We start from the raw sequence: 72,089 nt of genomic DNA on the forward strand, positions 1-72,089 counted from the left end.
AAATTTGTATGTTTTGCAACTTTTAATTCTGAGTTGATGCATGTGGATGTGGAAATTCAGTTACTGAATACTTAGCTACTTATATAAGGAGCTCTCACACTGGTAAAAGCATGCAATTGGGATTGTATTTGCAAGAGGGCAATTAATTGTTCAAAATACTGTTTTAGCTAACTACATATGCGAAGGGTTGATGTATAAAAAAGAGGATCAAGAAATCCTAGCTGGTAAAGATAATTGTATCCAACTTGACAGAAAGTGAGAAGGCCTTTTAATTTTGTACAGCAGTTTCATTAAGGAACCAACTATAATACCATTAGAAGTTTATGAGCAGCAAAAACCACATTTAGGACCAACTAGACATCAAAACCATATGCATAGTTCCATTTACGGCCAACCAGACATCAAATAGGTCATCTAGTGAAAGCACAATGTCAAAATGACCAGCCATCTAGGAGAAGTAGCAAGGAAGGGGTTTTCCAGATGCCCATTAAAACAGCCATATTGGAGGTTAGATTGGCACTATTTTCATTTACGTCCAACTAGACATAAGAAGTCTTTCACTGATATGACGATTCATTCAGGAGAAGTAGTTATACCAAGATTTTCAGGATGGCCACATTGGTGGCCTTATAGGATGTCTGTACAGCACCATAATTCTCATTCAGGACCTGCTAGACATCAACATAAGTATTTTGTACACATGTTGACATGCTGACACAATTATCCATTCAGAAGTAGCGATAAAAAGTTTCTTAATATGGCTACTGTGGCAACCACATTGTATGTGTGAGTGGCACCATCTTGTTTTTTCTTCCAGATATTTTCACACAAATATCATATTTAAAGATAACATGAATTCATACAAGATCTTGTCAGTTTATTTCATAACAGACTTTTCCCTCATATTAATATAATCTTTTGAAAACATTTATACATTATAGTTCTAGAAATTTTTCATGCTCTCAGAAACTATTAAAATCACAGCAGAAAGTGTTATGTTATATCTTTATTCAGCACTGAAAAATATTTATGAACTCTTAAAGTTTTTTCCCCTATATTAACTTAATTTAATGAAGATTTTCAGACTATAACCTTTCCATTGGATTTATTTTTTCAAACATGGCGTAAAAAGTATGTTATAGTAACCAATTTTTACATTGCCTTCACCATTGCAGAAATCTCTATAATCAATTTCCTAGTAAAGAAAAGCCAAGAAAATAAATGGACAGTTAATATTCACTTCAGGATCACAGACCTGAGGCAAATATGTCATTGTTAAATCAAACATTTTTATTGTGTTTCCTTAGACCTAAATATATATATATATACTTGCTGTTACTCTAAACGAAGGCTGGTGATCCAGTTGATAACCTTTTGGGGGTTTTAAGGATGTCTTTAAAATTAAGGCCTTAAAAATGTTGAGATCTTATATTAAAAATGACAATTTGAGCCTTGCAGATTCATGTCCACAGGTGCCCAAATAAAATAAAAAGTGGGGGGGGTGCAAGGGGCAAGCTTGTTGGTGTGTTATAAAATAACTGACTTATCATCGGTGTGCTGACAGGTGATGTGTAATTAAATCACTGTTGTAATATTAATAATGAGTGAGTCTGCACAAAGGAATTTCATACAGCTAAACTAGCTCAACAACTAGAGGCAATTAAGAAATATATCCACATTCGTGATTCTGTCAAATGGCAGATACAACAGCATCAGGAAGCTCAAGTGGCATTTACAGAAGGTAAAGAGCCGCTATACTTGTTATCTTTTTAGGGATGTGCTTGGATTTTGCCCTCAAGCTGGAGCAGTCATAGGATATATAATAAATCGCCACGGTCGGAATTTATCCCCAAGCTGGGGTAATCGATGGGTAAAGTCTTATCCACAGTCGGGGTTTTATTCAAGCTTCAGGTGCAAGTTTTTGTGCATCTCCATGCCCTTGCATAAAACACAGTTACACGTTTTTTTATATAGATATTTTTCAGTTGTAGACAGGAATAATAAGTATTTGCGAGTGTTTGAAATGAATGGGTTCATTATGAATTGAGTGGCACTACATTTCAAAAGCAAAATTGGATTGAAATGCAAGAACTGTAGTACGGAATTAGTGTTGGTTCTGGATCGTAGAATGGAATTGTGTGTGTGTGATTGGATTTTTAACGTAGCTTGAATAATTTTTCAGTCATATTGCTACGATGTCTGCAGTGTGGCAGTTTATAGTGATGTATAGCACTGGGGCATCATGCTGCAAACATGTAGTATGATGTTGCACCCAGTCACATTATCCTGACACCAGGCCGATCAGTCCTAACACTAACCTCTTAATGCTGAGCGTCTAGCGAGGTAGCTGTTAATACCATTTTTGTAAGTCTTTGGTATGACTTGGCTGGGGTTTGAACCCATGACCTCCCGCTTCTGAGGCGGACGCTGTAACCACTAGGACACCGGAGTGGTCAGAATGGAATTGTAACAATTACAATGGAAGCAATTTGTATTATGCTTGTTGGGGCATTCCTCACTGATGGCTGTCAGTGACATCATCATGGGAATGTGTAACAGCCACATTTTGTAAGAACAAGGTGTAGTTGGTGAACAATACAGACACTTTTCTGCCATTTCCACTGGCATCATCTCATATGATGTTATTTAAAAAAACTTCCTACAACATACTCACAACATATAAAACCTATATGCAAATCTGATGAAAGCTGCTTGTGTTTCTGAAACACATATTCCATACTGGTGGCAAGAATGTCCAAATCTACATTACAAAAATGAAAACATTACCATCCATCTAGGAGTTGCAAATGTATGAAATCCTCTTGTTGGGTAGTTTTACTAACAGGCTTTACAGCAGGGCCTTCCATTAGATTTAAATGTGGCAGGTAAGTTGACAAAGTAGGGTGGGGGGTTGGGGGGACCTACCCCAATGGGGATAATTCATTTTTTTTTTAAAGTAGCATGGTGTAAAGTAAAAGTAGATGGGCTGATAAGGAATCCACTGAATTTACAGACTAAAGGTTCAGACATTTGTTTTTAAGAGAAAAATGAAAGAAGGAAACAATACAACAGATATTTTAATATGACTTTAATGTTTATTTTCTAGATTTAATTAAGATTATGAATCAGAATCAGTCTCCAACTCCACTGTAAAGTTTATCTATTACTTCTTCTGCTCAGGCACCTGCAAATTAAAACAAAATTGTAATGCTTAAATAAAGTCATATCATCTCAGCACTAGTTACATATGCAGAAGTCATGTTAATCAGCATTATAAAAATGTATGAAATTTTCTTCACTGCACTTGTGCTTCCCTTACTATCGTTAAGCCATGATACAAGATAACTTTGCACTTACTTGTCATTTCTGGCAAGTGGATGGTGCAATCAATTTGCACAAAGATGAATTTATTTCATCCAAATATTTCATGTGAATAAAAATTCCAAATGGAGGCACTTGTCCGATCAGACAAGATATATGCATATTGTAGTTAGCTGGACTCTAGCTCTGATAGTCCTGGGCAATAGGATAAGCTGATTTTGTTATCAGTTTAGAAATGCATCCGCTTTGCAAATACTATGCTTTAAAAGACGAAACTGAATCCAATATTGATGAAATAAGAGTCATTTGGATTACCTTGTTTTTTATCATTCTGCGTTGGTTGGGTGCATATTTGAGGGTCTCTGATATGGTCTCTTCCATTCCATTTGCCTTTGCTTTGCCATTAGTTTTCAAGCAGGCTTCTGCATGAGTAATACAATGTTTTAAAATAAGTTTCACAACAAAGGATGCATTGCATTTTTCTAAATGCCAGCAATAATCAATGGAATATTTTTAAAACATGTACTTTGAAATGTGTCTCAAGTTACTTTATCAATTCATTTAAAAATCTCTGGCAAGTCACATGAAAAACACAATTTAAATCAAGCCATACTTACTTATCAAAGACTTTCTCATTCACATCCTTTACCTCACACAATAAATATCAGCAACACCAACATTAAATTCACACAATCAGTACAAAACCTAGGTGTTACTCTGGACAGTACTCTCACGTTGCACCAACATGTCATGAACATATGCAAGGCTGCGTATCTTGAGCTGAGACGCATCAGCTCCATTCTCAGATATCTTTCAGTTGATGCCACTAAAACACTTGTGTGTTCATTACTGCTTTCAAGACTGGACTATGGTAACTCAATTCTGTCTGGTTCATCTTAATATCTACTGCAGAGACTTCAAAAAGTTCAAAACATAGCTGCTTGGATCATACTTAGAGTACCACAATCAGAGCACACCTCCCCGCTGCTCTGTACCCAACACTGGCTATCCATTCGATCCAGAATCAAACACAACATTAGTTCTCTGTGCTACGTTTCACTGACAGACTCTAGTCCAACATACCTATCCGACCTCACCTATGTGTACACACAAGCAAGATACTTACACTCCTCTTCCGACAATCATATACTCATTATTCTCACTATGAAAACAAAGTCACATGGACAGCATTCTTTTGCATACCAGGGCCCAGCAACATGGAATGAATTGCCCACTGAACTTAGACACAAAGACGCAGTGATCCCATTCAAGAGTGCTCTCAAAACTACTTATTCTGACTACAAAAACAAACTTAATGACTTAATAATGTTAACTACCTTAAATATTCTCAGCATGTTTTTTATGTTTTCTAATTTCATGGTGTTTGTTTTTGTAATCATATCATTGTGTATGTTTTTATGTTGTCTAATGTTGCAAAGCGCTTAGAGCTTCTAAAGATTAGGCGCTATACAAAGTCCTCATTATTATTATTATTATATTTAGCTTGGATGAATATTTTTTAAATCAGTGGCCATAACTAAAAAATGGGATTTTGTTTTATGATCATAAAAGTATGTTGGACACCATCCATGATGTACAATGCTGTCTGACATTTCTATGCACCTAAGGTTTCCATCTCAAATATTAAAGCAAAATGCATACCGAATTTGACAGATTGATGAAAATAAAAAAAAGCAATGCTTACCGTTTGAAAAGAGGCAATTGTCACTAGAATATTCTATTCAAAATGATATTAATTTTGGACACAGGGGATACCACCCCCATGTTTTCCTGACTCGTGATATGTCGGCCTATTCTGTGCACAGCTTTAAAAGATGTAATGTTTATCCATCGAGCTATAGAAATGAAATACATTTACTGTAGACTGTTTCTGTCAGCAGTTAAGTTGAGTAATTAGGTCAGGTTTATAGCTAGTTTACAAAATTCAATGTAGAATGCCAATAAATGACAAGATATATTTTTGCAAACTAAAGTGATCTTGAAAAAAGATTAGTAAAGTTTAACATTTTATAAAAAATAAGCTATTATGTGGAAAAGAAACAACAATGAAATAGGATGCAATGTGTTTACGTCTAGTTTTGGAAGGTACCGTCATAATTGTACCGTAGTTTAATGGGTGGAAAGGCCATTGAAAGGTAAGGGCAGTGCGGAGACCATCGAGTATGTTCCAGAATAGCTGAATCTTTGTAGATACATAGATCCATTCGTAACTTCAGTCCGCAAGCGAAACACTGTACTTCGTATCCCAATCCTGACTCGGGTCCGAAGTAGACAAATCCTGTTCTAGCTAAAACATACGAAGAAGGTAATCCTTCCCTATCCGTAGGCCATTTTTGAAACGTGTCCAATCGACGGGCACAATCACAATAGTCAGGTAAGAAGACTGGAAAATGGTAGGGTTTGAACTTGGAGTTCTCACTGGATTTCTCACTCGATTCTTGCTGCGGCGAAGTCATCCTTCTGGTGGGTGGCTATCCTCTTACAACCAATGTTTTATACCGACATGTCCATACGGCAAAGTAAAGTGGGTGGGAAGCCGCACTCGCTTCTGCTACACGATTTGATAGACTTTTTCCAAGGGTCGACTGACGATGTGGTGTGTGGGTAAACGTACAATCTTGTTGGGTTGATAGGTGGTCACTTTCTCTAGACTGCAAGGCTTCTTTCAATATGCCAAAGTTGACCACTCGACTGGTACGATAATTCAGAGTAAGTCCTTTCACTTTACACTTCGTGTGCACTTCTCCTTGTTTGTCCCAGTATTCGTAGCCGTAATTTTTGGGACCACCACTAACGAAACTTAGAATCTTGTCATCGGGGTGCTTGTCTGTCCAGGCTCCTAAACGGTCTCCTTCGATGTCAGGGTGCTGTTGACTCGGGTGATCGATATAAATGCAACTGTCCATGTCAAAGTACAAGACACGTTCCCCTAACAGTTCTAAAGCTTCGTACAATTTTAAGCGAGCATGAGCTGTCATGTAAGCTGCAATGATGACATTTCCAAAGGGGTCATCTTCTACAAAGTTCAGATCTTCTTCGTAATTCACCAAGATCAAATCCTCACGAACGACGTCCACGTGTTTCATGAATTTGGCTTTGTCGTGAATCATCTGAAAGTAGCGGGAAGGTTCGGTCAAATACTCCGTCTTGGGTAAACACGGTCATTGTGCCATTTTACCCCACAAGCAATTTAACATCACTTTGGCAAACGATCGCCTGCCTTCGTTTTTCTCAATGTGATTTAAAGTAATGCCTTCTTGTGCCCAGAATTTCTCTCTGAATGTCTTTTGGTCTTCGGGAGTGTGACACCAGGACAGATAGCCACTGGCTTCTTGCTCAGTTTCAAAAAGGCATCCACGTAGTCTGCGAAAATGCCTTTCTGCGTGGGGTCACCCTTGTGGAATTATTGTGTCTTGGGAAAGTGGCAAATTTCGTACACTTCTAACAGTTGGTATCCCATGTTCAGAGCTTTGAACAATTCTACGCTGACCCATGTCCCCGTCAAGGCCCGTTCTTCCTGGGTGTGATGACAAGGTTGATCTTGGTTGCACGTTTCAGCACAAGTACGGCACAAAGGAAACACAAGTTTGCCTTGGCAATGGCGAGGTAAGACGGGATGGTATAGGTTCGTGGGAGGCAAAACTTTGCACTTGATCAAGCCTTCGTATTGTCGAATGTTTTTTAGGTCGATGTGTTCGGTGAACAATTGTGGGTGCCCTGCAGGAAAGCAACAATATTTGCACACATAGGGATACAGTGAACACACGTCCAAGTATTTGATTTCTTCTCCTTTCTCTTCGTCAGCTTGGTACAGCAAACAGGTGGCATTGGTCCTTCCTCCGTACAAACTATTACTTGGGTTCAGGGGGTCCATGAACTGGTAACTTTCCATGAGGCGTTTAAACTCAGGATCGGTGTTCAAACGGTGATTGTATTTGTGTTCCCACATTTCCACCACTTGGTATCCTTCCTGTTCTAACTTTAGGCGTGGCTGACAAATGGCCTGGTACAAGTCTTCCATGGTTCGTTGTAAGAACTGATTTTTAGTGCCGCGGTCAGGGTAACAGATGGGACATCCGTGAAATAAGCAACCGTTAAACTCGTACATGATCTTGGGGTTTTCTAAGTCCCAGCCATTGACCGAATGCATTCCGATGATCTTTCGCCCTGTCCGTTGCGGGCATGCTGAATCCATTTGTCTTCCTTGTCGCACAAGTAATGCAACCAGCATGGGGCTTTGACCGAGTATTGACGTTTGATATAGTTGGTCGTTTGAGGACTGATGACAGCCACAGTGTTTTCAAGCATGAATCGTTGTCGGTAGACTAAGGAACACGCTTTGGCAATGGTGCAAGCCTCTTTTAAATGATCAACCCCTCCGTGTTCCATGAACAGTTCTCGAAATTTTCCACAGCATCGCCGTAAAATGTCCATGTCGGAACGACGATACTTTAGCATTTCTTCCTGAAAGTCGAAAGGGTCGGAGGCGTGAGCCTGGTACCAAGCGTAGAAAGTTTCTCGTTCAGTACGCATGTTGTCAGGGTCGTAATAGTGAGCCTGAGGCAAATGGGGTAGAACGGCGTGTTGATTGGCTTCTGTACTGAAAAAGTGTGGAAAGTACCCTTTAGCCATTTCTGTCATTCCAAACATTTTAGGCATTCGACTCAAAGGCATGGCTAAGTAGCTCATCGAATCTTTAAACTGCACTTGTCCCACTTGCATGAAAATGATTTTGGCTCCGTTCAAAGTGATTTTAGGACGCTCGATGCCACGTTCCGTATAACATCTCAAAAGAAACTGTCCATCGTATCCGGAGAAATTGTGAGCCATCACCGTGGCATGGTGATGACAATCTCCATAATAATGTTCGATGTCCTCTTGGCTCCACGTCTTGTCAATGGGGTCTAAGACCCATTGTGTGAAATCGGCTAGTGTGTTCAGTCCTTGAAAGATTTTTTCACGCCCTCCAGGAATCTTACTGCAGTGAGGGCAATAACTCAAGATAGGTTCTTGAATCACTTCTCGCACGCTCGATGAGCCACGCAGAAATTAGGAATGTGAATACTGGTCTCTTGCATGCATTCGAAATCGAAAAAGATGAAATTGCCTTTCTTCTTCTTGTGACCATCCTCTTTCTCTGGTTGGGATTGGTATTTTTGTATGTAGCATTGGTGTTCCAAGTCCACAATGCAGTGACAAATGTGACATTTTTTCTTTCCTGAACATACGTGTGCCTTGGTACTGTTGATACATAGACCTTGTCCACACACTGGGCACAATCTCAGGAGTTGACAAGCACATTTCTTCTGTGAACCTTGCATCTTCAGATGTTGTTGGTAACAGGCAGGGCTGACAAATGTGCGCAGACAAGCAGGACAATGCACTGGTTCTTGCCCTTCGCTCAGACAGGGTTGAGAGGCCAAACATCCTGAGCATTTCGATCCACAATGTTTGTGTTGCTCTCGATTATTATAACCATCATAAGTCACATTTCTCACAGTAATATTTGTATCCCAGGAATCCAGTGATAGTGGTAATGGTATCGAAATGGTCATCATGATGATAGAGGTGAATGTATTTTCCATCCTTAAAGTCTTTCCCTCGAAACAACAGAGACCCGCGCACTTCTTGAGGGTGCACTTTCAAGGTGTATCGTGGAGCTAGGGCATCTTGCAATTTTTGCATCTCAGGAATGCCACAGGATGTGTCTTTGGACAGGCATGCTTGTTGTAACAGAAGTTCTGCTTCATTTCGTTGTTTGGCTCGGTTCGATTTTCGAATGTTCTCCCAGGCTCTTTTCCATTCTACCGTGTCGTTCTTGTCGGCATAGGTTCATCCCACCACGATGGCTCGGGCTAAACACATGTGGTCTTGAAAATTGTTAATTTGGACAAGACTTGTTTTGGTAATGCGAAGGTTGTTGACCAATAAGGTCTTTCTGCATTGTCCGGTCCCTTGAGGAGGAGAGACGTGGGTCATGTCCAGTGTGGCTTTTCCATCGGTGATGTCAAACTGGTCATTAGATTGTTGCACGTGTTGAATCTTGTCCATGACTTTGGAAGTGGTCAATTCTGCAGGGCTGCTAAACTCGATCCAAACAGGGGATTTCAAGCCATCATGTTGTATGGAAAGTCTCAAGCGATCATCTTCTTTGGGTTGACATTGTCGCTTGAGTGTGGTGAGCAAAGAATCCCACATGTCGGTGATGAACCCTTTTGCTTTCTCTAACAGTACTTCAGACTTGAAATCTTTAAACTTCACTGTGTATTTGTAAGCCGTAGTTCTAAATTTTCTAGAGGGACGCTTTTCCGTCTCTCGAATGTCATAGTACTTTTCAGGGTTGACTAAGGGTGGTAAACTTTGTTTAGAGGGTTTGGATTCTGGTTCACTCATGTCCTCTTCAAAATCACTGGCATGAATTTGTGCCAAGACTTCAGCCCTAGTACGAGGCGATAGATCACGTTTCTGCCTCTTACTTTCTTCTTCTTTCTTCTCAAATGAATTGGATCATTTCATCTCGATAGCAAAAAGTCAAATGACTAAAGTTTAAACACCATGGATTAATTTATAGTCATAGCAGACCAGCGTATATAAAGGGTATGTGTCTTGTCCTTTCACTATTCATTTCACTCTCAAACTGAGCACAACAATGGAAGAGACTACCAAGATCGAACGTTTCATCAGCGCTTTGCGAGGGGTCATTAGAAAATTCTCTTCAGACCAGCCGAGGGACTACTCTCCTTCCTTTCAAGATAAAAGTCAAGATACTTGCTATATCTGTCAGAAGAAAGGGCATTGGTCTTCAGAGTGTCCAGACCGTCAAAAAAGAAAAAAAAGGGGTTAGAAGAGACAAAAGTCAAGATACCTGTTATTATTGTCAAGAAAAAGGACATTGGTCACCAGACTGCCCAAAAAAGAAACAAGAGGAGTCAGAAGAAGAGAGGGATCCTTCAGAGGAAGAGGAAGAAGAAGAGGAAGAAAACAGACAGGTGAAGAAAAAGAAACAGGAGAAGAAAAGAAGGGAAGAAAGTGAAGAGGAAGAGGAGGAAAAGACTATGACGGTGAAGAAATTAAAAAAACAGAGAGTGAACAATGAGACAGAATAAGTCTATGAACTTTTTAAAGTGCTCTGTTGTGAATTGTGAATTGTAAATATTTATAAAAGAATAAATTAATTATAAAAGGTAAGTGTCTTTGGGTTTTGATTTTAAAATAAGAACCTACACTCACGCACACTCATACACAGACAGGTACTATTGGGTAAAATGGTTTTTATTAGTTATTGGCAATTGAAAGCCTATCTCTTTTCGAGAGACGTGGATGGCCCTGAAAAGGGCCTTTTTTGGTGTAAGGGGTGAGTTTAAACAATCAACTTTAACTGTCTTAAGCCTTTGCCATGGCCAAGGCCTACTTCTGGACTGCGTACTGTTGATGATGATTTCGTTGAAATCACTAAGGATGGTGCAGTAGGCGTAGTCACAGGGTTGGAGTGTTTAGCTTGGGAAGGTCGTATTCTCTTCGGCCGTAATAAAGAAGTCTGATACATCTGTTTCAGACTTCTTAACTAAAATGTCTAACAGTACCGTGACCGTTTGATTTTGACACCCTTGTTTCTTTGCTGCTGCGTCTTCTTCTTCTTGTTTTTTTCTTACCTCTTCTTCTTGCTGCTGTTGCTGTAGGAGAAAAGCTTGTTCCGCTTCCTTTTGCTGTTGTATAAATTTCTCCAATTCTTCTTTCTGTCTCTGTCTAAAATTTTCCATGTGCGGTAATGAAGGAGAAGGTGACGAAGGTTCAGGAACAAATTCTTGCAAGGTAAAAAAATCCACAAAATCCCAATTCACCTCTTCTGAAAGTAAGTCTGGGTTCCCTTGGGTAGTCTCCACCATCAGTGCACCCAAACTGATCGTTTTCTGAGTTTCCGTCATGTTGAAAAACTGTCGCTTAGATTGACTACGCACAGGCGCTAGCGAATCTATATAGACTATGTGACGTCACAGACTGCTCTCTTCGGATTGGACGTGGGCTGACTGAATTTTGTAACGCGTGTTTGGATTGGTCAACAAACTCAATCCGTTTCAATCCTTCCTCCCCCTATAAATAAGTACAGTTCACTGCATTCCTTCACCTGTTACTCAGCACCCCAACATGTGGACCGATGTACAATCTTCAACGCTTGTGTCTTCGATGATGTTCCGGACGGACATATCAATGTATGTCCGATCCAACTGGACAGTTATCCACAGGACAGACACCAGCCTGTGGATGCGAAGAATCTTATGTGGAGCATCAAGGATGCCTCAAAAGAGTCTTAATCTATGGTCCTGCAGTCAGGCACAGCCTAAGGTCAAGAAGAAGATGTCACAGATGCCCTTTATGTTAAGGGTATATTAACATAAAACCAAAGGCCCTTTTCAGGGCCATTCCTATCTCTCGAAAAGATCTTGACTTTCAATTGCCTACCCCTTTTTTTATTTTTTTGTTTAAAAAAATAATAAAAAAATAGAGACCCCTCCCTGTTTCAATTTTCGCCTGTTCCATTTTCATAGACCCATCAGGTCGGGACCTTATTAAAATAGGGTCCCGACCCTGTTCCATTTCCCCTAGTCCCAAGACAGTCCCACGATTTATTCCCCATGTTCAATTTCCCTTGTCCCTAGAGTGAATAGTTTTTTTTCTTTCTCCCATGTTAAATTCCCCTTGTCCCTAGAATGGATATTTTTTTTTTTCTCCCATGTTAAATTACATAGTCCCCAGAGTGGATATACCCTTTTTAACATGGAAGTTCCCTAGTCCCTAGACCGTCCCTATTCACTACTACCATTGTCATTACCAGCCTGAAACCCAATTTAATGCCATTTGTATAAATTCATTTCAAATAAATATTATGATATAGTTGAAGTGTAAAGTCAAGCAAGTATTCTGTTTGCAGATTTTACATTTTAGATATTATAGTAAAGTCATATTTTCTCTTGTTTAGTAAACTTTATTGCAACTGGTTCCAAAATAGTAAATCTTATTTAATGTTCATTCACCAGAATAGGTATTAATACAATCCCGAATTAACTGTATGGTACTAAAATATACCCTGATCTTGTGTGAGATTGTAATATACAGAACTATACCTCAAGACAACAATAATATATTGAATTTATATTGTATCAAGACTGTCATGGTTATGAACTCCAACTTTATTCAGGTTTTTTCATAATAAATGATCATCTTGTGCTATGGTTGAAAAGAAATCAAAGTTCAGTTTAACTCCATTCTCTCCACATTTGTAAGTTGTTAAGAGGCATACTCATCCTCAGTGTTATAGTAAAATGTAATCTTATTTGGATCAATCTTGGTGGTGTAATATATGAATGGAGAAAGAATATTATCATCCAGATTAAAATATGTTTTATTCAGACTCTACTAAAATTTTTAGTTGGATATGGGTTACGGAGCCTGATGTGTACGAACAAGGCAATGTGTACCATGACCTTTTTAATTTAACATTTTAAACTCCTGCAGAAGAAAGAGATTTTTTAGATCCATTAATCTGTATTAACAAAAACATTTCTTCAGTATGATTTTCAATTACTTAGTATTGACAAAACTCATATTTTAAAGTTGTTGTTTTTTTGTGTTTGGTTTGGCCTTTTATGGTAAACCAACACAAGTAAGTTATTTAGTGCCAAGGCACTTTAAGTATAGTGCCTTGCCCAAGGACACACCATGGTAGCTAACCCAGGTTGGTCTGATGGTAGAATTTGAACCTACCTTATTTCACAGGTCCAGAAAGCTAACCACTGAGCCACTACAGCTCCCCATCTTATAGTGGAATGCTGGTATACTTTATGATCAAGAAGGATGGGTTGGGGTATGCATGTTGCATCTGAAAAAAGTGATGGAATTTTTGTTTACATAATATTTTAGTCATACAATATGAATCATTTTCTATAGATTTAAGATGTATCAGATCAAGTTAAGAAAAATCATATATTCTGTTTCCTGGGAATGTACTAAAATTCACTGTTATTGTTTGATTTTTTGGTAGTAAGCTTACTTGGTATTTTTTTCTTTTTAACTTGAATACCTAATTTGTTAACATCCTATTCTAAATCTTCAGAGTTCTGTCTATTAAGTGACAACTGTTGATACATGTAGGGAAGTTTTTGTTTATATCTTTTGATTTTTGTGATTCTGGAAGTTGCAGTATTTGTTGTTGTATTATAACCATTTCAGTAATTTAATGAATGCAGAGTATACTGCTCTATAAATGAAATTTAAGTGAAAATAATGTAAAAGTATGTTTCACTGCAAATATAAATTGTTTAAAATAATATATCATTTATCATATGACTATTCAATTGTGGTAACTAGTATTCCATCCAATATCTATATATTAAAATATGTCTTTTCATACAGCTGGTGATCATTTAGATACAAGTCCAATTGAACATAATCAAATTATCAATGCAGGTGTTTTTATTAGTAGTAGTATTGCAAGTATAAGTGTTAGTATTAAGATTTCATATACAGGTATGATAAGTGTATCATAATGTTTAAATGATGCTCCTTGTTACAACATAAAATATGTTCATTGAAACAAATGGTTCACTGGTAAATTGGCAGCAAAGGTCTTCACTGAATTATGTTGCATAAACTATTTTACAATAAAACATATATGATGCATCTCAATTATGATGAATGTGAGGAGGAGGATTAATAATAATGCAATTTAAGTTATCTTCATAACATAAGTTCTAGCAGATGTGTAATTTTTATGTGGTTCATCATCAGTTTGAAACTGGTCTGTGATTTCTGGATCTGGACATACCTGGTCCCCTGCTGTTGTGCTGCTATGGTCTTTACAGTTCATTAGGATATCAGTTACACTTGGTTTACATTTAGAACCCCATGGGATGGAATGCCCAGTTTGAAACTGAGAGAATGGTTAATTATCCATAATATAACTCCTGCAGTTATTATTAGGTTTGATATCAAGGTCTTTCTTTAAAAGCTTTTCAACTCAGGTTCTGTTCTACCATACAGATAAATAAAGTCAAATTCAAGGCTTTCAGATTTGTCCAGTTTGTTTCATGTGTTGCAGCAGACAGACTGTATATTGCCACTGTACCATATAAATATCAGTGCTTAGTCTGCTCTCAGTTGCTGTGGTTTGATTAGTTACAAGTGTCATCACATGTGACTAATTATTGACCAATGTAATGAAACTTGTATAATTAGAAGGCTGTATTTAAAAACTCTAAAGATCTTAAAAAGAAAATTGGATCGAGGTAAGTAAAACCTTTTACTTTGACCATTTGGCTAGAAAATAATTTTCAATAAGTTTAAATTGGATAATAGTAATATAATAATTAATTACACAAATCAGAATAAAAGCTATTTGCATATCCCCTTACAGCTGTTGCTTTTTCATAGTACTAAGTAGAATAAAGTATAGTTAAGACAGATAAAGAAATATCCCGTCATATATACCTTACATCAAATAAAGAAACTCAAGATGGATAACAACAAAATTAATGTCACATCATCAAATAGTTATCTCAGCTGCCTGGTCAACCTAAAGGCAGATAAACTAAGGCAAACTTACTCCGAAGCAGTCTCATCCCCCCTAAGAGAAAAACGACAGATACAGTTCTTAACGCCAATTTTCAACTCGACCCCAACTGACTCGATGAGTAGACTCTACCTGTCACCAAGCGTAAACGAGAATGTGGACAATCTACCGAGTAACCGCAAAACTACATCCGACATGAGTACCCAAACTGAGGAACAATACTCAACAAGCACAAAAACAACCCAGACCACGCTGGTTAAAAACACTAGCAGCCAGGGGACTCAAACTGAGAACCTACTAGATGAAACAGAACGCCCTCACCCTACCACAAATAAAGCAGTCACACACGACTCAACAAAAGGTAAGAATAATAGGAAAACCAAATCCCAAATACCAGTTAGAAAGAATAAGGAACACACTAACTGTCAATACAAGACCCAGCAAGCCGGTTATGGACAACGAAACAAAGTCAGCTAAAGAGACAAACACCAGGGGAAAAAAGACCAGTCTGCAAAATATCCAAAACAAGAAACACCCCGCTGAACTGACTCTCTTCGTCAAGGGAGTAAATTCCAAAATAACGAAGTTAGCCTTTAAAACCATAGCATGGCAATTGAACAAACATCACCAAGGAGAATTCACGCTTAAAAGCACTAGAGACGACTTGCTGATAATCAAATGCACCACTGAACAACAGATTGCCAAATATATGGAAATTGAAAGAATAGGCCAAATAAATGTTCAGGTCACTAGACACAACAGAACAAAACAACACATAGACCCAAACCCCCCAAAAACACACAACAAAGGAGTCATATACGTATCAACTCAAAATAAAACCAATGAAATAGTAGACTACATAAGGAGTAAAGGACAGGAAGTAGAGAAAGCAATCCGCCTAAAAACAAGAAGGGGAAAGGATAGCACTGCAGTGGTACTCTTTTTTAAGGGCGCCACCCCAGAAACTATCAAAATAGCCGAAAAACTCGAGGCTAAAAAAATTTTTGCTTTCAAAAACAAACCACGGTTCTGTGGCAACTGCAAAAATTGGGGGCATTACTCTAAGAGTTGCGGAAACCTATTCCGGTGCAATCAATGTGGTCTTCACCACCCAGACCGGAAAACATGTAGCGCCACCAATCAGCACTGCGCTAACTGTAGTGGTAACCACAAACCAAACCACGCAGAATGCCCCAGGGCTCTTAGAGAAGCCCTAATAGTCGAATATATGATCTCCCATGGGGTAAACTATAAGCAGGCCAAAACAAAAATCAGGATACCAAAAACAAAATAAATAGGTAGCACCCTCACTGGTAGGAAACACGCATAAAATGAAAACAACAGTAAATTAAACAAACTATTAAGACTTTTTGCACTAGAGATGGATTCCAGAGCAGAAATCAAAATATGGCAATGGAATGCACGCGGCCTTAGGGCCCACGCTGACCAACTAAATAACAAAATACTTGAACAGGAAAGAAAACCAGATGTTATATGCATACAGGACACCCACCTAAATGATACCTCACGTATCCCAAACATCATAGGCTACAACACCAAATACCTAAAGCATCGATCCCCCACAGTAAGAGGAGGGGGGTTAGCAACCTTTGTTAGAGATGGAATTACATCAGAAATGCATAAATTAACAGATAGTAGACCGCCCAATGACTTCGAAATACAGATAGTCAAAATAACCGCTCAAACTAAGCAGGTACTAATCGTTAACCTCTATGAAACAAATGAGCAGCGCAATTTAAGTGCAGACGAAACAATCAAAATGATTAAAGACTGTGGAGAATGGGTGGTAATATGCGGGGACTTCAATGCGCACAATGAACTATGGGGGAGTCAAAAGACGGACATTAAAGGAAAAATTGTAGAAAAATGGGCACAAAAATGCAACTTAGTTTTTCTAAACAACGGATAGATGACAGAACAGGCCACACATCAGCAATAGACCTATCTCTATGCACACCAAGATTAGCAGGCATTTCTGATTGGCAAGTTGATGAAAGCGACCCTATGGGAAGTGACCATTACCTTATAAATATAGAAATACAAATTAGAATACCTCAAAATAAAGCGTCCTTCACACCAAGATGGAAATACGAACAGGCCAACTGGATTAGGTTCAAACAGATAGGTGACTCAATCGACCCAGAAACCATATATCACCGGGACATTGACATCTTTAATGACAAATTAATAGAAACCATTAACACAATGGCCCAAGAAACAATTCCTAAAACTAAAGGAGTAGCACCCAAACCCACGGTGCCCTGGTGGAATAATGAATGTAAAATAGCAATTAAAGAGAAAAAAAGAGCTCTAAACAAATTCAAAAGAACTAAAAATAATAGGGACTTTAACTACTACAAGGAAAAGGAAAAAACTGCCAAACAAACTATTATGATAGCTAAACAAAACTCATGGAGAGAATTCTGCTCAAAACTAGATATTAACACAAAATCGAAGGAGGTGTGGCAAAGAATTAAAAAAATGAGAGGCAAAACTAAATCAATAACCCCCAACATACCTGGACAAAACAACAAACATAAGGCAGAATTATTCGCAAACTATTTCGCCAACATGTGTAGCAATACCAACTTAGAGGATAAGTTTAAAAATCATAAAAGGCAATTTGAGGAAAGCAACTCTGACAACATAAAGGAAGCAGGAAATAATGACGGCCCACTAAACCTTCCGTTTACAGAAGCCGAATGGAGAAAGGCCCTCGCCGGCAAAAAGACCACATCCCCCGGGGAGGACACTTTGGGGTATGAAATGTACAAGAACCTACCCAAAAAACTTGTCACAATTGCACTTAACCTCATTAATAAAATATGGGAAACCGGTACCATACCTATAAGATGGAAAAAGGCAGTAGTGGTCCCGATTCTTAAGCCTGGAAAACCCTCAAGCGATATAAAATCATACAGGCCCATATCACTAACAGACAATATATGTAAAATAATGGAAATTATGGTAAACAACAGGCTGAAATACCATTTAGAAAGCAAAGGACTACTAGCTAATACACAGAGCGGGTTTCGCAACTACCGAAGCACAATAGACCAACTCATGAGACTAGAAACCGCTGTCAAATTAGCATCTAGAGAAAAATTTTAAAAATCCAGATATGTTACAGCCATCTTCTTAGACATGGAAAAAGCATATGATCTAATGTGGACTAAGGGACTGATAAGTAAACTTAAACCATACGGAATAACTGGCAATATATACAAATTTATTGCTAACTTCCTAACCGATAGAAAGATACAAGTCAGACTAGGACAAGACTACTCCGAACGATACAAACTGGAAAATGGCACGCCACAATGAAGCGTAATCAGCCCAACTTTATTTAATATAATGATAAACGACCTGGAAACAGCGGTAAAACCCAACCACCTTGACTTATCCCAATTCACCGATGACAGCGCCGTATGGAAAACTGGCAACCCGGCCAGCAGAGAAACGACCAAGCACTTACAAAAAGGACTAAACGATATAGGAAATTGGACAGATAAATGGGGATTTAAATTGTCACCTCTAAAAACAGTAGGCATAGTTTCCAATACGGGAGGTGGCCACCCCCCACCCACTCCAAACTTAACCCTAAAGGGGGTACCCATCAAATTCGAAAAACAAGCGACACTCCTAGGTATGGTATTCGACCACGAACTCACGTGGGCAGCTCATATCCAAGAACTCGTAACGAAGTGCAAACGAGACATCAACCTCCACAGAAACCTCAGAGGGGTGAATTGGGGGGTTGATCAAAAAACACTCGTTACCCTATATAGAGCACTTATAAGAGCAAAATTGGACTACGGTTGCCAGGTATATGGAGCGGCGAACGCCACGTTACTAAAGAAACTAGACACAGTCCAATCAAAAGCGCTAAGGGTATGCACCGGCGTCCTAAATGGTACCCCCACACAAGATATCTTAATAATAATAGGAGAACCCCCGCTAGACCTAAGGCGGAAGGAATTGATGCTGCGATACTCTACTCGAATATCAATACACCAACCCAACCACCTCACGCTACAAGCCCTCTTAGCATGCGACAAACCATTCGATACAAAAGGAAAAAATTAAAAAATACCTAGTGGGAAAATAATTATAGAATTAAAAAGGAAATTTCAAATCGCAAATATCAACCCAGAAAAAATAAGGTACTACCCAGACCCCCCGTGGACCTGTCCCACACCACAAATAGATCTTAGCTTACGTAAACTAGGACAAAAACAAAATGACCCGATAGGACTAAGAGCATCAATACTAACGTACATTGACAACAAATACGAGACATACACGCAAATCTTCGCAGATGGATCAAAAACCAAAAATCCAAATAAAACTGCAGCAGGGATAGTGATCCCAAAATTAGATGTCACCGTTGGAAAAAGACTCCCAGACCAATGCGCTATATACACGGTAGAATTCATGGCAATACTAATGGCATTAACATACGTCAAAACATACCCCACAACTAAGGCAGTCATTCTAAGCGACTCTTACAGTGTACTACAATCGTTAGCAACGGACCAATCCAAGAGCAGACCTAATATGATTAATCATGCAAGATCGCTACTTAAAGAGATTGAAAAAAACAACAAACACGTTGAATTCGTATGGATACCCTCTCACATCCATAATCCCAGGCAATGACAAAGCAGATGCAGAAGCAAAAAACGCCACAAACGAACCAAAAGCCCAAAATATAGCATACAGCGTCACTGAAATCAATAACATGGGACAAGATCAATGACATGTGGCAACAGCTATGGGAAAAATCGGATGCAAACAGTCTAATACACACGATGATGAAAAAAGTAAGTAGAAAAGTCGAAAGTCCGACCTTCAAAAATCCATACGATATAACAATAATAAATAGAATAAGAACAGGTAAAACACTATTGGCAGGATGCGCAGGGAAACACATAAAAAGGGGACCAACCGAAAACTGCCCCTACTGCCCAACTCCAGAAACAATCGCACACTTAATAAATATATGCCCCAAATACAACCAGGAAAGGGCCGAACTAAAATCTCAACAGGAACAAATAGGAGAACGGTGGACATACCCGGAGTTACTTGTGGCAAAAAACAATAACATAGGAATGACCTATAATAACATCATGACATTCATTAACAAAATAGGCAAAAGGGGACAAATCTAAACCGAATGAAGGGTTGGGTATAAAGAGAGACCATGTAAAGAAATTAAAACCAATAAACCTAAAAGATCGAACCAAAAAAGAAAAAAACCAATCAAAATATTACAAATCACTGTTTGGGAATTGTGACAGCCGGCTCGGGCTAGTGGGTTCACAGACTGACACCGCCGCTCATAACCCGAACAATAAAAACCAGATAAGGACGAATATTACAAAATCACTGTTTTGGAATTATAATGGCATGCTAGGCCCCGTAGGTTCAAAAAAAAAAAAAAAAAATATAAAAAAATAAAAATAAAAAAAATATACATTAAAATAAATCACAAATAGCTAAGCTAAACAAAAATAACAGGTAAATAGCCAAGTGGTCAAAGCGAAGGGAAACAAAGGCAATCAAACCACCTCCCTCGAAGAAAACATCTCACGGCGAACATGGCAGTATCAAAAGGACGAGAAGACCAAAACAGAAACGGACACGGGATAAGGCAGAAAGAGCTGAAATAAAGAAGAGCAGGAAAAGGCACAGAATGAAGTTAAACGTCCTAAGGCAGTAAAAGAAGAAAGAACAGGACACTTGCAGACCTTGGGGAATGAAGGCAGAAACAATGAAAAGAGTATGCCTCAAATAATCAAACCACCCCCACCCCCCAGTATGAAAAGAATTGCCTTCCCGAAATCAAACAAAATAAATAAGGCCACCCACCCCCACATCTACTTATAAGTGTGAATGAGAAAGTGAGCGTGAATGTATGTTGTCGGGATATGTGGGAAAAGCAGAAAAACGAACAAAAATGTCTATAGCCATCACACAAATATAGCATACACACTCCCTACCCACCTTTTTTTTCTTTTCTTTTCTTTTTTTTTTTCTTTTTTACAAACAAATTTTACCACATAGGGCTTTCATTCTGACCCACGAAAGCCCTCTTTTGACCAACAACTTACTGGCCCTGAAACACACTGATTGGTTTAAAGCCACACGTACGAAATACTTAACCAAATTGAGATCTCCAAAACAAAATAAAGGGCTACTAAAAGCCTACTAGATGTGAAAAAATTTCCGGAAAATTCAAGTACGCAAAGTACACAAAATTTAATAGACCTTACAAAAGATAGGAAAATTCACAACTCAGGAATATCTGAAGCGTATGTGACAATCACATGTTTGGCAAGATAGTACAGGAATAGCCCAATAAATATAGGGAACTGGGCATTGATTGCAACGAAAATTTAATAATACTGCTGCTGGTGTGCTTCGGTTACTGCCTGAAATGAGAGAGGAAGGAGATGCAGGATGCAGAAACAGACCACCAACGGAGTACAACGATGGAGAAGGTTGCAGCGACGAGAGCCTGGGCGGGACCTTTTGGGGCACCTGGGTTTCGGCTTGCTTGCTTGGGGGCATTGTATAAGTTAATCGCTAAATTCAAAAAGTACACAAACGTGTACAAACTAAACAGTCGCACATACCGAAAGGTGCACGTGACTTTAATCCAATGAATGAATGAAATGTGTGCTAGAGGGTAGGGTTAGCAGTTATACTCCAATTATGTTTGTGATGAGCAAAAGCAGCTGCACAAATTTGAGCTTTTAGTTTGGTTCTGGTAGGGTCAAAGGATGCAGGTACATTTTACATTAATTTTTTACTAGAAATAGCTATTTTCAATATTTTTCTGTGACAAGGCAACTAAAAGAATCAGTATGTGCCTTATGCATGAATAAAGTTCACTAGTACTATAACAAATTAGCATACTTTTCATCACCCCTCTACCATCAAGATTTTTTTATATTTACCTCTGTAGCAGACACAAATAAAAGTCGGCAGCTCATTTGCAGACTAAGTTACGCATATGATCTCCAATGCTCATCTAACTGTGACAGGCAGTCACCAACAAGCCAACCTATTTCCATGCCTAACTCAAAGTAAATCTGAACCACATTATAGATTTAGCTTATGTGTAAATTTATAAATGCTAGGCTTGTGATAATTAGGTTCATGCCTTCTACCTTAAAAATTAGAGGGATGTCAAAATACGAAACTATCCAGTGAGACCTATGATGTTAATTTTAATCCCTATGGGATTTGTGACATAAAAAACCCAAATGCTTTATGTATTAAAAGGTAACTAATGGGGGCAGGATCTGCAGTGAATCAATGGTTAGTATGCTAGACTCCTGATAAAAATGTTTGTGTTAAAATCCTGTTATCAAGTCAACCAGGTTACCTACTGCAATGTACCCTTGCCTTACTCCAATTCCCTCAGTACTCAGTAAACAACTAGTGTTGCTGTACATAACAAAACCAGTCCATATTGATTTTACATATTTTACTAAATCCTGACAAAAATAATTCTCTAAATAAAGAATGATTAATATGTGATGGTCTCGCATGTAATCAAACTCTTCCAAGCTTTTAATGATATGAACCGATTTATCAATGTTTATCAAATTTGCATGAAAAACTATTTCTTATTTGTCATCAAATATGTTCAATGTTTTGATCATATAAGCATTTCTGCTACATTAAATCAAAATAATCTTTTTGTCAGAAATAGAGCCCTTATAGTATTTGCAAGGTCAACCAATCAGATGCAGAATTTGAGTTTAATATGAATGAATATTTTTTTTACAAAATTGCTCTTTTGCTATATCTTGATGAGATAAATCTATTCACCAAGTCTGATGAAATTAATGAGAAATAGTTTTAAGAGCAGTAGCAAGAATGGCTAGTGAGATGTAGAACCACCACATTATATGCATAGATTTTGCTTATAGCCTCAGACATACAAGCAAATAATTAAACAAGTCAGATCTAAATTGGATCATAAACACTGTTGTGCAAATCATAAGAAACTCTGCCAATCAGATGCAAGGTCACTTCACTACCATACCTTTATCACACTCATAATAAGCATCATTGTGAAACTTGACTCTATAAGCCCAATGGCCAAGCATGATCAAACTTGAATCAGCAGTAGTGGTTATAACCTCATGTATTTGTATGCATCTTCACTTCTTCAATCTAGATCTCATTTATATAAGCATGTATTCTACGTTTAGTAAAAACTGCACTACATGTATAAATATTGCATGCGGTGGTAACATACTCAGATGAAAGATCACCTTATTATTATTAATGGTTAACACTCATCAAACTTCAAGGACAACTTAATGATTTTAGCCTATATTGTGGAAGTATGGCTTTTAGGCTGGTTAAAAAACTCAACTAATCTTATACATGATCACATGTATATACTTGGATTTTCCTCATTATTAGATTTATCCAAGATGTTGATTTAAGCCCAAAACCAAGTTTTATATAAACAAATTGATCAGAACTATGGACTCCAAAGTAGCTAATTTCTTACTGTTGAAAGACAGAAGGGGATGTGAAATAAATAACACACTCTGGACCATTACATAAACCCACTTAGCCTTTTGACCAGTTGAGATAAAATATCAACAATAATGTTAAATAAGATTGATAAATTATGTTTTCTCACATTACCTCTAGCCCTTTTCAACATGGATGGTATTTTTCTTCCACATATGTCAGCTCTTAATTAGTGGCCCTTTCCCATCATGAATGTTGTAGGTGAAACTCTCAGAATTAGGCTTTTTAATTTATATCTGTAGAAGAAAAAAACTATTGGTCTGCATATATCAATGTCACCATTTCTGTATTAGATTAAAATACCATATGTGTGTGTGTGTGTGTGTGTGTGTGTGTTAATTTTAGAATTTAAGCAAACTTGTCTCCATGTGTTTATTTTAAAACTGATGATGATAACACATAACAGGTTCAATGGATAAAATGTTATTTCTTACTTCTTACAACTGCTCATTATATCTGAATTTACATTCAATGTTTGTTTTAATTAACATATTTGGGATATTGGGCAAATTATTTATTTTGTAGTTTATCATTATATCATTTACCAGTCTTTTATCATTCAAATATGTAATATAGTACCATTATACTGACTTCATATTCTATATGATATCCCAGCAATACATATTAAGCAGATAAGTGCAAATAAAAATGTTCAGAATGTAAAATTTACTCCAAGCTCAAAGAAGATCAGCAAAAGATAATATCCAACAAATTACCAAACAAAAAGCGAAGTTAACGCAGTTACCTTTATTATGATGTCTCCAACACCAACGGTACTGTACAGCTACGTCTTCTGAGTTTTACCGTCATCTTGTCTTTCAAACCAGAAATTATTTCTTGAGCTCTTACAAAATGAAGAAACTTTTAAATACTATAATTTAAGCAGCTTCTTTACATGCCATCAGATAAATTATGGCACAGTGTTATGTCTGTCAGCAAAACGCAACTTCACATTTGGACGGCGCGCTGTGTGGGCATCGCCGACACAGCAACTGACATGAATTCTCTATTAGCAGACAATGATTCGGAATAAATCCTTCGCAAATCTAACATTCTCGATTTTTCATAGTTCCACTTTTCATTGTTGCATCTGTTTGATTGTACAATTGCTAATGATGTTCAATGAATCAACTTCAATTCATCTGCTGTCTGAAATCCCGGTTCAGTTGGTATTTTCTTCCGCGCATGATGCCGTGTAAATAAAAGATACGGTCGACATTCAAAGTGGTTTAGGTTAATTTATTATTTTTCTTTATTAAGGTCATTTGCAGAAAGTGTTTCGCTAGGGTGAGAAAAAAAAATATAACAAAAAGAAAACTTTCTTTTCCAACGCTAATACTGTATATATTTCAATTTGTGATTGATGCTATAAATAAAAAAAAATGATAATAAAGCATTTTAGCCCGTGGCTTCGGCACGGCACTCGTTTTTGTGGGTTTTTTAAAATGTTGTTAGTGTTGTTTTGGGGTTGTTTTTTGTGTGTGTACCACACTAAAAAACATACCAGGTATTAGGCCTAACGTAGGAAAAGAAATTATCCTCTATTTATTACTATTCTTACTGTCAAATGACGCAAAAGTGATCAAATTGCTATTAAGATTTTGTTTTGTATAACACTTACCGCTCGTTTTCGTCGAGATAAAGCAGCCACTTCAAAATGATTATAAAATCTGTGACAGATGAAAAACGTGGTTTAAATAATTCGTAATCGCCTGCCTTAAAATACTGTAGGAATTTGCTAATGTATTTCATGGCCCTCGTTTGAATAGATACCAACGATCATGTATATCGACCAAATTTTGTATATTCCTGCCCACAATCATGTATTTTGTATTAAACCGTATATTACACGAGCGCTCTGTGGCAAACTCGGGGGGGGGGGGGGGGGGGCGGGTCTCTATTATACCCAGAGGCGTAGCTATGATATTTTGCGCCCGGGGACGAACTATAAAATTGGCGCCCCAGCCCCCTCCCCGTTTAATCACATTTTTGAATATTACCCTTGTTTACTTATTATAATGTAACGTTGTAAGCCTCATTTTGGCGCCCCTGTACCTTGGCGCCCGGGGACATATGTACTCCCCTTCCCCCCCCCCCCCCCCCCCAGCTACGCCTCTGATTATACCTGCTGTATCAGTTGAGAAATATATTGAACAGATCAGGCCCCAATACTCTCGCTCTGAAAAACATTAAAATGATTATATGCAGAATATCGGTAGGTCTCCCTCTTGCCAAAAATGTCAGTACCATATATATTTTGCAAGTAATGTAATGGGTATAATAACACACACACACACACACACTTTTTTGGGGGGGGGGGGCAACGGACAGATGCCCCCATTTCCCAAAAAAAATAAAAAGTATTTTATATTTGTGTATTTCCCCCTCAGATGTGTTCTACGTTTTATTAAAACAAAATTTTATATAAAAAATTTAGTTTTTAGAATTTTTGATGGGGTATTTATGTTTCCATAGTGTTATCTAAAGGGTTGTTCGTCCGAGTCTGGTTTCCCTCACCTTGCTCGAAGTTCATTCCTTTGAAATGTTTTGTAACCTTTGCTATATGTCGCCTAGGTCTCAGTGTTTGCTATATGTAATGGTGTTATATTGTGTGTATGCTATATTTTCTTTATGTTTGAGACAGCAAGTATAGATCAAATATCTTTCCCAGTTGTATTTCTTCCTTTATGATGTTATATTGTATCTTTTAATTTGTTTTATGGTTTTCTAATTTTGACGATGGAATGGTGTACTATTTAGATTTTGTTTAAAAAAAATAATTTCCTATTTTATTATTCGAGTGATAATATGTGTCGTTCCTCATAATAGTCTTTAAAGATGTTGATAGGTAGGTTACGCTCGATCCAAGGTTCACGCTTCTTTATTCTCTATGTGTTTTTCCTGGGTCGCGTTAGGCCTCCTTTATTTAGTTTATCTGATTATGCTTTATTGAAAGATCCAAACGTATTTATGAGACCACATTATTCTATAGTGGTCAACCATGCAGTGCGGGAGAAGTTAGTAGGGTTTTAAACTAAGTGTTATACAGTATGTATTTGTGTCTTTATTTTGTCTGTTTATGTTCTACATTGGGTGTTTTCAAAGACTCATGATGGGCCTATGCACTTCACTGAGCCCTGTGACTTAGCCCCATGATGTCATCGCCATTTACTTCCCCCTTATATTTTCCCTGTATCCCTTCCTATATATGTCTTTAGAATTTTCTTTCAGAGAAAGAAGAAAAAAAATTAAATTACAAAATTCTTTTATTTTTTTCTTTCTTCCTTTCTTCCCTTTTCTCTTTTAAAAAAAAAGTTATATGGGTTTCTTTGAAATATTTGAAATAGAATTTGAAATTTTCTTTGAAATATGGCTGTTGTGGGGTGCGAGGAGGGGGTATGGGTATGGCATCAGCTCGCAATTGCGCTACGCGACCCTTCGGTCTGTAATACCTATTCCTCCCTCCCCCTCTCTCCCCCAATTCCAACATCAATTGCGTTATATCAACCTGACGGTAAGTATCTATTCGTCGTAAGACGTACTGAGTTCTTGCTGTGGTTAATATTCTTATTTTTACCACGTATCTTATTTAAAAATCTTTATCACCTGTCCACAGGATATCATCGTAGTTACTATATAGTCTATACATTTTAGAACGATTTTGTTTTCGTAGTCTAAATCTATGAATAAAATGTTATTTTTGTTATACTTATATTTTTTGCAAATTTTCATTATTAACTTTATCCTATTATGTTTAGTTTTATCACATTGGACAATCGTATGTAGTTTGGTGAAGTTCGCTGTTTTACATAAAGGGCATTTCGGCATTATCCTCAGCATACGATGTTTGATTGTTTCTTCGCCTGTTAGCCAGGTGTTGTGCAGGTATTTAAAAATTATACTTTGTGTTTTGACAGATCTTATTTTCCCCAATTTTTCCAATTTTTTTGTCCAATTTACACCCTCAGTTGTCCTGCTCTACTCTACATTTTATATTTTTGGTTACCTCCTCCCTAATCCAAGCGTGACTTTTACTTATTAAATTTTGCATAAATCTGTTTTGTCTCTATATTTTAAAATTAGTTCTCATATGTTTGCGTGGCACTTCGATTTTTTTATATTAATTTGTTATTTTTGTATATCTCTGGTCGGTTTCTCAAGGTGAAGCCGAACCAGTAGATGTACGGTGCTTCTCACGCTGTAGCCGGGTCTGAGTGCATTTTTTTTTTTTAATCTATTGATTATGTTAGTTAATTATAGTAGTAGAGGGCTCGGCAACCCCAAGCCCCCTCTACTTTTGGCCCTATATAATGTCTCTTTTTTTACATGATGCATTTTATGATTCCATATATAATCTATTATTTCGTTTTCTGTTTTGTTTAAAATTGTATTATCCATATCTATGGATTTAATTATGTAGTTAATATTTGAGTATAAATAAGTCTTGGCCACTTGGGCCCGCTCCATGATAGGTAATGGCGCCATGGCCAGATTTTCACATTTTCTCTTATTTTATTGATAATATGTTCATAATTTTCTACAGCTTCTTTTTTTTATTACCAAAGTAAACCCCTAGAGCCTTTACAGTGTCTCTCAGTAAGTGTGTGTGTGTGTGGGGGGGGGGGGGGCGATAATCCAGGGTGGTTGCCCCTCCAGTTAACTATTTTTAAGATTTCGTGCTTGTTGTGGTTTATTTTGGAACCCGACGCTTATAGCATTTCCCCTCTCTTCTAAAGATGTTGCAATCATATGCATGTTAGAGCATTTTTTAATTCATTTTTAGGTTTGGTATTTGTATGCCTTGTATAATCAGGGGCGGATTAAGGCTCACTGGTGCCCTAAGCACTGACAAATCTTGGCGCGCCCCTCTTTTCCACGTACACCTGAGAAGATAACCCTAGGGTGTACCATGATCAAGAAACAGAACATCATGATCAATTTGCACTAGTTGTATCAGTTTTTTTTACAAATCTTCATTCTTTTTTCTTTCTTTCTTTTCACCCTTTTCTCAACTTTGTGGTGCCCCCTTTGGCCCTGGTGTCCTATGCACGTGCTTAGTCTGCTTAATGGTTAATACGCCCCTGCTTGCACATCTGGGTTGTTTCTTATCGTGTGACGTAGGATTTATATTGCCATTACGTATTCTAGCATTGATAGTGGACATCCTTGTATCACTGATCGTTGTATTTCAAATTCTTTCGTGCATTTCCCGTTTAATTATCCCAGTGTGTAGGATTTTGGTCCATTTTGGAAATTGGGTCCGAAACCAAATTTTTTAAAAACATTCTTTATACAGTTTTGTTCAAATCAGTCTAAAGCTTTCTCCTGGTCGAAGAGTACCATAGCACTCATCATACCAGTTTCATTTATGTAGTTAATTATAGTTTTAATGTTTAAAATATTGTTTTGTATATCCCTCCCCCACAAGTTTGATTTACATTAATTATCTTGTTTATCCTACCCTTTACTGTATTTGTTAAAATCCTACTTAAAATCTTATAGTCCGTGTTTAAAAGTGATATAGGCCTCCAGTTTTTAATCTCGTCTCTATTCCCTTTCCCTTTGTATATAATTGTGATAACTCCCTCCCTCATAGATTTAGTCATTTTATTTTTACTTAAAACTATATTATTATACAAAGCGTTTAAGATCGGCGTCAGTTCACCGTGGAACTTTTGGTAGAATTCCACGATGAGTCCATCTTTCCCTGGTGACTTTTGTGAGTGTTGATATACTTTTTGTGATTTCTTCATCTGAGATGACATCATCACATTGGTCTCTATGTACTGCTGATGTCATCTCACAGTCGACATTTTTTAAGTAGCTGTCGATTGTGCTGAAGTATATGTTCTGTGTGGTGTGTGGTGTATAGTTCTTTATAATATTTGGAAATATTATTTAGGATATCTTCTTTTACAGTATGGGTTACATTGTTTATTTTGATATTGTTTAAAATTGTATCACCCCCTTTTCTAAATTCTTCTCGCTTATATACGTTTTTTGCCTCGTTGTAGATCTTTGTAAATTTTCCCGCCCTTATTATTCTCCCCTGATTTTCGTCTTCTTCAACGATTTTAATTTTGTCTGTCAATCGTTTTTTTTTTTTCTTTCTCCATCGTCGTTTGTTGTTTTGCTTAGTTCTAATTTGAGTTCGTGTTTGTCTTTTTTTTCTGGGGTTTTTCCGCCCTCTATTTGAGTACTGAATATTTATTCCTTTTATTTTGTTTTTAAAACATCCCAATCAATTATTATATTAATATTTTCTTCATTTTTGACGGTTTCAATTTCTTTTTTTAATTATTATTTCGACATATTCTTTGTCATTTAAAATCTTATTATTTAGTTTCCATAGTCCTGACCCACATTTTTCTATTTTTTTCATTTTTAGGTCAATAGTGAGCATGAAATGGTCTGATAGCTTTTGGTTGGTTATTGCAGTATTAATATATATTAATGGATCATAAAAATTTCCGTAAAATTTATCAATCCTGCTAGACTGGTTTAATTTATAGTTACCCAGTTGAAATCTCCCCCTATGATTAGATTTTCCATCGAATATTGTTGTAGGTAGGTGTATAAGTTTTCTTTAAAATTAGTTTCTTATTTCTATTAGCTGGCATGTACACATTTATAATATGCCAATTAAACATTTTAACACGTAGCAACCGTCCCTTAAAAAATTCCCCCCTCCTCAAACCTTTCCCAGCTTTTTAAAAATATTATTGTTGCAACCAACTCTAATATCATTATTTGCAAAATTGTTGCATATCTTTATTGCGTTAAGTTTGTCTTCTACTAAAATTTCGAACTCTGGCTTAATTCTATAGTGTGTTTCTTGTATCATTATTACACCAAAGTTTGTTTCTTTGGCTACTTTGTCTGCTTTCGCTTTGTCTATCCCATTGCTGTTGATAGTAGCGATCCGGAAATTTGTTTCTTCCATTTTTGCTTTACTCCCAGGTGCCGCATCACTTTTATATAGAATTTAATTGTATATATTTCAGTTAAAGTTATTATATTCCATTTGTTTTTGTACACACACACCAGCACGCTCGACAAAGAGCGCTTGAGTAATATACAGTTTGATACATCCTACATGGTAGTGGGCAGGAATACATATATAGGTCGTTATCCTTCTCGACCGAAGTAGTAACATTGTTCCAATGCTAACACTCGACGTCCTCGATTTGTGCTTCATCGTATTTGCAGTCTATACACTTAAAGTTACAATGGAAAAGTGTACATGAACATATTTATACCATAGACAGAGCCTTGAAGTACTACTTTTTTCGGTCTAAAACTGTCCCAAAAAAAAAAAGAAAAAAAACCCAGCATGTAATAGTTCATTTCGATACAGTTGCACAGAGCATTTGACGTTCATTTTGATGTCAATATATATTGATATCGATTAAGTGCGATTTGTTTTCAAAGCGGCTTTATTGCTGGTAGTGCTTCTGTTTTCAAGTTCGATATATAATATACCCATGGAGCAGTAGTAATACAGAAATCAGAACAACAACTATCATCATCATCATCGGGAGTATTATTATCGTATATGTTGGTCACATCGATGATCATTAATAAAAAGCGGTTGAAATATGAACAATATTCCATCTCTTCAAATAGCAAATAACTAAGCAAAGTGTGTGTGTGTGTGTGTGTGTGTGTGTGTGTAATTTTTAACGTAGCTTTAAAAAAAAATGCAATCATATCGCTACCATGTCTGCATTGTGACAGTTTATAATGATGTCTAGCAATGTGGCATCATGCCACAAACATACAGCATTTTGTCCCACCCAATCACATTATCCTCACACCAATATCTTAATGATGGGCGCCAAAAGAGGCAGCTGCTAGTACCATTTTTATGTCTTTAGTGTGATTCGGCAGGGGTTTGAATCCGCGACCTCTCGCATCCAAGGCGGACGCTCTGTACAGACACTGCACCACCTGAGCGATCACTTAGCAAAGAATGTACGATACTGTTTCCTGTTGTTCATAACAACTCGACCTGGAGACCCACCTGACGGAAAATGAAAGCGCATTACAACGTTATAATATACGAATCCGGAATTTTTTTTGATTATTATAATTTTCAAGAAAGTTAGTGCCTTTTAGCATTTGACAAAGTGTGCTTGCAGTTGCATACTAAGGGGAGGGGGAGTTTACAACATACTTCGATGCTGACTACTGATTTGAAGCATAAAATTAAAACTAAACAACAGCATAACATGTTTATATATCTTATTAAATACGTCTTCATTTGTCTTTCCGTGCGCCAAAATGCCTTCCTACACGAACATGTTCCATATAGGTAAATAAGTTGTACCAATCGTAAACAACCACCGATTTCGACATATATGATATCAATTTATAGGTTTCTCATCAGTTTAAATCGATCTGTGCAAAAAAAAAAAAAAAAAAAAAATAATTAAAAAAAATGTGTGAAAATGAATAATAAAAAAGTTGCTATTTGCGACTCATTGTCGCTTGCGATTTTACCGATCTTCGTATCCTTGATGCTTCCATCCTTCCCGTTTAGGGATGGTAGCACCTACTTGGATGCTAATACTATAGATTTGAAGCATATAATTAAAGCTGTACAACAGTAAATAATATGTTTATGTATCTTCTTATTAAGTACGTCTTCATAATGTATGTTCGTGCGCCCAATGCATTCCTCTACGAACGGTTTCGATATACACGAATAAGTCATACCAATAGTAAATAAACACCGATTTTGACAAATTTCATATTAATATATAGGTTTCTCATCTGTCAAACTCGATCTGTGCCAACAGACATGTGTGAACATGCAGAATACAAAAAAGTGTACTTTTTACTGAATATTGGGTTCGACTTTACTGATCTTCATATCCTTGCTACGTTCATATACCGTTCCCGTTCTGCGATGGTAGCACATACGTCCATGCTAATACTATAGATCTGAAGCATAGAATTAAAGCTGTACATAATTATAAAATATGTGTATGTATCTTATTAAGCACGTCTTTATCTGTCTTTCCGTGTGCCTACATCTGACCTATACGAAAGTTTTCCATATGGGCGAATAAGTCATACCAATCGCAAAGAACGATTTTGACACGTTTGATATCAGTTGATAAATTTTTATCAGTCTAAATAGATCTGTGCCAATATAAATGGGTGAAAATGCAAAATAGAAAAGTTGGTATTTTTCACTCAGTATCGCTTGCAACGTTACCGGTCATCGTATCCTTGCTACGTCCATCTGCCATTCCCGTTTTGCGATCGTATCACATTTTTTCGATGCTAATTCTATAAACCTGACACATATAATAAAAGCTGTTCAACGGTAAATAATGTGTATGCGTCTTATGAAGTACGTCTTCATTTGTACGTCCTTGCGTTTAGTGCCTTCCTAACCGAATATTTTCCATATAGGCGAATAAGTCATACCAATCGCAAACAACCAACGATGTTGACAAGTTTGATATCAATTGATACGTTTCTCATGATTCTAAGTCGATCTCTGCCAATAGACATGTGTGAAAATGCAAAATAAAAAAGATTGTTCTTTTTACTGAATATCGGGTGCGACATTACCGATCTTCATATCCTTGGTACGTGAAACTACCATTGCCGTTTTGCGATTGTACCACATATTTCGATACTAATACTATAAATTTGAAGAATATAATTAAAGCTGTACAACAGTAAATAATATGTGTGTGTATCTTATTAAGTACGTCTTCATTTGTCTGTCTTTTCTCCTAATGTCTTCTATACGATCGTTTAACAAACAGGTGAATAAGTCATTACAATAGTAATAAACACCGATTTAGCAAAATTTGATATCAATTGTTAGGTTTCTCGTCAGTCTAAATCGATATGTGCCAACAGAAATGTGTGAAAATGAAAATAAAATAGTTTGTATTTTTGACTCGATATCGGTTGCGACTTATACGTGCCTCTACCATTGCAGTTTGCCACGGTACCACATATTTCAATTTTAATGTTATAGATCTCAAACATATAAGGAAAGCTATACAACAATATATAATATGTGTATGCATCTTATAAAGTACATCTTTGTGTGTCTGTATGTCCGCTCAATGTCTTCCTCAATGAGCGTTTTCCATATAGGCAAATAAGTTATAACATTAGTAATTTTTTAAAAACGCGATTTAGACGAATTTGATATCAATTGATAGGTTTCTCATCAGTCTAAATTGATCTGTGAAATATATAAATGTGTGAAAATGCAAGTAAAAAAGTTGATATTTTTTACTTGGTGTCGCTTGCGATATTACGGATCATCAACGGATCATCATATTCTATATTCTACCTACGTGCCTCTACCCTTGCCGCTTTGAGATGGTACCATATAATTCGATGATAATCATTTGAATGTTAGTGCTCCTAGATCTTTACAACACGAACGTTTATCTTAGAGTCGAATAAGTCATACCAATCGTAAGCACACACAGATTTTGACAAATCTGGTATTATTTGGTAGGTTTCTCATCAGTCTAAATTGATCTATGCCTACAGAAATGTGTGAAAATGCAACCTAGAAAAGTTTATATATTTTACCCAGTATCCTTTGCGACTTTACCATTACCAATCTTCATATCCTTGTTACGTGCCTCTAGTATTGCTGTTTTGCGATGGTATCACATACCTCGATGCTGATACTAGTGATATGAAGCATATACTTAAGCAATAAAACAGTAAAAATTATGTGTATGTATCTTATTAAGTACATCTTCATTTCTCTGTCCGTGCGCCTATATCCGTGCAACATGATCGTTTTCTATAAGGCTAAATATGTCATGTTAATCGTAAAAAAAGCTACAAAGATTTGGACCTATTTGATATCCAGTCATTGGTTTCTCATTAGTCTAAAACGACCCGTGTCAATATAAATGTGTGAAAATGCTACCTTGAAAGTTGCCTTTTTTGTCTCGGTATTGCTTGCGACTTACCGATCTTCATATCTTTGCTACCCGCTTCTACCCTTGCCGTTTTTTGATGGTTTGTATATAACCAAATAAGTCATGCCAATTGTAAAGAACCACCGATGTTAACACATTTGATATTAGTTTATAGGTTTCTCATCCTCCAAATCTTTCTGTTTTTAAGAAACGTTTTTCTAATTCAACTAACGGGTCATCACGCTAAAATTACGCTACTGACAAATGTCACCTTAATATCCTACATACTAAACTTAGACAAGCAGGTAGTCTCCTGAAATCCGACCTTTACATGGTGAATTTAGTTAACTCTTTCACGTGGGCATGTGCTTATGATAATGAAGAAGTTGAACACTTTGTCTATTGCCCCTTACCTAATGCCAAAGATCCCAGCTCTTTCGCTCTACCTTTCAATACACTTCTTGGTTAAGTCTAGATTTATCATTGAAAAGTGACGTGACTACTCACCTACAATAAGATGTATTTTTGCTTGTGTGATGACCCGTTAGTTAAATTAGAGAAACGTTTCTTAAAAATAGAAAGATTTGGAGGATTTCGGATATCATCAGGCAGAGAGTTCTAAAGACGAATCGTATATGGTAAAAGGTCGTGTGAAAATATAAAGTTTGGTTGAGATTGGTGTGATACTTTGAGAGTAACGTAGACGATAATTAGATGCCTCATATCTCCTTTGTGGAAGAAGTTCGTTTAAATAGTTAGGTACTTGAGTATTTATAATCGAATACATAATGCATAATCTCTTCCTTTTCCTTCGTTGTGCAAACCAAGCAGTTTCCGCATAAAGAGACTATCTAGAAGAATTAATGGGTATAGCTCTGGAACGATCCGTGCATCTTCCATCTGATTTTCCCCCCTTTATTCTGATCTTTCCGAATCTTCAATAGAACAATTATCCCAGACTCCAGAAGTATATTCTAAGGTTGGACTTATGAATAGTGTATATAATTTAGCTGAAGTCAACAATTAGTCTGCATTTAGACGGTAGTGTTTTATCTCCTTTCTTATACATCGGTATGTCATACGCTAGCTTGCACTGTGTTAGGAACACGCTGGCTGGGAGTGATTTATTTAAATGTATTTGCAATGGAACATACATTTCTTCAACTATACTTGTACAAGTTTATTACTTATTGGATTGGTTCCAGCGGTTTTGTTTAGGTCAAGACTAGTTACTACATCTATAATTTCTTGTTTATATATAATGATGGCAGAAATAAAAGTTTCATTTCTAACTTCAAAATGCGGTAACTGTTTATCATAATTTTTTAAACGTGTAACATATCAAACTTCCGAGTTCAACAGGTCGCACTTCTCCTGATCACTTGTTGCAAATTTAGATGATCATTTCGTACGTTTCAGTGGAGGTAATAGGTTCCATGTCTTTGTAGAATGTACTTGTTATCTCATTATTTTCCAATAAGGTCGAGGATTTGATCCGATGGCAGGGGTTGAACCTGCATCCTTTCGGTCGCAGGTCTGAGACGCTAACCACTGAGCCAATGTTGCTCCTCTTAAGATTAATATACCCATATGATATTTTCCAGTATCATACGTAACTATATGATACGTTTAATAACACCCAGTAACTCAGCAAATGCCGGCATGACGACATATGAATTGAAGGTGTAATGACGAATGTAATTTAAAGTCAATTATGTAACCTATTTTTATGCTTTTTATTGAATATCATTTCTGTCATGTGATACACATAACATAATCTTACATTTAAGTTTATTTAAAATGAAATTTATGAAATTCGTTAAATAGTTTCAATCTTTTGCGACTCTCGTGAAAAGATCCTTCATTGCTGTTCATATAATTTTACATGTCATTATATTTCTTTATTGATTTGCACTTTGGTTACAAAAGAGACAACTTTTGCAATTTAAAACTTATTTCATCTATACTACACTAGTATAGCTCATGAAATGAAGGCAGTTTACTTGGCCTCTAATTCATCTATAGGGAATGATACCTGCGGGAGACTGCTCTATCTGACCAGTGTGTAACTATGGAAACGGTAATTTAGTGACCTCTTCTCCAGCCTCGAGCTTTAGGTTAAGACTGAAATTCGCTGTCTTATGTAATGTTCTGTATCTGTAGTTTAAAGCTGGGAGAATTATACAAAGAGAATAGCAAGTAAACCCTTCTGTAAATGGAGCAAACTCGCACTTTTACACTGTAAAACTAATTTATCTTACAATCATTTATGAATAATTAAAAATTACTGAGTAGTAACTAAGAATATATAAATTCTTTAGATGGAGACCCAAATTTCATTTTTTAAATTATCGTATTTTTTATGTTTACTTTCCAGATACATTTTTAAAAAAATTCTCAAGAAAATATGAAATCTGACAAAAGATAACGAAAGTCTTATTATTTTGATTTTTTGTAAAGAGCAAAGAAAGAAAACTATTAATGACATAAGCTTTCATCATGACATATACACACTAGCCTCCACAGAAGTACCTTTATGACAGTACGGTTAAAATAGAAATAAATATGCATATACAGTTGTAAACTTTCCCGATTTATGACTAAACATTTATACTGTGATAGGGTATTCTTAGTAAGTAAAATGTGTATTATACAATGAATGAATAGGAGGTATTCGATGAATGGACTGCACGCATTTCAGGTGCAGTGGCTACTCAAGATTATTTACTGATGCACAAACTAGTTATAGTTGTCATACTGGTTGTCATTCCAGGGATACTGACAGTCAGTGATTTCCACCTTGTAAAATCTTTCCTCTAGGGCGGACAATAATAATAGTTTCTGAAGCTGATTTTATTAGCAATGGTTTGCAAAATAACAACAAATATCCTTGTGTTTTATCAACTCATTATGGTTCCGCTGCTTTGGTAGAACAAAAAGGAATGTTCTTTATTGTTTTATGAATTTTATGCCCTGTGACAATGGCCAACATTTTGTAGGTCACGATCACTTTGGCATAAACTTATTTTATGCATGGCAGTTGGAAACTACGAAAATCTTCTTAGAGGCGAGCTGTATAATCGGCAGTTACATTGTTATTCTGAAAGAGTTCTGATAACTAAATAAATAAGTAAATAAATAAAAACACCATCTTTTATCATTAAAAGTTGCCAAGTGTTGTTTATACATTGTACGTGGCGTAATTCGTAAGTTTACTCGGCATATTTTCAACTCGGTAACGCCTGGTAACGGTCATACTTTTACCTAAATATGTGGGTCCTTTGAGAGCATCGTAAATGTATGGAGGAAAAGAAATAATTGTATTTTATGCTCATCTCAAAAGATTTGTTTGTATTTCTGCGAAATAGTCATGCCTAACCAGATAATAGCACAGACCCCCCCCCCACTGTAACTACAAAGCCTTGAGCAAGTGCGAAGTTACCAGTTAATTTTATTGTTTGTTTCTATTTTTCAAGTTGTCTTCGTGTGTGCGCGCGTAAATTGAAAGCTTGTTATTACCAGTCAATATCGTCAATCATATTTGCTCCATTATTCCATGCAGATAAGAAAGGAACTAATTTTGTGTTGAATTTGTGCCCCCCCCCCCCCCATCCCACCCCGCCCCGGCACGGTACAATAAACAAACACTTGATTGAAAATAAAATAAAAGAAACTAACCTTGCATTGTTATAATGTATTCCTTCTTTTTTCATCATGCGAAATTTACAGAACAAAATATATCAACGAACTCCGTAAATGTAGCGGATGCCGGCATGCGTATGCATCCTTACTGTGTGTGTATCGCTAATGTCAGATAAAAAAAATATCGCAAAAGAGACGAAAATATCACCAGATTGCTTGAAGGCGCCTGCCATTCACGCATGATAAGTTTCAAGGTGCAAACGGACCAAGATTATATTGTATCCAGGTTAACTATACGACGATATCTCGCAAATAAAAAAAAAATCATTATTTTAAAGAACATACAATGTGAGTGCAAATGATAATCTTTCGCAGGTATGAGTTACGAAAGTATCATGGGGGGGGGGGGGGCACCAGACAGATGACCCCCACCACACAAAAAATAAAGTGTTTTCATGTACTCTTGTATACCCCAAGATGTGTGTGCTTGTTTAAAGTTTAAAAAAGGAATTTTGATCAAACTTTTAGTTTATAATTAGTCCTAGTGTTTTCTAAAGGGTAGTAGTCTGAAACATGGGTCTTATTCCCATTTTCAGATTTCATATCCTTGATTTTTAGTGATCTTTGTCAAGAATTTTCTATGTTCCGTGTATGCTATGTGTATCAATGCTATGGTGTGTGTATGCTATATAGTCTGTGTGTAGGGACAGCAATACTATGTCAAATTTGTCTCTGTTGTCTTAATATATATTTTTCTATGGACTTTTCAAATTTATTTGTTTGTCCTGGTATAAATTTAGTTGCTTTTGAATTAATTTGCAATTTAGAATTCCGGCGAGATGAACGGTATACTACCATTTGAAATTAAAATAAAACCTTTTGTTTTATGTGATTGACTATGGTGTGGTGTTTCTCACATTAAAGTCTATTTTCAAAATGAGGTAGGTTGTATTCGAGTCAGGGTCCGCACTTTCTTTCTTTATTTATTTGTGTTTCTCCCGATTCGAGTTAGGCCTCCTCTCTAGTATTTAATTTATAATGTAAAAGAAGTAAATATCCAACCCAAAACCCCTTAGGAAGCTTTATACATTTACTGGTTTGGTTTTAGCATGAAAAACATAAGTGACATCTACAAAAATAATAAACTGGTAAAAAGACTAGAAACAACAAGGACCTTTAGAAGTATAAAGGAACTTTTATGTAAATATAGGGAAAATGAGGAACTTTGGGGAATTGAAACTAAGGAAACATATAATTGGATAAGGGAAAATTTAACCTCTAAAATTAAAAATGAAGTAGAGGAGGAAATATCTCGGTTAATTGGGACAGACCTTAGAGGTACTGGACCAACATCGGCTCTCCAAAAATACAAAGCTTGATATTCAGATATCTACACGACATATGCATACATGTAAATTATCTCATGTGCAAATGTGCGAACTTCACAAAATATCATGCGATGGCACAGTGCGAGTTTAGGAAACAAGACAGGATACAATTAATTATGGAGATATCCAAGAAATAAAAATACAGAAGAAACCAAGTTTTATATCAAGACGGCAACTTTAACAAAACTTTAATAGGAAAAATAACAGATAACATAACTAAAACCATGATGGCGTGTGACCAAGTCATAAACATAAAAAAAATGAATAGGCAAATTTTTTTGTAATCCTTTCAAATTAATTAGAAAAAAGAACTTCTAGGAAGATTTGTGAATGGGAGGGACGGGGCTGCAAAGGGTGAAAAGAAGGGGAGGGAGATGGGGCAATGGATAATCTCCCCTTAAAGGGGACCATCACAAAGTGAACCCTTGCCCTCATACCCCCACCCCGGATTGGAATCTGCTGTAGCCGCCACCCTTTTAGATTCTTATAAATTTTCCTAAACAGCTTCAGTTTCTTTTTATTATCCATTACAATTAAAATTAAACAATTAAATAGACTTTAATTATATTACGTAAACTATCACAAATCCTAATTATCGGGACAGAGAAACTATATGGGAAAAGAACGAGATAATGACGTCATGGGGCTATGAAAGAGTCGGGAAAAACACCTCATATAGGAAACTTTACATACATACACGAAAACAAAGGATCTAATAAGTCTCTCTTCTAATTCTATTTGCTCAAAATGTGCAGCTCTCGCACTGCACGGTAAATCCCCACTGTGTGTGTGTATGTGTGTGTGTGTGTGTGTGTGTGGGAAGAACAACCATTTTTAGAGATTTTGGCAGAAATCCAATAAATAATTTGAGACGGCCTAACTCTAGGTGGGAGAAATACAAGCAAATAAAAAAGTGTATGGACTCCAACTCGAGTACAGCGGATTTCAATTTACAAATCCAATATGTGAATAATGACACAATATATTTGCACACAGAACACATTAAGTTTTTTTTTTCTTAATTAAATTATAATACACCGTTACTTAGCCAAAATTCAAAAATATATTAAATAAATAAAAATAAACCTTTTCTTGATCCGATTATAAGGTCCTAAGATTACTGGGGAGATTTGGGAAAAAATAAAGGCTATCCCAACATGGAAGCAAAATATAGCATACACAAACTATAGCATATATATATATAGCACACACGGGATATAGGCAACCTCTAGCCAAGGTCAACCAAGAGTATAGCGAAGGGATTTCAAGTCAGGTGATGGAAAGATAGAAACCTATTCGGAAAAACAACCCTATAGATAAAACTAGGTTTTAAAAGAAATACCCCGTTAAAAAGGAGAATTAAATTTTTTTGACCTAAATTCTTTTGCATAATATAAAACATACAACACATGGGGGGGGGTGGATAAATACACATAAAACACTATAATGTTTTGGAAAAGTGGGGTGGGGGGTCTGTCTGGTGCCGGCCCCCCCCCCCCCCAGTACTTCGTCTTGTGGGGATAAATGTACGTCATTTCCTGCTGGCGTCCTCTATAGGTGGAAAATCGTATCTAAGTAACAGTGATGTATACTTTTATTTCGAGAAATTAAATTATTTTTTCTGTACACTTTATAGGTTTTTTTTGGTTCTTTTTGTTAAAGTATAACTACTTTTAATCATGTTATGCAAATCTGATGTATAAAGAAAAATGTTGGTGCATGGCCGGTAACTTTTATACGTCATGGCAACGGAAAATAAATTCCGCGCATGCGCATTTTGTGTGGGAGCACCAAAAAAAACCCCACACAAAAACAAGCAATCTACTAAAACAAGCCATTACGTGAGAACTTGGCCTGAAAAGAGCAAATATAGGTACTATAAAATATTGCTAGTCTCGGATTTGACAAGCCTTAGTTTTTTATGCTGATGAAACATTTTTCAGTAGAATTTTTTTTCCTACAGTTTAAATGCCTAATTTTACTGTTTATAATCATACATGTTCAAATGTACTGGTCACATATAACAATATCGTCGAAATATTAACTGATACCATGCTGGATTTATATAGAATGTCTAAATAATCATAAAACTAAAGGTGTAATTGATTATAACCAATATATATTTTTTGCAATAACAAGATAATGAGATCCGAACATTGACCAAACAGTACTTAGAAAAATTCAATATCGATTAGTTCATCCTCAACCTCCAACTGATATACTTTATTGCAAGGGGTAAATGGTACCGTATTGAAAGACGTGTTAGGAAAAAGATACCGTTGTTAAAGAATATCCTGACCGACTGAGATCTTAACATCGTACATCATAGCTGCAAACAGTGCAAGCCAATATACACATTTGCACTATGCTCACGCAAGAAATATTGTATCAACCAAATGGGTTTCTTGACCGAGCGATGTCAAGCCCTTGCGCGAATCCCGCTACGAGTCATAGGTTTCCCCGATTCAAAGGAATCCTGTACAACTATTTCTGCAAACTGGAAAGTCCAACGCGTCCAATCTATCAGTAATGTTACTCTAATTAATACATGACCACAAATCCCAACTTCCCAATTGTATGTCAATGTCACAACTGCAAAGCTTCTCTTCGTTAACTTTCCGTAACTTACCGCCAGTATTTCACGCCGTGAAACTACACAACTCAACAACCTAATACAGGGAACCGTTTTTACTACGCCACCTTAGGCCTTTTAAATCATGATTTTTAGCTTCATTTCGCCTGTAACTTTGTAACATATTTACCACCACAGCAACAATAAATGGCGCCCGCCGACGGCGGAACAGTCCTTTTCTGTTGATTCCATTGTATAATTTACCAATCTCCAGTCATAAATACTGCACCTGGAGTCACACGATCAATTCACGCAATTAGATTTGAATAGGGACTACTGAGTGACAGGGATACTCATGCGGCTCTTACCTGAATTCACCAAAAGTAAACCATGTCATCTTGAAACTCACTTACACTTCACTCCGTAACGTTTGCCCCTAGTAATTGGCTAATTATTTTGGTCTAAAGACTATAATCCCAGCACCGACTTCCCATATTCAAGCAAGTATATAAGGAATCCTTAAAATGGAGAGCGGTAAACAAATGCGCATACTCCAAAATATATTACAATATTATACATACCTTGGAATTTTATTAACTATTTTTGTTTACATATTTTCATTGTACTCGTGGATGGGTAATGTGATTTTGCGTTCTGCCTTGCTTATAAAATGTATTGTCTTTGGTCAACAAAAGTTGATTTAGAGAGGATAAGAAAAGAAGTTTTGTTAAACGATGATGGAATTAAATAAACACTGGGGACAATATCGTACGTTGCACATAAATCGCAGAGATTAATTGAGATTTTGCTTAACGGTCAATCAGTCCGCACTCGAAGTAGGGAAATAAGCGAATAGTGCAAAAGCCGACCATTGTCTGATAATCGACGTACGTCTGCCACAGCCATATATTGTAAAAATCCCATTACTACAGGTAAAAAAGAATTAACTACAACTGCTTCTTTGGGGCGTCATGTGTGACCAGTGTATATTAGTACTGTGTTAGAAAAATATTGCGACAAACCAAAGTAAAGAAAACAGTCACTTTTATCAATCAGTCCATATCGTTTTACAAATTATACTGAATAACTGACTTCAGTAGAACTCAGAAGAATGTATTCCTGTAAGCACATCACGATTGCGGTGTTTGTACATTTATATAAAGTGGGATCATTTTACAAGCAAAGTATACATTTAAAAATTAACACTACAAATGAGACAACGCTTAAGTACATACGGATTATAATCGTGAGATGGCAAAGAATGGTTCATATGTTGAGAGGTAACCAATACACCAACAAAATAAGAGTTTGTAAGAACATCTTATTTCCTTCTTAGATATACTTAGCCATAATGCAAATTGTTTCCTAATATGAAACATGTAAACATATTCCGACCATGCTGGAAACAAAAATAGTAAATTTAATTTAGTTCAGCGTAAACTGTAAGTTAGTTCTTTCCTTTTGGCATGGTGTCTGAATAAAAAAGTATATTTCTCAAATTTGCTAACCACTACACTGTCATTATGTAATTAGATACCTAATTGATGTACCATGGTTGTATACATATATCTATAAATATATATAGTTTTGTGGACATGTACGGTTGAATAATACCATCCCGTGTTTGTGTAGGGAAATGCGTACATCACAATCGCACTCGTAAATTTGAATCAATACCATCTCATGAATGGTTAGGGGCCGTCCATTTAGTATGTACGCATAGAAGGGTGGGGTGGGGGTAACCCAAATGCATAGGCTTGAGCATGGAGGTATACTGATAATATATGTACGCATTTAAGGGGGGGGGGGGGCGCTGAAACCTCGAAAATAAGTTGTATAATACGTAACCTGTTCGACTTGGTTCAGTAGGCTTTTGCATTTTAGCGGACATAAGACAAATTGTCCCACCCAGTCACACTATCCTGACACCAGGCCGACTAATCCGAACACTAACCTCTTAATGATCGGCACCAAAAGAGGCAGCTGCTAGTACCATTTTTATGTCTTTAGTATGATTCGGCCGGGGTTTGAATACGCGACCCCTCGCATCCGAGGCGGACGCTCTATAGACACATTGCACCATCGGAGAAGTCGCTTAGTAAAGAATGTACGATACTGGTTCCTGTTTTTCATGACAACTCGACCTGGAGACCTACCTGATGGAAAATGAAGGCGCATTATAAGGTTATAATATACGAGTCCATAAATACATAAATATTTTTTAAATTATAATTTTCGAGCAATTAGTGTCTCTTAGCATTTAACAAAGTCTGCTTGCAGTAGCGTACTAAGGGGAGGGGGGTTACAACATACTTCGATGCTAATACTACTGATTTCAAGCATAAAATTAAAGCTAAACAACAGCATATAACATGTTTACATATATTATTAAGTACGTCTTCATTTGTCTTTCCGTGCGCCAAATACCTTCCAACACAAAGATTTTCCATATAGGTAAATTAGTTGTACCAATCTTAAACAACCATATATTTCGACATATATAATATCAATGTATAGGTTTCTCATCAGTTTAAATCGATCTGTGCCAAAAAAAGTCGAGAAAATTAATAACAAAAAAGTTGGTATTTATGACTCATTATTGCTTGCGACTTTACCGATCTTCATATCCTTGATATGTGCATCTACCCTTCCCGTTTTGCGATAGTAGCACATACTTGGATGCTAATACTATAGATTTGAAGCATATAATTTAAGATGTACAACATTAAATAATATGTGTATGTATCTTATTAAGTACGGTTTCATATGTCTGTTTGTGCACCCGATGCCTTCCTATCCGAACGGTTTCCATATAGGTGAATAATTTATACCAATAGTAAACAAACACAGCTTTTGACAAATTTCATATTAATATATAGGTTCTCATCTGCCTAAATCGATTTGTGCCAATAGACGTGTGTGAAAATACAAAATAAAAAAGTTCCACTTTTTACGGAATATCGGGTGCGACTTTACCGATCTTCATATGCTTGCTACTTTAATACACCCTTCCCGTTTTGTGATTGTAGCACATACTTCGATGCTAATATTAGAGATCTGAAGTATAGAATTAAAACTATACAATATTATAAAATGTGTGTATATATCTTAATAAGCACGTCTTTATTTGTCTGTCCGTGCGCCTAGATCCGACCTATACGAAAGTTTTTCATATGGGCGAATAAGTCATAACAATCGCAAAAACAACGGTTTTGACACATTTGATATCAGATGACAAATTTGATTTTAATTGATATGTTTCTAATCATACTAAATCGATCTGTGCCAATAGACATGTGTGAAAATGCAAAATAGAAGGTTTTGTTCTTTTTACTGAATATCGGGTGCGACTTTACCGATCTGCATATCCTTGCTACGTGAATCTACCATTGCCGTTTTGCGATCGTACTACATATTTCGATGCTATTGCTATATATCTAAAGCATATAATTAAAGCCGTACAACTGTAAATAGTATGTGTATGTATCTTATTAAGTATATCTTCCTTTGTCTGTCATTTCGCCTAATGTCTTCCTATACGATCGTTTTCCATACAGGTGAATAACTCATAACAATAGTAAATAAACCCCGATTTTGACAAATTTGATATAAATTGATAGGTTTCGCATCAGTCTAAATCGATCTGTGATAGTAGAAATGTAAGAAAATGCAATATGAAAGTTTTGGTATATTTGACTCTGTATCGCTTGTGAATTTAACAATCTTCATAACCTTGATACTTGCATCTTCCATTGCCGTTTGTCTCGGTATCACAAACTTCAATGTTTATAGTATAAATCTGAAGCATACAAGGAGAGCTATACAACAGTATATAATATGTGTATGAATCTTATTAAATACATCTTGATGTGTCTGTATGTCCGCCCAATGTCTTCCACAGCGAGCGTTTTCCATATTGTGTATTGTTCCACTTCCTATTTTTACACTACCTAATTTTGACCTAGTTTAATAAACACCCATTTCTACAGAGGACACATCTGTCGCAGCCTCGACATTTTTTTACACTTATCAGCATTGAGTCACTCGGACAAAAAGATTTGTCAAAAGTCATATCATTATTATTAATGAAGTGAAACAAGGACACATACGATGAAAAAAATAATACATTTCTCCAATTCACTTTTTTCCAACCAGGAAGTCCTCTTAAAATCTTTACCAACTATTCTGACAAGGCAAATACAATTCGTTCCATACCAATCATCCAGTCTGCTACTCAACATGTGTTAGCTATGTGACTCACAGCTGATAACTGCATCTCCATCACTTTTTTAGAATTGTGTTTTGTGTTTTACGTGAATATGTCATTACTGATTTTCTGAGGTGGTTCTTGGGTATTTTACTTTGGAGTAATGAACATGAAACACACGTTTATGGTATATTTCATAAATAAATCAGCATCCTCTACATTACTGCTAATTTAAATAAAATTACGTGTATTACTATTAGGATTTTTCTCTCAAAAAAAGGCAATTTTACTTTAATAGTAAATTTTCAAACGTCCATTAAACTAATCTTGATATTTAACTTATTTTGACAAATTAATTCTTTCTAAATGTCTTCTGTCTCCTATTATTTGCACTATTAGAGAAATAAGTTATGAAGTATGCAAAACAGTTTTGTACCTTAAACAGTACATGTACATTAAAGAATTGGGGTTCTGCATATTCACAATGCCATTTAATTATTGCAAGGATGTTGTACACCAAATCCAGTATTCTTTTATTATAAGTAAACAATTGTATTATTATACCATCATGATTTTCCCCCAATTTTATTCTTTCAGCTTTTCCAACAAAATATCTGTTCTAAAACAAATTTTTTGATAAATATAGGAACAAATTCTGAGTAAACACCATTTTTCTTTTGTTGTCGTTATTAATGGTAGACTGAGAGAAGAAAATGCAGCAGCATATAATATGAACTTAAGTGAAGTTATGAACTTACTAAGCCTGGATTTAAATAAATGGTATCACTTGTATTTCTAATGACAGCCACAATCCTCTTAGTTTGGGCTCAAGACCAGCAATAGTGAATAGAGGTATTTCGAAAGACATATAACAGCTCACTCATTATAATGTTACTAATTAGCATTATTGAAAACTTCTTAGATATCAAAATAAATAGTATATATGTATGGTGCTTGTTGGCGACATTGGCAGATTATTCACTCCACATCCTGGTTCCCGGGCAGTTTTGATCTCTCACAATAATAATCACGGGCATAGTGGCTCGTTACAAAGAAAATCAACAGATTTGGGTTCTAACCTGTAACACTATTAACATATTATATTGTTACAGGTTAGAACCCCATCCCTTGATTTTCTTTGTAACGACCCCCTGTCATCATGGGCAGTAAATTTGAAATATACTACTTCCGGGTCAATCTATTTTTAAGGTGCAATATATACTAGTACATAATGGGAGGTAACTCAAGTTGTGCTATTCAATTCAATTCATTAATGAAAAAATGGAAATAAATAGGTAAAAAGGCAATTATTTATTTTGCAGATGAATATTTATCGAATATTTAACATTCAGCAGCGTAAATATGCATTTATTTTATTGATATTTGTGGCAAGAGTGCAGAAAAGGACGACGTGCTTCGTGGGCAGATGGAAATCTGCCCACGAACTTTTATCTGCCCACGAAACCGTCTGAGGACGACAAAACTGCCCACGACCCACCTTAAATAATAGTATATATATACATATATATACATATATATATATATATATATATATATATATATATATATATATATATATATATATATATATATATATATATATATATATATATATATATATATATATATATATATATATATATATATATATATACATATATATATATATATGTATATATATATATATATATATATATATATATATATATATATATATATATATATATATATATATATATATATATATATATATATATATATATATATATATATATATATATATATATATATATATATATATAACAGCGCTTTTAAATATTTCTACACAAAATATAGATATAACAGCCTGTTCTGCCTTGATAAAATCGGGTCTGAAAAGATACATGTACATCTCCTACCACGGCACCGTTTCAATAGTTACCTACGAATCGGTTTAAATACTTCAGATATAACAAGCGGTTTAAATACTTCTGCACAAAATATGGATATAACAAGTAGTTTAAATACTTCTGCACTAAAACAGCATGTTCCGCCTTGATAAAATACATGTATCTCGTAACAGATCAAAAAATAGCCTATCGTATTACACAACGTATCCACATTTATTTTTCTATTTTGTAAGTTAGAAACAATAAATATCCTTCTACTAATACAACTCTTTTGCATTACTGATATTAATTACGACGTAGATGGTTAACTAACTAATCACGACTGTAAAAATCACGATCTAACGGAGAAAGCTATATTACAGAGTTTTCTCCCTTTTTCAGGTCGAAAAATAAGTGGTATCTAAGTAGAGAATTCTGACCACAAACTAAAAAATTAAATAAATAGTTAATAAATATAATTCGAGGTAACTACTTGCTAAAGATGATAGTTATCTCTCTTAATGATATTGGACAATGATTTTCTTATATTTTTTGAAAAAGCAGATTTGGTCATATTTTTTTCTTGACATAATATATTGAAGGCATACAGATATCAAAATATTTGCCAGCTGAATTCATCGATTGAAAAATTCTCTCTTCACCGATCTCTGTATTGAAGGATTTAATACCCCTTTCCAATTGCTTTGTATTTACCAGTTCCTCCCCGTGCAGTATTCTCACTTTGTGTAATAGCCTGAAGGTTCTATAAAGAGTTGTTTTGAGGGTTTGCGTCTATATAATCGATCACAAGACCATCTTTGATAACTCCAAAGAATCACTCGAATATAAATCGATGAAAGAGATAAGTTTTCCCCTCGTGTGAAAATATGAGATAACCAGTATTGTTAATATAACCAACTGGTCTTTTCAACTTACAGTGTCTAACAAATTCTTGGCTCATTTATATAATAATATCATTTGTTTAAATCATAATTTGCATGAAAACTTATTTAGATAATCCTCTACACATTTTATAGCTCTGTCACTGTTATTATTTTTTATCATAGTATCTCTTAAGTTCCCTATATCGTTTACCACCACACTGTGCACACAACTGTGTTTTACCTCTAACTCCGAGACCACATCTCAGACACGGTATTGGTCCTAGACTTCCATTACGAACACTTTGTAAATGATACCCGCAGAATTCCTTTACGCAGGATTTATTGCAGGGCGTCAATGAACCGATCATCAGCCATTTGCACTTATCTCGTTGAGACATTATATATATATATATATATATATATATATATATATATATATATATATATATATATATATATATATATATATATAATATTTCAATTTAAATGTTTGCCTTAAATATAATATGGACGAGTTCGAGAGATTATCCAAGATCAAGCCCTGGAAAACAGATAAATTTAATCTTGACAGAATATTTCCCAACTTGCCAATAAAAGATCTGGTTACTCCGAAAAATAAAAGTTTGATTAATAAAATTCACGATTCCAAGAAAGAATTTCACACAGATAGTGCATCTCACGTATGGTCAACGTTCAACATTATACGCCTTGACTCTGTCAAGGACAAAGTCATCGACGCAACGATGAATTATAAACAAACGGCAACTATCATTAACTACCTTGACAATCGAAAATATTTCTTCAAAGTAAAATTCGTTGTACTTGCAGAAACGGATAATTGGATTATTCGTGACAAATATGATCCTGTACATCATAAAAAAATTGCCATACTGAGTAAAAATTCCAAACCAGGAATGTTGACTGGTATCGACAAACCGTATTATGAGCGAGCGTATCCTGTAACAGCAGTTATATATGGAATGTATCCGATAAATGAAAAATCCAGCGTTGATAATTTGAAGCCGATGAAATTTTCAGAAATAAATTGTGTAGCCGAACGAGTAACAGAACATTTTACAAACGCGATGCGTGGAAACGGTCTGACGAATTTACGACGTGAAAAAATAAACAAATGGGCTGATTTAGTGAAGGATACCGGAGCTACAATAAGCGATGTTGCTAAGTTAGAAAAAACACTAAAATTCCCAATAATAATAAAAACTATAACAGGGGAGATTTTATATGATTCGAAACATAATAATAAATGAGGAGCTCCGATAAATATCATTGATCATAATGCTCACACGTGGACCAGCGCAGTAACAGTGTTTCCGCGTGATCGAACTGTAAGATTTTACCCAGACTCTGGGGGGAGAAATATGTTTGATTTTATTAATGAAATAAGTAAAAACGATCCTGTGTCAGTATGGTTATTTAAAAGTTCAGATGATGAAAAATATGATCAATTTGTACGACCTAATGGTGAAATGTATCGTAAAGAATCTCTCCACGAAGAAATAAAAAATGTCCTTGTAATGATGTGGCAAGGTAAAATGACCTTGTAATGATGTGGTGACATAAAATGCCTTTGTAATGATGTGGCAATGTAAAATGTCCATGCTATGATGTGGCAACAAAATGTCCTTGTAATAATGTGACAAAGTAAAATGTCCTTGTAATGATGTGACAATGTAAAATGTCCTTGTAATGATGTCGCAATGTGAAATGTCCATGTGGCGAAGTGACAATGTAAAATGTCATTGTAATGATGTGACAATGTAAAATGTCCTTGTAATGATGTGGCAACATAAGATATCCTTGTAATAATGTGACAATGTACATTGTCCTTGTAATGATGCGACAATGTGCAATGTCCTTGTAATGATGTGACAATATAAAGTCTCCTTGTAGTGATGTGACAATGTATAATGTCCTTGAAATGGTAAGGTAACATAAAATGCCTTTCTGATGATGTGGTGATACAAAATGTCCTTGTAATGATGTGGCAATGTAAAATGTCATTGTAATGATGTGGCAATGTAAAATGTCATTGTAATGATGTGACAATGCAAAATGTCATTGTAGTGATGTGACAGTGTAAAATGTCCTGTAATGATGTGACAATGTACAATGTCTCTGCGATGATGTGACAGTATTAAATGTCCTTGTGATGATGTGACAATGTACAATATCTTCATGATGATGTGACAGCATAAAATGCCCTTGCGATGATGTGACAATATACAATGTCTTTGTGATGATGTGACTGCATAAAATGTTCTTCCGATGATGTGACAGCATGCAATGTCCTTGTGATGATGTGACAATGTAAAATATCTTTGTAATGCCATGGTAGCATTAAATGTCATTAAGGTGATTATGCAATGATAAATATCATTGGATTGATGTATTGACGAAATGTCATTGTCATGATGTGACAGTGTAAACGTCATTGTCATGATCTGTCAAGGTAAATCGTCATCATCATCATGTGCTAATATAAGATCTCATTATCATGATGTGCTGCAAAATGTCATTGTGATGATGTAATGACACAAAATGTCATTGTGATGATGTAATGACGTAATATGTCAATGCCATGATGTAGTGACAAAATCTTGTTTTCATGATGTGGTGGCAAAATGTCATTGTCATGATGTGGCAGTGTAAATGTCCATATCATGACCTATCAATGTAAAATATTATTTTTATGATGTGCCAATACTAAATGTCATTGTCATGACCTGTCAATGTAAAATATCATCATCATGATGTGTAAATATGAAATCCCATTGTCATGATATGGTGACCAAATCTCATTGTTGTGATGTAATGACATAAAATCTCATTGTCATGATGTAGTGACAAAATGTCATAGTGATGATGTAATGATATAAAATGTCCTGATTTACTAACAAAATGTCATTGTCATGATGTGGTGACAAAATCTCATTGTGATGATGTAATGATGTAAAATGTCATTGTCATGATGTACTGACAAAATGTCTGTCATCATGTGTCAGTGTAAAAGTCATTGTCATGATCTGTCGATGTAAAATATCATTGTGATGATGTGTCAATATTAAAAGTCAATGTCATGATGTTGTGACAAAATGTCATTGTGATGATGTAATGACATAAATATCATTATCAAGATGTGGTGTCTTTGTCACAGACCCATATTTGTGACATATCACAGAAGCATCTGGTTGAGCGTGTTAGTCTAATTCGTTATTGGAAGACATCTTGGTGATGTCATTTTAAACACTGGCCTTGCGCTTTTTTTATGTGTGTGTGTGTGTGTGTGTGTGTGTGTGTGTGTGTGCGTATTACTGGGCTAATTGTGCCAATTAGCTGCTTTTGCATTCTGTAGTAGTCCCTTTAATTTAATCTAATACATTTTCTCATTATTTTCCCATGAGCAACTGTTCCCTGTCCCAGATTTTATTTTGCATTTTGTAAAGTCCCAGTATATTCAATAGATTTTTAGGTTTTCCAGCCAGGTGTGGTGTCATAGCCTTTGAATCTAAAAAGTTATTTGTGAAGAGTCATTAAAGTCTTTTACTTTGTAAGTGAGGTTGTCTAATACTGAGCTAGATTTAATACCAAAACTACAATCATTCTAAATCTGTAATGATCCGTGGTCACTCCTGTATTTATTTTTATGAGGAACTGCATTATACAGATATATGTTATATCAAGGGGGCACTATGCATACGTCCTATGAGCACTCTAGGAACATTGTATTGATCCATACCCATTTAAATATTTAGATAAGGGACTTCATTATATAGAGGTTCCTTATAGAAAGGGCCCACTTAGGAACACAGTAATGATTATCTTGAGCAACATCTGGATAAATGTAAGTTTACTGGTAAGTCTTGGAATAGTGACTGAATTGTGTAATGTAATGTGTCCTGTTAGCATCTATGATAACGATCAATAATTCTTACTTGGTGCGATACGTTATATTGTCATTAATATCAAGAGATGTTACTGGTATAATGCACAGTCTCACTGCAACTCAACCAGTCCTTCTTGCTAGATTTAGTCACCAGTTTAAACAGAAAAGGAACAAAGAAAGCTAAATGTTTGTGTGTGTGTGTTCGTATATATATATATATATATATATATATATATATATATATATATATATATAGTTACAACTCTATGGACTTAAAATAAGTCCACGTAATAGAAAAGAGTGAGAAGTAACAGGCTTTGTAAAATTCATCCACAAACTTATTTCCCTACAATACAAACTGAAAATGTTAAAATAAGGAACTTACGGTATAGGAAATTAAATCCCAAATAATCATAGAATTGCAGAGACAAGTCCAAATGATAACAGTTCTGGATAAACGTTGGTGGAAATCAAAATTAAATTCAATGATGGAAGTGCTGATGTGCCTGTGTTGGCCTGTGTAATGGTAATGTGCTAATAATATTTTGTTCAATCGAAATAATACAATCCAATAATATATCCTTATTTGAAATTTCACTATAAATTCCAGTCTCTTTTTTCAAGAACGATTTTTTTAAATATCAGTTAGTTTTTCCAATGAATAAATAATTTGAATAAATAAAATTCCAGCCCAAATAACCTAACGGACACAACAATGATGCTGCTCATATCATAAAGCATAAGTAAATCAATTTTCCAGAAAGAAGATTAAACAGTCTACTAGTTGACCTCAGTAAAACACTTGCTTGACTTTACACTTCAATCATGGTGTTGACGAAATAAATTGAAGTGCACAATGATATTTCAAAATTACATGGACATAACTGATTTGATATAATATCGAATTGAATTAAGGATAACACTTACAATGACTTGGACATACTAGTAACATAATAAAATCTGGTATTATGTTACTGAAGTGATAATTAGGAAATTATAACATTTAGCTGAGCTGGTATCATTGTAAATTGTATTGTAGCTCATTTACAGTGATTTGGATCATATTGCATGTTATGAAAATGTAATACATTATTTTGGATTAAGCAGTGATTGACTTCACATAATATTGCACTGAGCATGTCAAGTCAGGTAGAATAATGCCTAGAATGACTTGGAAAGCTATCGAATTATATTTATGAAGGGTTTAATGTTTAATTAAATTGGAATATAATATTAATTAATCTAAATTGTACACAGTATTTTAAATCTATAATTTAAAAGTAATTATTGACCTTTACTTACAATGTTATACAGATTTAAGATTTATCATTCAGCATGAAACATCTTAATAATCATACATTTTACTTGAAGAAAACTACAAAATGGTATTTCAAACTCATGAATAAGTTAACAACTTGTTAGTGAAGGTAACACTCACTTTGACCTTACAACTCAGTTTTCAAAGCAAATAATTTAACAAATTTATTGTTTTTCTTATGAAAAACATTTAAATGAAAATAATTCATATAACAGTACATGAAACACATGTAGAATAATCTTCATTTGTGCTTCAAATAAACATGAAGGAAATGTTTACTGTCCAAAACGTTTAACAGCAAATTTACACAATAAATCAAAAAAGGTAAATAATGTAACTGTGGTGTGTAGCATTTGAAAGATGCTGTGATGAATCCCAATGAGCAACCCGCAACAACTTTCATGTATATAACTTCACACACCAACAAAAAAATGTTGCACAAGTTGCTTAGCAGCTTCGAACATGGCAGCATTAATTTAAGTTCTACAGACTCTACAAAGAAAATGAAAAATCGAAATGTACGTTGTCATATAACAAGATTATGTCTCAAATAATACAAAATCATTTTCTTTCATGGAATCAACTAACAGCGTCATGAGCGACAGTTTGGAACACATAATAGTTCATGCAGGTTTTGAACGTTACCAGAGTAGACCGCATGACCAAAAAAGACAGAATGAGCTTGATTTGTTGTTGTTGTTGTTGTTTTTAATGCCATTTTTCAGCACACGATAGGCTATACATGGCGGCCAGTATTAATGGTGGAGGAAGAACCAGAGAAATCCCCGGAAAGAACCACCGACCCTCGAGAAGCTACTGGTAAGCTTTCTCACATACCCACATTGGCCGAATCTGAGACTCGAACCTACGCAGACTGAGGTGAGATGGCAGTGATCCGTAACGGAGAGGGCTTTCAACGTTAGACTGCATGGCAAAGGAAGTGAGAATGAGCTTGAAGGACTCACGGTACTAATTCAGGTCCCATAGTAAACCTATGCAAACACCATGATCACCATTTATCTCTTTTCAAGTTAATACTGAAATATATTACCATCCTTGTCATATTATGTAATTAATGAGTAAAAGGTCCTGGTGACCATCTATATGTACATGTATTATTACAGAAAAATAGATTTAAATGACAAAAATTACCTAATGTTTTAACCCGTCTGTTTGGCTTTATTGTGTGAATGCCGGGACTGAACAAGACCATGGCTGCCAAAGTAAAAGTCGACCAGGATGCCAGACACATGAAGACATCCAGAAGAAATCACCTGGTGAACATTATAACCAATGTGTATACTATATTACATCTAAATAAACACCAGCATGGCAGTGAAGTGTATTTACTAGGCATTTAATTATTTGTCAATTTGGGGTCTCTTCCCCTTTGGTATGGGATCTTGGCATATTGGCTACATTGACCCTGCTCTAATTGCAACATCATACCAGATCTCATAACCCTGTGCAGATAAATTTTTGCCATGATACAAACTCCATATTTCATCACCCCACACGTCATGATCTGTGTTGTCACACCATATGAGACATACGTTTGTAATCCATGTTTATGTAAACTTCTGATGACAAATGTTACCGATATTTACCAATATTTTTATATGTAAAAATACTGGCAAAGGTCAGTACAGTAATAAACAAAAAAAAATTAAAAGTCATTGGCTAATTTTGTTCAGCATTTACCATTAAAAACAGCAAAGAGTAATTTGAGCGTATCATTTGGACACCTAAGTTTGACTCAATAAACACAACAAAATACCTATCAACTATAAATAATTATCAATTTGATTGTCTAAAATCAAACCGATTTTAATTTACTTGTCAAAATCTGTCTAAATTCATTGTGGTACGTTCATGTATAGACCTAGGACCTCTACACCAACCTTAACTCTTTGTACTTTTTATATATTCAATAGTGTGATTGAGCAACAATACACAACCCTTCTAGATAGATTTTAAAGCAAACGTTTTGTAAACTCAGATATTGCTCAGACACAAGAACGGTCTTCAGTATAGTGGAAAACGTTTGGAGGATACATATAAAATAGAATTGACTCTATATAGTGATATTTAGTTTCCGTTACGGAACAAAACCTATTCTGACATATAAATGAAATATGCTTGACTTTTAGGGAACTTATAAGTCACTTATAAGATACTTATAATTTGCATATGTAAACTGGCTCAATTACTACATTCGAAATTTGATCTGGGAATATTGATGCCATGCAATATCAGTACATGTGCAGCTACTGATCACACAACCTGAAGAAAACTGAAACAAAGAACGGAAATGGGGTGATCGTGTTCGTGAGTAAACTATTGTGTTGAGTTTTGTCTGTCTACAGGTTGCAGATGGGTAAACACATCATACTGTTGCAGCGCAGTTTGGACCACAAGATTCAGCAAGACAAATGAGATGAATTATAATCTTGCACCTCATAATCATTGAGTTGATACATTTTTTTTGATGGGTGTACATCAGATCTAAGACCAAACTGTATAATATATAACACATACTACACCAATAATACACCAACATAAAGGAATTAAAAGTTCTTGTAACAATACCTAAGATATACAACTGGGTTTTTTAAGAAGCCAGTATAATCAATGAGGAAAACCGGCAAAATTCTTTTTCTTTAACAATCTAACCCTATTAAAAATACAAAACTGTAGAGCAGCCCACATATACAACACACCCTTATGGTACTAAATGGTAAGAATGAATGTCATTTGTGTAACGTTTGCTCAGCCAAAATGGGAAATACTGCCCTGTCAAGTTATAGACCACAATTCCCTCGTCCACATACCAGTAACCATGCAAATGTTGCTCTTCTATAAGTCCAAATTTCAGACTCAGACAATACAAACAATCGATTTCTGCAATCCTTGTGCCATATTGTATTTAAAGTCATGCTAGTAATTAAGAAACTGTTTACATTTGAACAACACAATTATTATCATCACTTTGTAAGATGTAGCTGTCAGATGAGGTTATCTTTTTCCATTTTACATAAAATGAGATTACTTAATTATTTTCGCAAAGATGGTCATAAGAAAAACTGAGTAAAATAAATCCACATAAAAGTAGAGGGATAAAACGTAAGGCTGCTACATGGTCTGAGGTAACTATTTCATAAACAAGATACAAGTATACAATATCTCAAACTGACATGTATTGGATATTCAACCAGATTATTTGTCATTTTAACTGATACTTTCAGGCTTATTCGACCACGTCTCGTGGCAGTTTTAAACATCATAGAGCCCGTCAGCACTGTATACGCAGGAGACTAGCCAACAAGAAAATTCCTTAAGTTGGAGATGCTAATACACCATTAGGAAAGCCATTTTAAAATGAAATGAGACTACAATGTAAAACAAAATAAAATGTTAGTTCTCTTTAACACATCATTCTCCTTTGCCCAATATGAAAACCATTTTCTGATACGGAAATGTTTGATGTATTCCAGGAGAAGAACTATAATAAACCTGGGCCTAATTATAAGAACAGACTCAGGTGAGAGATTCTGCTCTTTCAATGATAAAGTCTTGTGAGAGGAAGTTAAAGAGAGTCTCAACTTCAGTAAATTCGCTTACCTTAGATACATATGTGGAGACAGGGCCTCATCAGTGCAAAGACAATTTCAAGGCAAATTGTCCTGTAGAACATCTCTACAAGCGCCATTGATCTTCAGGTGAAGCAGTGTGCATTTTCAGTCTGAAATAAATAGGTATCTAAAATAATTCAAGTTTAGATAGACAGATAGCCAGATAGTATTTATATTGGTCCTATACATGAAATTACAAAATAAATAAAGTTAGAAATAGAGAAAAACCATCACTTTTTCTATTTAAAATAACTATCAACATTTCGTTTAGTTTGCAGTGAGAAATTATGTCAGTTGTCATAAATTTGTTTCATTATTTATAAAATGTGATGTTATTTATAATTATAGGTTACTGCATTTGTATGGGAAAATATGAACGAGTTTTGGGATGGAATACTGCACGACCTTGAGAGTGCAGTATATCCTTCCGACAAAACGAGTTCCAATTTTCCCATACAAATGCAGTAACCTTTTTATTATATACTCATCTTTTTATTCTACCTAAGGTTTAATTGTATAAACAAAATACACTACAAGAAACAACGTAAATGAATGAATGCGTATTCCAAACTAAATACACAAGCGCAGATTTGTCATTACACAATGACATCATTATTAATGCGCACATAACTCCGCCCAGATAAATGTGAACTTCGTCGCGCGCTCGACATAACTTTCGAAAGAAAATATCGTGTCTAGTTAAAATTGAAATTTCCAGTCATATTGTTAATGAATGCGCATTGCAACAACTTTTCCATTTGATCTGGAATGAATATATTTTGGTATTTTGTTTCGATTCGACGAAAGTTTGTGATTTTGGAATAGATTTATATGTGCAAATTATACATGAAATACGTCGGATTGAAGTGGCGCGGGAGAAGCGTGTTTACGTCTGCAAATGTGTATCTGTTTCTGTCAATGAATGTTTGAAATCATAATGTGGGAAAAATATGAAGTCTTTCAATTGCAATTATCAAAAAGACGCTATGGAATGTAATGCTTATTTCATTTTGAGAGCAGTAAGGAGGATGCAATTGCACTTATCATCGAAATTACATCACAATTTCGAAATGCGTAATCCAGATTGAAAACCTATGACATGGCTCATGTAATTCGGATTTGCAGAATTAAGAAAATACATTTTGAGGAAATTCAGGATGTAAAACTGTAAGTATATTTTATTTTGCCATTCTTATCACCGGCTAAAGAAGACAGTATATGCCTTATCACTTGTATGTTATTTGTAAGGACCACGAAACATGTTTTAGTTCATTCAGAAACAAATTTAAACAACCACAACGTAAAGAGCCTCTTACTCGAGTGTACATGATTTGTGTACAAATCAAAAGTGCTGGCGTCTGCGTCCATTGTTTGTTTACAATATAAAGTAGTTCCTTTATTCACGTTAATGCTATACGTGTATTGTCGCGCGCGTTCAGTATCGGGGAATACTGAACGATTCTGACAATGTAAAGTTAACTGGGAAAAAATGAGCATATAATAATATTCATTATTTTCATAAACAAGCACTATAAATATGTAGTTGTATTTATTGAAACATCACTGGTGTAAGGGAGAAAACTCAGTAAACAAAATGAATATTATGTCCCTTGGTTACATTTTCCATGTAATATATATTTCCGGTAATTCATGGAAAAATGAATTAACCTTCAAACAATTAAACTATCAGCCTGATGTTAAATTTCATTCAATTTTGTTTTCAGAGAAGAGCAGGCTGTCACATATCAGATAGTTTATGTTCACCAGAATGATATTATGTGGAATGTCAATATGACCCCATGTTGACCTTGATTCCTTTGATGGCCCCAAAGTCTCATGAAAAGTGTGGACTTGCATAGTGGAAATTAGCAATGTGTAACAAATGCAACTATGGTTTAGAAATGATATATCTCTGGTCGCCCCCCCCCCCATCTCTTGTCGGCACTGTGGTGTGTGTGCGATCTGGATTTTTAACGTAGCTTAAATATATTTTCTGTCATATCGCTACAATGTCTGCAGTTTATTTTAATGTCTAGCACTTGGAAATCATGCCGCAGACATGTAACATTATATCCCTCGAGGCGACAGCTAGTATTATTATTAAAAGTAATTTGGTATGACTCAGCCGGGGTTAAAACTCCCCACCTCCAACCTATTAAGCCACCGTAGTGGTCAGCAAAAGTTATGAATAGACAGTTTCAAATTAACTTCCTCAAGCGTCCATAGGAAATGCTGGCTTCAAGAATTTCCTTGTTTGACGGCATTCATGCTCCGTGAATAAAGTGTATGTACAAGAACATTTCTTCAAATGCTGCATGAAAATTACCTTTATAAACTGTATGAATAATTTCAGCTCAAGAAAAACTACAAAATGTTTTATTGTTAAATAACATTACACTTAAAAAGTGAGACAGAAGACCATATCTTTAACAAATTGCCTATAATTACTAAAGTCAGCATTCCCTTTCTGATACAAAGTGGTTTACAACAAATGATGCACATTCATCAAGCCCTGCAATGTTCTTCGTGCATACTTTAATGGAACTAGATGGTTACAATTTAAACATGATGTATTGTGGTAAACATACATGTACATGTGATATGTTAAAATAATCTACGTGTGATACTGTGTAAATAACTTATTTTGATGCATGTATGATAGTCTATGACTCCACTGATACTATGTAATCAGGCCATGTAACTCTCTCTGTTCCGTAGCCATCTTTACCAAAGGCCTAAATCCTCCACCAAAGCCAACGTTTCTTTCTTTTGGGATTTTAACGCAAATAATGAAAAATGTTCGTTTTGTTTAATAATCAAACCATTGCTATAGTTTATAAATTGCACCTGAATTTGCATGTTTCTATGGATATTATGCAAGGTTATTGTTAATTATGTGCATCAATTTACTAGCTGTTTTTCCATTCACCTCTATGCTAACTTTTTTAAAAACAAATATAGCTTCTTCCCTACATCATCATTCATATCGCATACTATCACAGAGCAACATTAGAATGACAATTTATAAAGATATATTCCTCAGCAACAGATATAATTTTGGCAAGACTAGATAGGGCTAAGCATTATTGTGTATAACATTTGCAAACAAAATCATTAACAAAGTACAGTACCTTTTCTTAAGTCTTTCTAATCATGGCAGAAACAACTCTTACATAATTTACCACTCTCAACAAGCTGTGTTCATTTCTGAATGCATCCGTTTGCTCTGCCCACCCAACCCCCTTTTTACTGCAAAATTCTGGTAGCAATATACCAGCAGTCATAATGAACAGTGGTACACTGATGTCATGCTATGAACAGTATCTCTGATGGTCTTTACTGAAACTCAGCTGAAGTTTCCTCGAGGGGTAGGAGGTTGATATTTAAAATAATAATTAAACTAGTATTTAATGTTAGCTAAACTAAATGGCCAATTGGGTGCATTTTATAAAATAATGCTAATGGTATGTTATAGAAAACATTAGATTCTAAAATAAAACAAAACCTTAATTACAGTTTCATCAAGCACGCCAATTGTATTATCAAAAAGAAAACTTCATTAAAATCCGAAGGAGAATAACATTGGCCAAATTAACTCATGGGGAGGGTGCTATCATTAGTTTCCCCCTGAATCAAATGTAATGGAGGACAATGGTTCTTGTGTCAAGAAATAGGGTTCAATCTACATTTCGGCCAATGTGGGTATGTGAGAAAGCTTGCCAGTAGCTTCTCGTGGGTAGGTGGTTCTTTCCGGGGATTTCCCGGGTTCTTCCTCCACCATTAATACTGGTCGCCATGTATAGCCTATCGTGTGCTGACAAATGGCGTTAACCCCTACAACAACAACAACAACAAAATGACTCTGACTAATAATTATTTCGTTGGTTACTGTGTTTTCCTTGAAGCCTTACAAATTATGTGCAAACTTCTGTATATGCTCAATTAAGTCACACAAAACATGAGACAGTGAATATATATTATTATGTAAGCCACACAAAACATAACATTAGACAGTGAATACTTATTATTATGTAAGCCACACAAAACATAACATTAGACAGTGAATACTTATGATGATGTGATTACACTCGCAATCAAAATTGTAATTTGGCAGATGCATTAACTCCTTAGTTTTAAGACCAAACTATCCCCTAAAGTATTGCCTATTCTCATTTGTGTCCATAAAATCAAAATGCATTAATCAATAATAATTATATTTACCTTTCAAACCGCGTGACCATTTGACTACACTTCTGACATTTTCCAAGAAAATAAGAAATTAAAGAGATACAATGCAGCGATAAATTTTTTCCCATACTTATTTATACCATTATTCAAAACGCTAGCGATTAATTAAACTACGTAAGTCGGCAACATTATTAATGGGTTCATTTGGTTCGCGAACACGTATGCGTACGTCCTCAAGACTAACGTGTTCATGGTAGCGGAAATATGACAGTCGGCTCTGAGTTCAGAAATTTGCTCTGTCCTCCACCCATGCTGATTATCGCGCGCGCGTGCGTGTGTGTGTGTGTGAAGAGACAGTTGGATATATATATAAAGAAAAAGAGAGTGGGAGATGAATATAAATAGACATGCCCCTTCAGAGGTTGAGAGAGGCCCGTGTCACTTCGGGAGTTTGAGACTCCAAGGCCCTGGTTATATAGAACATTTGGAAATGAATACCAAAATAAACCAATATAATTTACTATATAAAGATATATAAGACAACTAAGTACACAATGAAGTATATTTTTTATTTTCAGACTTGTTCATTTAAAACACGCTTTCCGAGACCTCTTAGGGTTTGAGGCCCTGATCATATGGCTCCCTACCCCACCCCCCACCCCACTGATTTCGCCTGTAAATAAATGTATGTTTGTTTCTAAATCACTGAATCGTTGCGTCAAAGAAGTCAGTTTCAGATATATGTGTGTTTTTGGAGTATGTACAAAGAGTGACAAATGCAGACATAAAATATTTTGAGAGTAAAATAAAGATAGCTGTGCGTTTGTGATAGTCAAGAGATAATACAATAAAAAGGACCCCAGAAGGAAAAACTAATATTTTAAGAAATACGTGCTTTTCTATTTTTTACATGGATTGCGCTAAATAGGTATATACATTTATAAGCTTGGTTTTATGGCGGGGACATAATCATGGGGCATGTAGATAGTGTGGTTCTGAGTCGGGACACAAACCTATCCATATAAATATATCAGTTTGAGCTAGAATATTTAACAAATGTTGTTAAATGCATGTTTCCGGCATCATTGTTCCTGACGTTCAACACAAGCGGCTTGTTTGGTCTTGTAAACATTTGGTGCTGTTCAGGGACAAAGCATAGTTCTCGCCGGGTGGATGAGTATGTTCATGCATCCAGTGTGTAATATGAACATCAGGTTTTGCTTGACCAATACGGTGATATATATTTGGATATTGTTACCGACTATTATTTTATATGTATTGTTGTTTTATTTCTTTATTTGTTATGGTATGAATGTAGTTATTCATCTCTTATGCTGGTGATAACATGCTAAAATTTTCAAGTTAGTGACCATAAAAATCACTCTCCACATTATGACTTTTCATTCCTGATTAAACTTTTTCGACAGATAATAATAATAATAATAATAATAATAAGGATTAGAATGTTTAAAAAAAAGAATTTACCTGGGTGTCCTCACTGGTTGTAATGGCTATTTACAACAGACCTTGTATGTCTTGGGTATTGTTCAAAAAACCTTTAATTCCCTTTATTTTGTTGTATGATTGATGTGTGTAATATGGTTAAAGAGTATACAGCTTGGCCTTACCCCAGATGTGCAACTTTCAAAAATGTGCTAGCTCCACTTGGTCATTTTCATTTCGTGGACTTCAGAAGTAAATTGTGCAAAAAAAAGAGCCGATACCTTTTTACCCATTTTAAATATTTGATAATTCATCCATTGCACTTTCACATCCTAGTATTGTCCAGGTGGGCAAAAAAAATAATTTTCCCTATTTTAATAGGTGCAAAATATATTGTACTTTAGACTAATTCAGGCTGGTTGTTTTAGCACAAAGGAGCAGTCAGTTTAGTTAGCAGTGTGTTTAGATCTAGTACAATTTCCATAAGTACAATCTCCAAAGAAATGTAAGCCACATTACATCAAAGTAGCATAGAGGTATGCTAGCATTCTCTCTACTGTGCATTTTTCAAATGCAAAAAACTTCTCCTTACATACGTCACTCTCTCAAAATTACATAATAACTGGTGAACACCTACATAATAATAAAAGGTAGGTTATTTTGTGACGAGACAATTGAAAGTAAAGTGCTTCCTGTCCAGCTAACACATCACGAGGCTTGTCTGATGGTAGGATTCGAACCCACACATATATCGATAAGGAAATACTGATCAAAATGAGCTTCATTTAATGGGAGTAAGTGGAGTGCTGAGACGGATATCTGAAAATAATATATATATATATATATATATATATATATATATATATATATATATATATATATATATATATATATATATATATATTGTATATTGTAATGTAGTAAGCTTATGAAGATGGACAGAACAGTGTTACCATCATTTAAACTGTTTACATGCACACTAATGACTTAGTTTGGTGATTTATGTTATGATATTGAGATCGCACACACACGAAACCATGTTGTCATCTGGACGAGACAGAATGGCCAGTCATTGATACATAAATATTTGCAAATGGCACAAGCTAACAATAAGATACGCTAAGATAGTTCACAGGTAATGCTGTCAATGAGGGCCACTACTTTAATCTTTTATCTAAGATCATTGCATTGGGTTCCGTATTGAGAAACACAAGCTAAAAATATCTCTGGAGACGTCTGCAGATTTTAAAGTCTTTTCTAAATTTTAATTCTGAGCAAGGACTTAATTGGTTATGTTGTAGTTTAGCACAAGGAACTTATTCTGTCTGAATTAATGCTTGTGAGGGGCGACAAAATTGGTTCGGGGTGCATGGGTGGGGATGTGAACACAACTTCAGCGTGTAAATTAATTTTAATCTTGGTGAGAAGACGCGGCAAAATCTTTCTCAAATCGTGCTTTTGACGGAATATACAGATCATTTTGTACATATTAGATGCCTATACACGTTGAAGTCTATTTGAAACTTTAGATCCTGAAGAAGGAAATAATTGGTTCTAGACAGGGACGTAACTGGCTTTGGACATTGGTATAAACTTGTGACGTTTTAGTATGTGAACTTTAAATTCTGACATTATTATATCGCTATGTAGTCGTAAAGGATTCATTCTGATTGGTCAAATGATTAATTCTATAAACTCTAATGTCTGTTTATAAGCTTGGTTTTGGACAGGGACACGATTCCTAATGCATGTGTATATTGTGTAGTTCTCTCCCGAAATTATTCTTAGAAATTAATCGGCTGTGAGCTACAGTACTTAACAAATATATTAAAAGTATGTTTCTCAGTCATAACGTTGTTGAAGTTAGCACAAGCAGCTCGTTCTGTCAGTCCTAATGTTTGGTTCTGTGCAGGAACAAAGTCGTTTGTGTGTGTGTGGGGGGGGGATGGCGGCATACGGAAACGAGGTTATTCTTGGGGGAGGGGGCGATCATACATCATCACCGTGTAAGTTGATTTTGTTCTAAGTGGGAAGACATTCAAAAGTCTGTTTCAAATCCTGATACTGATAGTGTCTTTAGAATAGTCTGTGAATAGTACTCGTCTGTATGCAAGGATATATTCTAAAACTTCTGTCTCGGCTCAAATATATATATATATATATATATATATATATATATATATATATATATATATATATAAAATTCAACAAATAATTTGTTTTCCATAAAACACAAAGTGACAATTTATAAATCCTTTCTGTATTGTGAATTAAATCATAAATGATCCTAAAAGTTCCATCATAAATCCAAGTGTATAGAGTTCCAATTGAATTCCAGTAGTGTTCCAAATAAATTCCAATGTTGAATATCCTGACGTACCTTTATTCTCGAATGTGCTAATGTGTCAATGCCTGGAATGTTCTAATGTACCAATGGCCTGGAATGTGGCGATGTGTGAACAAGATTAATGTAGCACAAATAATATAATCCCAAAGGTCCTTGAATAAATTCACAATAATTCCAAACTAATCATTTAGTCCAAGCTGTATTAATGAGCTCTTTGTAATTCTACTGAATAATTTAAGTAAATAAATCCACCCAAACTAAAAAGTGAACACTGAAGAAAAATGTTTCCACTTCGTATGTTAAGATAGGAATTAGTAATTTTTCAAGTAAACAACATTGATATAAGAAGCTAAGACATAATAACAGAGTCAGGATATAGGTCAGTTTCCCTTCTAAAACAATTAAGTTTGTTAACAAATTTACGAATTTCCAAGTGGAAAACTAATGCCCTAGACTGAGATTCAAATAAACATGTTTACCTCCAATAATAAGGATCTGAATTTTTAATCTATAATTATAGAGAAGAATAAGCTACGTATAATGTTATTTACAAAACAAATGTTACTAATCAGGGAAACCATCAACTTGATTTTGGATTAAAGTCAGTTACAAAATACAGATATACATAACAAATAATCATGGAGAAAAGCCACCAAACAATACAAATTATATATACATAACACTTTGTTTTTGGTTAGTTCCGGTAAATATTGAGAAGACCATGAATGTTTATCAAAACAATTAAATATCACTAATATTAAACTTTGAACTTTTATCTGCTTAAACAAATCAAGCAATGATTGTTTCTTAATTCTGAAAATTCCCGTATGTTCCGGTAATATACATTTTCTTATTAATTTGCTCTTGCGTTCTTTCTTGTAAAATTTATTATTGCATCACTCTTCGTCATTAAGGAAAGTACGCGTTACTACATTACATAATTAATATTCAAGTATGAAAGTTACGAACTGTATATATAAAACCAAAAATATGCTATACAATTTAAGTGTGTTTATGTTTATCCACTGTGCTCAGGTACATGTCGGTGTCTTTATGAACCTAATGAGATGATATTTGGTCAGCTATTGTACATTTCGGCAGGTCATGTAAACAAGTCTTTTTCAATGGAATCCTTCATAAATTATAAGTCAGAACTGATATGAAGTGATAGATTGCAGCCATAATTAATTTCCAGAGACCAAACTATCAATCCTTTCCCATGCATGAGTTGTGAAGATGAGACTATCTTGCCGAATGCTGCACATTCGAGATCTCATCATCGACAAAATTCCTTTTGCAATCAATTCATTTATCGGTTTTACGTAGATATTGATATATCGTTCAGAACTAATGTTAACACATCTACTTATTGGACTGATCGAAGCTACGAGTATCATTCTACACGACAGCCCAGATTTTTCCAAACCTTAAATATGCTTCAGTAATAAATTCCCTACAGAAGGAAATACATTTGTTGAAGGACGGGGCACTTTATGGAACAAAAATACATGTTTTGTGATGAAAGAACTTGATGCAGCTGATTAAATTTTGAATTTCATCTTAAAAGAGATAGAAACAGATAAAAGCAAACTCTTGTCTTATGTTCGATAAACATAACAACTTAGAGGAATCAGTAGAAAACAAAACATTCTGAAGGAGTAGACCGACAGGCAGTTATCCACCTTCGTTTCTGACATTACTGATGGCGGAGAGCAACTGTGCGAGGCACAATTTGTAATGAAGTTTCAGCTCCTTTCAGGTAGGACTATCGGCCGCTTTCTGGTAATTAATACATTTAGTTCGACTGAACTTTGTTTGCGGATGGTAAGTAAAATCCCCTACTTTTGACCCATGGCATTAAATCCTTCACAACACTCATATTTTTACTATTCATCCATGTCATAACAAAACACCTGTGTATCCATCGGTTATTGAACGGAAATTTAAATTGCTGACGCATACGTGGAAGGCAGCATCACCCAAGGTAAGAGAAAGGCTGACTCTGCTCCATGCTTTAGTTAGTTCCTTGCGACAAAGTCCTCGCTGTCTCTAAGGATTTCACGTGTTGATCTTTTATTGGCATGATAATGGAACAATACATGTAAAGTCATTTATGCTAAGGTATAATTGACTATTAGTGGGATGCAAAATTTTACTTCGAATATTGTCTGGATCATTTATTTTGAGGCAAAACTCGTAGAAGAAAGTCGCAATGGACTATTTTATATATATTTGAGAGTTTTTATGACTTTTTATGTAGCATGTACAATCATATAACTTGCAGCGGTGTCACCCTTTGTTATATATACAATATATATAATGCGTGTTTCTACAGAGAGGCTGAGGGAGCTGTATGAATGTAAAATGTACAAGTAGTTTCTTGCACAGCCCCATCGCGACAGTGGATAAATCTTGCCAACGCGGTGATGGTCTGTGTAACATCAATGTGGCAAAAGTATCTTGATGGATCATAAGAATACAACCAACAATATATCCCTATTTGAAATTTTACAATGAATTCAGTCTCCATTTGCAAGAATGTTATTTTCGAAGAGCACTTTTTATTTCCAGCCAAAATCAATTGTTGGATCCAACAATAATACAATTGATTCTGCTCTGATCTTAAAGCATAAGTAATTAAATTTACCAGCAACAAGATCATATAGTCCTCCCTCTACCCGATCTTAGGCCACAATTACAGGTTTCCCCCCAAAAAAATATTACCTAATGTAAAATTTTAATCTGGAAAGTTCCAGATGTTTACAAGATAAAATCTTAGTTATAATTAGAAAGTATGCTACTAAAAATATCATATAGAATGTAGAATACATCAGGTAGGCCAGGTATTCGACTTTTCAGATTATCTTAACTCGTGCCAGTTTTACGATGATGTTAATAAAAAGGTCATCGGAAAGATCAAGGACGAAACAAACTCGGTAAACATAGTGGAATTCGTTGGACTATGCGGTAAAATGTATTCGTTCAAATTTGCATAAGTAGTGGTCAAAAAAGAGCGCAATGGGCATCAAGAAAAGCGTTGTTCAAAAATATCTACTGCACGAAAATTACATGGAGGCTTTAGAAGGAGTCAAAATATCCTCAAAAGTGAACACCATATCATCGAAATGGCACAGTCATTTTACATATGCAATCAGCAAATTTGGATTATCCTGATACGATGACAATAGATATGTACGTGAAGACTGTATTAGCACTCTTGCTCATGCTCATAGAGACAGTAGATGAACTGACCAGGATTCTGTCCTGACTGACCTCTAACTAATGAAGGGCAAGGGCAGCTGGGTGATGTTTCCTTTGCCCGTGCCTGACAAGGGAACGGAGTACTTTACAATTATCACACTCCTAATGGTATAGACATAGCTGAAAACACCTGATACCTCACCTATGCCATCGTTGAAAATCGTAAGGATCTCGAGGATGTCATCGTCAACACATACCATCTCAACATTGACATCACTGTGCCACTCACGATTTCCAAGGTGGTAGACATAGGAACAGATCTTGTTTTGTTCACAGCTCAGCAGGAGAAAGATCTGTAAGATAATGGTATGCTCAGTATCGTCTCCGACGTAACACTGCATATGCTGCATATCATGCATGCATCGAAGAGAGCTTATAAAACTCGTATACAAGTCGTCGCTGCAGGCAACATGGTTTAGGTGACGTGGTTGCGGGCAGCAATGCTGTGAACGACGTGTGCACCTCCATTGCCTTCGCCTGGGGCAGGCTAAAAGAAACTTTTTGAACACCCATAGACCTGTTTTGACAGTCTCTTCGGAACTCCCAAAATTCGGTGAGATATCCACCATCGCCAGAGACCCAAGACCGTCTTCTCTAATTAAAATGGATCAGTTTTTCAGGGATGATCATGAACAGTGTTCTGAGCCGCCCGTATTCCTACTACTAATATTTCCTTGATTCTAAACCATAGTTAGATAGGAAGAAATGTGGAATTTATGAAAAACGGCATCATTAGGGCTTTAACCATTTTAATATTCTTTTGTATATATTTTTGTTGTAAGAATTATTATAGGTTAGCATGCCATCTATCTATCTATCTATCTATCTATCTATCTATCTATCTATCTATCTATTTATCTATCTATCTCTCTCTCTCTCTCTCTCTCTCTCTCTCTCTCTCTCTCTCTCTATATATATATATATATATATATATATATATATATATATATATATATATATATATATCTCTCTATATATATATATATACATAGATACATATATATATATATATACATATATATATATATATATATATATATATATATATATATATATATATATATATATATATATATATATATATATATTTGTGAGTAATTGTTTCATATAAAAGGAAACACATCCGATTTGGCTGTGCCCTGTAAACCGGTATTTCCTTGAGATTATAAGCATGCTAGTGATTTTAAACTGTTGCACATGAAGTGACTCATTTAGCCAGCATCTGTTGCAGCGGTGTGAATTGACAACTTTAGATGGGCCTCAAGGGAGTCAAACAAAAGAACAGAAGTCTTAGTGTACATTTTAAACAAAACTTACGTGAAAGTAGTATGCGTGTTCAGGCACAACAAGGCTTAGCTTGACGCTTCCTCAATTATTAAAGAGCAATATTATTTTCCACAGGTTTGATTCGAACAAGCAATGACAAGATCACCAGGATGACACGGGAATTTACTAACACACATATAACACTTCACAAGCAAATGTAATGACTAATACTTGAAGTTAAGAAGCTGGTAGAATACCATTCACGCGCACCGCTAATATATTAAGTCAATATAATTACTACGACATTTGGAATTGCTATTCCTTGTCATATTATAGATAAATCATTACATTACTCGAGTAACATTAAGCATACAGTATTGAAATAATAACTTTAGGTCTCTTAGATAATGACAGCACTTTCACCAGGCCAGGCAATAATTTTAATAGCTTTCACATTAACAGTTATCCGTTTGCTCAACCATTGTATAAAGACTAGAAATGTTTCATTCTGATTTGAGATAATAAGCACGCCAGAATAATACATGTCTTTGTTCAGTCAAGAAATAGCTATATTTCCCTTTGAGAATTAAATGAAACGCGGGTAAAAGCATTTAATACATAATTTAAAAAAGTGTCCACGCTTTACTAAAAAAAATACGATAAAACGTACACTAAGTATGTATACTAATAATGATATGCTGATAACTCATAGCTGAGATATACACTAATTTCCAAAGTTTGTCTGTAATACAATTCAATACGTGTCCAATATTAGTAGTCATACGGGCTAGATGCTAATTATGTATATTCGTGTATATCTTTGCGTATATTTTCATGTATGTTGTTGTTGTTGTTGTTGTGGGGATTAACGCTATTTTTTCAGCATACGATAGGCTATGCATGGCGGCCAGTATTAACGGTGGAGGAAGAACCCGGGAAAAGCCCGGGAAGAACCACCAACCCACGAGAATATACTGGCAAGCTTTCTCACATACTCATATTGGCCGAATCCTAGACTCGGACCCATGAAGACAGAGGTGACATGGCAGTGATCCGTATTGGAGAACGCTTTAGACCACTCGGGGCTCCCCTTCGTGTATGTACTTGTTCATTTATTGATATGTTTCTTCGAGCATGTATTTGTGACTATTGTATTTGCATTTGAGGCTACATTCATGTCCAAAGGTTGTGTCTATAGTGGAATTAAATTAACAGAGGTCAGTTTGTTCACCACTCAAGTGTTGATGATGTAAATGAATGTGGACGTGTAGTACTCATGTCGCATTTGAGCTTCACCCACATCGATTTACATTTCAGAGACGTGTAGAACAATCATAGGCGAAGACTGACAGTTGTAAATGGATTTTTATGTCCTTGTGTCGTACCAGCGTTATACTCGTACCTTATCCGTGTATTTGTTCGTATTTTTCTATGTCTTCAGATTTGTATTTTATCTATCTTTGTCTTACTTGTCTTTGTATTTCTCACATTGTTGATCAACCATAAAAACGTTTAGTGAGTAGTATGCTAATAATATTATTAGTATGATAATATATAGTTGTGTTGGTTACTATCTAGCTTGAAATATTTTACCCAGCATGACTTTCCTCTTTATGGTGTGCCTCTTGATGACTTTAACATGTCATGTGAGAAGAAAGTCATGGGGAGACGTAAGGCTTTGATCTAGATCAGTAATAAATTACAAAACTGTTACTGCATGTAACAATGATACTCAGAGGAACAAGGCAGAATGACAATCAGA

The 72,089-nt window shown here is 35.5% G+C and overlaps 1 long non-coding RNA gene across 1 annotated transcript; it reads right to left on the minus strand.

Moving 5' to 3' along the window:
• Window positions 1-3,073: 3,073 nt before the first annotated feature.
• LOC149799613 (uncharacterized) lies at window positions 3,074-24,727 on the minus strand. The gene is made up of 5 exons (XR_016421194.1): window positions 24,237-24,727; window positions 23,606-23,727; window positions 13,105-13,219; window positions 3,637-3,743; window positions 3,074-3,184 (listed from the first exon to the last, which is right to left on the minus strand). It is a non-coding gene; the product is annotated as an uncharacterized LOC149799613 (long non-coding RNA).
• Between the last annotated feature and the right edge of the window lie 47,362 nt (window positions 24,728-72,089).

This window comes from Sinohyriopsis cumingii, chromosome 5, assembly GCF_028554795.1.
Source record: "Sinohyriopsis cumingii isolate HCF-2022 chromosome 5, ASM2855479v2, whole genome shotgun sequence".
Taxonomy (NCBI): domain Eukaryota; kingdom Metazoa; phylum Mollusca; class Bivalvia; order Unionida; family Unionidae; genus Sinohyriopsis; species Sinohyriopsis cumingii.